This window comes from Dipodomys merriami, unplaced genomic scaffold (genome assembly GCF_024711535.1).
Source record: "Dipodomys merriami isolate MVZ:Mamm:240054 unplaced genomic scaffold, mDipMer1.0.p SCAF_2, whole genome shotgun sequence".
NCBI classification, from domain to species: domain Eukaryota; kingdom Metazoa; phylum Chordata; class Mammalia; order Rodentia; family Heteromyidae; genus Dipodomys; species Dipodomys merriami.
The window spans coordinates 80,121,643-80,187,100 of record NW_027203381.1 but is presented as its reverse complement, the minus strand read 5'-3'; the positions used below and the strand labels follow the sequence as shown (position 1 = coordinate 80,187,100).

The 65,458-nt window shown below is 40.3% G+C and overlaps 2 protein-coding genes across 8 annotated transcripts; one reads left to right on the top strand and one right to left on the bottom strand.

Annotated features, from left to right (window-relative positions):
- Window positions 1-4,798: 4,798 nt before the first annotated feature.
- Gtpbp8 (GTP binding protein 8) lies at window positions 4,799-14,129 on the top strand. Of its 2 annotated transcripts, XM_070030244.1 has the most exons (6): window positions 4,801-5,186; window positions 6,962-7,060; window positions 8,469-8,599; window positions 9,985-10,084; window positions 11,946-12,064; window positions 13,038-14,129. In XM_070030244.1, the coding sequence occupies exons 1-6, from the start codon at window positions 4,851-4,853 to the stop codon at window positions 13,099-13,101; spliced, it is 849 nt and encodes a 282-aa protein (XP_069886345.1). In that variant the 5' UTR covers window positions 4,801-4,850; the 3' UTR covers window positions 13,102-14,129. The 2 variants fall into 2 exon arrangements, with proteins under 2 accessions (XP_069886346.1, XP_069886345.1); XM_070030245.1 differs by lacking the exon at window positions 6,962-7,060 and having other exon boundaries at window positions 4,799-5,186.
- A 47-nt stretch (window positions 14,130-14,176) lies between these two features.
- Nepro (nucleolus and neural progenitor protein) lies at window positions 14,177-37,385 on the bottom strand. 6 transcript variants are annotated; one of them, XM_070030237.1, is made up of 9 exons: window positions 37,211-37,385; window positions 35,454-35,608; window positions 23,653-23,732; window positions 22,959-23,087; window positions 21,993-22,070; window positions 20,149-20,513; window positions 19,766-19,827; window positions 17,691-17,950; window positions 14,177-16,046 (listed from the first exon to the last, which is right to left on the bottom strand). In XM_070030237.1, the coding sequence occupies exons 1-9, from the start codon at window positions 37,314-37,316 to the stop codon at window positions 15,581-15,583; spliced, it is 1,701 nt and encodes a 566-aa protein (XP_069886338.1). In that variant the 5' UTR covers window positions 37,317-37,385; the 3' UTR covers window positions 14,177-15,580. The 6 variants fall into 6 exon arrangements, with proteins under 6 accessions (XP_069886338.1, XP_069886340.1, XP_069886339.1 ...); XM_070030239.1 differs by having other exon boundaries at window positions 35,454-35,561; window positions 37,211-37,294; XM_070030238.1 differs by lacking the exon at window positions 37,211-37,385 and adding an exon at window positions 36,837-36,939.
- Between the last annotated feature and the right edge of the window lie 28,073 nt (window positions 37,386-65,458).

Here is a 65,458-nt window from a genome sequence, read left to right as displayed (position 1 = left end):
GCTAACTATAATTTTTAGTGGTATTCCTAAGTTCCTTATATTCTAGATATTAATTTTCTCACTGTCTGCTGGCTTTGGCCCACCTTGTCAGACTGCTTCCAATAAATATTTTGAAAAAGTTAAAACACTATTTTTATTTTGAACTTTGTCTAATAAAGCATACAGAATTGATATACTTAACTCTTGCAATTCTATAGTATTATTTGTTGTAATTATTTTTATCAGGGAGAGAATGATTGTTTTGTTGGTTGGTTTAAAAACTATTGACATATATTGCTGCTATGGTTTTGTTTCAGTCATTCTTATTCCTATTGATCATACTTTCTTTTTTTCCTTTATCCTTTTTTACTACTCAAATGAACTCAATTTTTTATTCTCTTTTGTAAGGCCAACACATTATTTTATCCTTTTACTATATAGCACAACTTAAAACATTCATCCTATACTTATTTTTTCCTATCAAGTTTTATAGTGATCAATATCTAATCTTCTCTCCATTACAAAGGAACACATCCTTAGTACCCTTGCACATTTCCTGTGGTCTTGAACTCCCACACCCACACCCATCCCACAGTGCTATCATTCACACCAGTATCTCTCAAATGTGCTGCCAGATCTGGCGCTAGTCCACAAACTTCTTGAAATCAATTTGTGACTTAAATAAAGGATCTCGGAGCCAGAGTGTAACCAACTGTATCAGTAACACAGGTGTGGACATTCCAGCCCTTGATAAGAAGTTAAGCTCCAAGGAGCTTTCCTGTTGAATGCAGCTTAAGTGCTTATTCCCTATGCCTATTTTACTTTGTACCTTTTCTACTGTGATAAATTGCAGACATATACAGAACCATATGAAGAAGCTAGTAAACCATACTAATGTATCAATGAATTTAGGAGCCAGACTTGTACATACCTGAAACTACCCATGAATTTGATAAATGAAATATATATGCCATATCTTCCTGTAGAATATTGCCTGACTTTCTCAGAGAATCAGAGTATATAATTTTCATCCAATAAGAAAATAAGATGCAAATGAAAGGCATACCAAAAAATATTGTCCATCAAAACAATCTTGGCTAATAAGTAATAAAAATTTAAATGATTATGGTTAGTCAGAGCAACATAATCCATCTTTTAATTAAAAAAATAAAAAACAAAAATAAATCAGCTGCTAATTGCTCACATCTATACTCTTAGATATATACTCAGGAGACTGAGATATAAAGACTGAGGTTCAAAGCCAGTCCAGGCAGGGCAGTATGTAAAATTCTTATCTCCAATGAACCACTCAGAAAAAGGTAGAAGTGGCATTGTGGCTCACGTGGTAGAGTGCTAGCCTTGAGCAAAAGTAGAGGACCCTGAGTTCAAGCCCTAGGACTTAAAAAAATTAAATTAAAAATTAATTTTTTTGTAAAGTTAAAAGCTTATTTTCAATATGAAAGCTCAAACTGAATTTTACAAAATTATGAAAAATATTTTAATAGCAATAGTATGACAGTCAGATGTCAATGAGAAAGCTAAAGATTACCTAAAGCAACTGGTTTTCTCGCTCTACTGATAAAAACAACCTTGAGGGAAGTGAACCTTTATTCTTCTTCCTGAACCAGAATCATTTTAAGAACTCACCTCCTACACATGTATCTGATATTTAATCTCCAGATCTCTGTAGAGAAATCTGTCTGTACAGCATAGACAACCTTAAAGCAAAGTTTATAAGGCTTTTTCTGAAGGAAAAATTAGAGATCTTTTCTAAAGGTACATTAATGAGATAGCAATGAAACTCAATGACCTGATGAACTTCCAAAAATGATCACTAGAGATAGGTCTCTGCTGATTTTTGAATAACGGTAAAACAGTAAATCTGAAGTATAATAATATATACATTAATAAATAAGATGAAAAAGTCATGTATCATATTGCATATGTGTGCCACAAATTTGTGTTTGTGTGAATGCTATATCCAATTTTAATGAAATATTATGCAGAAAATTTCAGAAAAGTGTAATTAAGCTAAGTCCTCCAAATTCTAGTTTTCCTCTCCTCTCACTATTAATTCTGACTACTATGTATGTTTAATCTTTGACCTGCCTGCACTGAAAATTCAGGAAGAGTTCCATTGTGTATTTCTGAGGAAATCATAGCATGCTGACGCTAAACTAGGTTACTGAAGCTTTATGTGCCTAGTTTATTTTGGGGTGGGGGGGGTGTCCGGTTGTGGGGCCTGAACTCTGGGCCTGGGCGCTGTCCCTCAGCCCTTCAGCTCAAGGCTAGTGCTCTACCACTTGAGCCACAGCGCCACTTCCGGCTTTTTTCTTTTTGCTTATGTGGTGCTGAGGAATTGAACCCAGGGCCTCAGGCATGCAAGGCAAGCACTCTACCACTGAGCCACCTTCCCAGCCTGTGCCTAGTTTATACAGATGTCTCTTACAGATGGAATAACATAGGAAAGAACCATTAATAGTCAAGTAGCTTTTCCTAGTCATATTTATTTCCAGTGGATTATGTGCTTGACTTCCCAACCTTTGCATGACAAGACAATTTAGGTGGTAAAGACTGCCCTGTCAAGGGGGCGGGGAGCCTCATTGAGATACAGTTATATGTGTATGGAAATATCACAATTGTCCAGAAACCTCTTCTTGTACTATTAATATATGCTAATAAAAATAAATTTTAAAAGATTGTCCTATCAAATGAGTTCAAAATGATTTGTCCTGTCAAATGAAATCTAAAATGATTTAGTGCTGTCTCATAAAAGATTACAAAATGAATAGCCTGATGCCCATAATGGCTTCAAAAACCCCTTTAAGAATTGCCAAAAGCCGTTTGTTTTCCAGTTTGTTTCCAAACCTGCAACTCCCATGTTTGGAAATAAAATGATGTATATGAAAGCATTCTCTAAAGATATAAGATACACAGTAACATTTTTGCTTGGGTTTTCAAGATGTATTCAATATTGTGTCGTGTTACGGGGCCACAAAACTCAAAGCCTAATGGAAAGTCCAGTCAAGAACCAGCCAGCTAGTAGTACATTTTGCTGCTGGATTGTCTGCAAAAGTCACTGGCTTTGCTAATAATTGAATAGTGTTTATGCCCTGCTTAATTACTGACAATCTGGAAAACATGAGTTACAGTGTTAACTCTGATGTTATTTTACTCAATGTTTGGATTTTTCACAAGCCTATCTTTCAGTTATTTCATCAAAGGAGATCTGTCATTCTACAACTGATCAGTTTGAACTGATTTGAGAATAAATATTTGAAATGGGTGCAACTTCCATGAAACAATTCTGTAATATCTGTGCCAAATTATTTGGTTGCTTTTATTTAATTGCTTTTAATCTCAAAAGTTTAATGACACTTCCTGTAGTTATTATATCCCAGATCCAAAAGGGACTCCAAGACACCCAGTTAAAGGAGCTAGGAACTTTATTACCACTGCACAGGGGCCACTTCCTACCACTGCGAAAGTAGGAGACTGGTCTTGAACTCGGAGCAGGATGGGTTTTTACAGGGGTAGGTTACATAGAGTTACATAGACAAGCCATGCAAAGCAGGTTTGGCACGTTTTCATTGGTTACAGTTTTATGTCCTTTACATTTGTTTGTTCTTTATGGTAAATACCATACGTAATAATTTGCAATAGGCTGTCCATAGTGGGACCATTTGGTGGTGGTCTTCAATTGGTGGGCTTAAGGCCCTGTTAATGAGGCAAACAAGCAAGGTTACAGAAGCAAAACATAGCAAAAACATAGCCTTGAGTCACAGGAGCATAGGCAAAACATAATCTTGCCTTGGTCAGCATGACCACTACTATCAATGCTATTGACACTTACAGAAAATATTTTTTATTATAAGCTCCTGACTAATACAGCAACTCAGTGCAGCTGGTGATGACCCTCAAGGTCGTCAGTAGCCTTCTGCAAAGCTGTCAGCTTGGTAAACTTGAGTGGGGGAGAGATGTTCTTTTGCTTTTTAGCAAGACTGTAGAAGGGACAAAGGCTACTGGTAGTCAACCTTTGACTGGGTTTTTCTTTACCAAGAGGTTTTGCCCTTTATCAATAATTTTGTTCTGTTTTCTGATTTCACATTTTTGTTCTCATGGATATCCTCCCCTCTCCCACCCCAAGGGTAAGGGGGTTCATGGGAGAGAGTCCCACAGCAGGGGGGACTCAGGCCAGACAATAGGAGGAACTTGCTGCCAGTGAATGGCAACTCAGATATTACAGTTACAGATGGCTGAACAGATCCCCCCCACTCCGAAACACACACACACACACACACCAAGGTGCTTTTCCAACCACATTTCTCACCAGCTCTTCCTTTTTTTTACCCCCACAAATGCTTTTCTTAGTGAGGCAAATTTACCACATCAGGCAACCAGACACTGTGAAATTAAAACATTTTACATCCTGAACTTCACACCACCTTCCACAGTCACGTAGCTCTTTCACCCCTGGCGGGGAAAATCAACAGTAAAGTACAGGTCCAAAGGGCTGAATCAACAGTAAAGTACAGATCCAAAGGGCTGTGGTGAAGGCCAAAATGTTAAAAGAAGCTACTGGGCTTATCCTGCTGGTTCCAGAAGGGGAGGGGTTGGGGGGAGCGCACACACACACACACACACACACATACACACACACACACACACACACACACACACACAACACTACGCACAGACTACAACACACATAGAGACTACAATTCCCAGCAGGCACGGCGGCCGCGGAGTTGGGGGGGCGAAGAGGAGAGACACACACACTAAGAGACTACAATTCCCAGCAGGCACGGCAGCCGCGGAGTTCACGCAGGCGCAATTCCCAACCTAGGGCGGCATGATTTCTAGGAGACACGATGGCGGCTCTTGGTCTGCGGCGCGGAATGCAAAAGCTCTTAGATGTGTCACCGACTGTGGCACGTCTGAGCCTACGGGGCAGCACGGGCCCGACCGTGGCCGAGGTGCTCCAGATGCCGAAGAAGCAAATGACGAAACTACTGTACCCGCTGCAGGAGCTCGAGCAGCTCCTGGTTCCGGACTCGAGGCTCGACCTCCACCTCAAGCTCTTCGACCCCAGCCCGGAGGACATGGAAAGCGCCGAGGGCGTCTTCGCCGCCACCGCCCGGAACCGCATCGAGTACCTCAGCTCCGCGGTCCGTCTCGACCACGCCCCGACCCTCGCCCGGCCGGAGGTGAGGCCTGCTAGCAGGGAGGCGGGAAAGTTTGCAGAGGGGTGGGGGTCGGGGTGGGGGCTGCACTTCCTGTCAGCCTGGGAAAGGTGGGCGAGGGAGGGCTGTCACTTCCTGTCACTCTGGGAAAGGGGGAGGAACTGTCATTGGTCACTCTGGGAAAGGGGGAGGAGCTGTTATTGGTCACTCTGGGAAAGGGGGAGGAGCTGTTATTGGTCACTCTGGGAAAGGGGGAGGAGCTGTCATTGGTCACTCTGGGAAAGGGGGAGGAGCTGTCATTGGTCACTCTGGGAAAGGTGGGGGAGCTGTCATTGGTCACTGGGAAAGGGGGAGCTGTCACTTCTGTTCATCCTGGGAAAGGGGGGCGGGATGCTGTCACTTCTTGTCACTCTGGGAAAGATGGGACAGTGCTGTCACTGTCACCCTTTTCCAAGTTTGTGTGGACGTACATATTGTGTATATGTATGTATATATAACATGTATGATATATTAACTATTCCGTATAAACAAACTACTATAGTTTACATTATTATGATGATGAATATGGAAGAATACAATGCCCTTTTTCTTTTTCCTATTCAGTCGAAATAGGGGAAAAATGCTGAAGAATCGGGAATGTTTTATAAAGGAGATGATCCTTACCAACGTGTAATTTTCATTCAATCTAACTTTCTTATCAAGTGCAGAAATAAAAATTAACTATGGGGGCAATAATCTGGAAAACTTTTACAACTACTTTTACAAGTGAAATCCCATGAGTGTGCACCTTTTTTATGCTCTACAACTCCATAATACAATTAAGTCTGTTGAAAGATGGCTCAGCTCTCTCTCTACCTGTGTTCTTCAACTGGACCATTTCCCCACATTTTTTTCTTACAAGTTATATTCAACTCCTATAATTAATGGACTCTTTGTATACTATAAAGCATGTTCTAAACTTCTGTTTTCTGGCCAGAGCGTTTGAAATGTATGCAGTTCTCTTTGAAGGACTGACCTGAGTTTCACAGAATCACTGGTCCTACACACCCTCAGAATGCTCCCCCAATTGTATTGATAACCAAAAAATGCACGTACAGTTCTATAATGGCCCCAGAGGGGTGCTTTTAACCTCATTTTCAACTGGTTGGAGTTGTCTCTATAAAAAGTAGAGCCACATGTAAGAATGGGATTATCCAGTGTTTTGCTTTCGATACTACAGAGAAAAGCATGACTAAAACAGGAGAGATCAAGGGAAAAAATAAACAAGAAAATCTTAAATTGCAACAATGTAATACTGTACTATAAAGTTCTTGGGGAAAATGTCGATTTTTCTCAAGTTGTACTTTTCAGCTGTTTTTTTTTTAAATATGCTATTGTCTACTTCAGAAAGTTTTGTAATGTGTAATGCTTTATAGAGCTTGCATATATTCTTGAGTGGCATTGTGTAATGAAAGGCACAGTGTTCTAGATATGTGTTCTGAGTTCAAATCCCAATTCCTTCAATCTGTCTATATAATTTGGGGCCACTGTGTGTTCTTAAGTGTAAGATAGAAAAGTATTACACATCTCATAGAGGTTTTGTGAAAGAAAATAAATAGTAGTAAGTGCTTAGGCAGTACTTGGCACTTTAAGCTCACTAAATAAATATTAGCTGTTAATTAGAATTTGATTTTTGACTAGCATAAGCCATCTTTACATGGCTTCACAAGACTGACTAGTAGACAGTTTTGTGGAAATAACAGCATTCAGTGAGTAAACATAAACTAATCCTCTGTTCTCTTTTTTTTTTCTTGTGTAAGGTATGTTTTATAGGCAGAAGCAATGTTGGAAAATCCTCCCTAATTAAGGCTTTATTTTCACTGGCCCCTGATGTTGAAGTCAGAGTCTCAAAAAAACCAGTAGGTAAAAATGTTTAACTATGTCTGGACTGTCTCTTAAATTGACTAAGACAAATAATAAATATCAGAAAGTACAAGAAAGTTCCTAAAGATTTCTTTCAAAGAAGTAATAAATGATTAAATAATAATAAGTAATAAAGATATTTCATTATTGCCTGTGCATTTCTCTGAAAAAAGTATAGCTTGATGTATTTTAATAGTCTTGCCAGTGAGGAATGCTTTTTTTCCATGCAGTTGGCAGTAAAGTATTTTATTGTTTGATATTTCCTTCTATAAGAGAGATCAAGTTTACATTGATTTTTAGAGTGAACAGCTTTAAATTTCACTTTTTCCTTTTATACCTTTCCAGTGCACAAGCTTTCCCTCTATACTCTCCCCTATATACAACACAAAACTCTCCCTCCCTCCCCCCCTTACATATACTATCAGACATATTATTTTACTAAGGGCCAAGTAATGTGCTTACATTTCCACTTATTCTGCCTTAGTAGCCTTCTGTCATTTTCCAGTTCATTCTACTTGCCTCTCAATGATGCTGACTCTACCAGTATCTAAGATAACCTTTCTTCAAAACTCACCTCCACTTTCCCTCCTATGTATGGCAAACCTTTCCACCAGCTGTAATGCTCACTGCCTCTCGTGTTGGATTTCTCCACTTCTTGTTTGTTGTTTGCTCTCTATTGCTTATATAGTAGACATCTTTTACTTCCTTAGCCCTTCCATCTTCACTGCTGCTCTGTTTCACCAAATAAACCAGCTAAAATATCACTTCTAGGTAGACTGAATTCCCTTCCTGTCCCATGGATACAAAAGCAGGAATAAACTACATTTTATCAACTTTCCATTAGTTTTAGTTGCACAGATAATCTAGAATTACACTGTTGCAAGTACCTAAAAAAAATCTTTAATGGAAGTAGAGCGCTGGAAACCACATAATAAAACATGCAAAATGTCTTGATTTTAAGGAAGCAGTAGTCTAGGTATGCAAAACTGTGAGGCCTTGGGTGTAGGTGTTAGGAAAACCAGTATGCCTGACATGCCTGACAGGCAATACATTAGTCATCAGAGAATACCTACTAATATTACAGTGTAGAGCAGGGTGACTTTTTCATGAAGAGTGAAACGGGTAAAACACCAGAATACTTTGCCTACTTACTTCTAATATGAACGTTAAAGTTCTTAGGTAATACAGATTCTGTTTGATGATAAATGAATTGGAAAGAATTAGCATGATCTAAGATTCTCTCTAGGCACTTCCCCTTTTATCTGTTTTTCTGTCATCAGACTAATTAGGATAATGTACTTAGGCTTTAACAAGTATTTTGTTAATTGAATAGAAAACATTTCAAGTGATGAAACATACAGGGCTAATTTTAAGTCAGCTTTTATTTTTCATTTACTTTATCAGGGGCACACAAAGAAAATGAATTTTTTCAAAGTTGGAAAATACTTTACTTTGGTGGACATGCCAGGTTATGGCTATAGAGCACCTGAAGACTTTGTTGACATGGTAGAAACCTATCTAAAAGAACGAAGGAAGTAAGGAAAACTTTTCTTACAATAGTTACGTATTTTATCCCTTAGCACATTTTCATCAAGAGCATTCTCTACATGAAGAACACTTCAGTTTTACCAGGTCTATTTAATTTTCATAGTATTCTACAATATGTAGGACTAAGGTATTTACTGCTTGTTTGGTTTCTGCTTGTAGGTTAATATCAAATGTTTTTCTAAATTAAAGCTGTAAAAAGTATTCAGTAGAGTGAGTTCATTATTATTATTATTTTTTTTTGTCCGTTATGGGGCTTGAACTCTGGGCCTGCTCAAGGCGAGTCCTCTACCACTTGAGCCACAGCACCACTTCCAGTTTTCTGGTAATTTATTGGAGATAAGAGTTTCGCAGCTTTTCCTGCCCGGGCTGGCTTTGAACTACAATCCTCAGATCTCAGCTTCCTGAGTAGCTAGGATTACAGGTGTGAACCACCGGCACCTGGCTCATTAATTTTTTTTTTAAAACGAACTGTTAGCTGGCAGATTTTGAAATAAAAATTACTGGTTAATGTGATATTTATCAGATTTAAATAAACCAGTAAATTCTGTTCACATTTAAAATTCTTCAGCCATCACATCCTCTGAAAATGTTATCTTTTTTTCCTCCATATGTAGTTAATAGTTCTGTGCTTAATTATACAACATAGAAAAATGTTAAACTTTTACAGTATCAAATAGTGTTTATGGCTGAGGAAGTAGTTCATGGTAGAAGCTCTGTCTTCAGTCCTCAGTACTACCAAAAAAAAAAACAAAACCTTATTTAGCATTTTAAGTATTTTGCTTTTATTTATTTTTTTGCCAATCCTGGAGCTTGAACTCAGCTTCTTATGCTCAAGGCTAGCACTCTACCACTTGAGCCACAAAGCCACTTCTGGCTTTTTCTTTGTATATAGTACTGAGGAATTGAACCCAGGGCTTCCTGCATGCACTCTACTACTAAGCCACATTCCCAGCCCATATTGGATTTTTTTTTTTGTATTTTGCTTTTATAAAAAACAAAAATGAAATATTTAAGAAAATGCAGTACTTTTTTCTGTTAGCCTTAAACTGATATTTCAAAAATTAGATGCTTCTATAATTAACTTACAGAAAGTTGGATTTGTATATCTTTTCCCACTAGAGCTTAAGGTCTTAGAAAAAGGAGTCACTCATCTTTGTACCATACTTCGGGCAACTTATGTTCAATACGTTTACTGAAATAAATATTTAGGAAATGTACTGATAGTAAACTACATTGATGCCTATTGGACTATAGGATGAACCTTCTGGTGAACTGAGAATTATTCAAAGAAAAAGAAAAATGTCTTGGGTAGATAGGAGACATATGAATGAGTATATCTTATTTGCCACTTATCTTTCCTGCATTCTTACAGCTTGAAAAGAACATTTTTACTAGTGGATAGTGTTGTCGGAATCACAAAAACAGATCATATTGCCATAGAAATGTGTGAGGAATTTGCATTACCTTATGTGGTAAGTGTTCCTTCTGACTCATGATTACAGTTACAGATATCAGTTCTGTGTGTGTGTGTGTGTGAGAGAGAGAGAGAGAGAGAGAGAGAGAGAGAGAAAGAGAGAATGTGTGCCACCCACTTGGTAATGAATGAGGTATTGCTTCCTCAAAAGGAAAACAAAAGTGCTTTTAAGCTTGTGACACACTTTTTCTTCTCTCAGCTTTCAAGTTTTTTTTGTTTTGGTTTGTTTTTTTTGTTGGTGTGGGGCTTGAACTCTGGGCCTAGGCACTGTCCCTCAGCTCTCCAACTCAAGGCAAGCGCTCTACCACTTGAGCCACAGCGCCACTTCCGGTTTTCTGATGGTTAATTGGAGATAAGAGTCTCACGGACTTTTTCTGCCCGGAGCTGGCTTTGAACTGCCATCCTCATATCTCAGCTTCCTAAGTAGCCAAGATTATAGGCGTGAGCCACTGGTGCCCAGCTAAATATTTAAATTATGGTCAAAGTTTCCAAAGCTTTAAACATGTTAATAGCTTGACATGGCAGCTTGGCAGATGGCACTTATCAAAATGTAAATAAACTGCAGCTGGAACATTAACCCAATTTGGAAGTTAAAACTGATTCAAGAACATAGCAGGCTCTAGCACATACAAATAAGACTTTTCTATTCCTAACAAAAGTGTACAGAATTCTTCTGGAAATACTTTGCTAGAGTTTTTCCTAGAATAAAATACAAATTTACCTAGAATAAAATACAAATTAGTAGGTTTGTCCACACTAATTTTGCTTAGTAATAACTTCTAGATAAAATAGCATCCTTAAAGTTGCGTCCTACAGAGGATAGATGACCTCAGTGACTTTAATTTAGTTTCCATAGACTCAGAACATCACTAAATTATAACAATGGGGATTAACATAAGCCAAACCATGTTACTAGCCAGCCACTTTTAGTATGAGTTACAAATTTTGGGAGGGTTGCAAAAGGCCTGTGTAACATGAGGAATAACAATTGCAAGAAATTAAGGGACTGGTAATAAATGCCTAAATACTGTCAAACTGGTTTTGTTAAGTAATAGTATCCATGATTTCCTATCATAGGTACCAGTTCATGAAATCAAACTTTCTCAGTTTTAAATGAAGGGAAAAACTAAAAGGATTTTGTTTTTGGAAAGGAATTGAGGTATCATAAATAATCAATACACACTAGGTTCAATCTCGAGTTCTTCAAATTAAAAAAGGGGAAAAAAAAACCTTAAAAAAAACAATCAAACATTTGTCTAAATTTGGGACTAAAAGTGTAGCTTAATTGTAGAGTACTTGCCTAGCATATCTGAGACTCCAACCTGAGTTCCAATTTCTACACCACAAATGTATGTGTGTGTGTCTCTGTGTGTGTGCATACATGTAAATTTACAAGCACTCCCAGTTGAGGTAATTCATAGGTTAATATTTTTCAGTTTGTTATTCCTGCTGTTAGCTTTTTGTTCAAGCACCAGGACTGGCAAAAAAAATAAGTTACATTTAGCCAGGCAACAGTCGCTCACACCTATAACTAGCTACTCAGGAGGCTGAGATCTGAGGATCGTGGGTTCAAAGCCAGCCTGGGCAGGAAAGTCTGTGAGACCCTTGTCTCTAATAAACCACCAGAAAGCTGGAACTGGTGTTGTGGCTTAAGTGGCAAAGCGGTAGCCTTGAGCTGAAGAGCTCAGGAAAAGCACCTAGGATCAGAGTTCAAGCCCCATGAAGCCAAAAAAAAAGTCTTTATACATTACACACATTAGCTCATTCTTCAAGCAGATTCTTCATGGTTTTTTGTAATTTTCATAATTTTGTAATTTATTTTATAATTGCTAACAGTTAAAATTTTTGTTTTCTTATAGATGGTATTAACAAAAATTGACAAATCTTCCAAGGGACATCTTTTAAAACAAGTACTTGAGATCCAGAAATTTGTTAATACACAAACACAAGGATGTTTTCCTCAATTGTTTCCTGTAAGGTAAGAATTGTAACTTTTTATTTTTTTTCTGCCAGTCTTGGGCCTGAACTCAGGGCCTGGGCACTGTCCCTGGCTTCTTTTGCTCAAGGCTAGCACTCTACCACTTGAGCCACAGCGCCACTTCTGGCCTTTTCTGTTTATTTGGTACTGAGGAATGGAACCCAGGGCTTCATGCATGCTAGGCAAACATTGTACCACTAAGCCACATTCCCAGCCATTGTACATATCTTCATGTACTGGAAACCTTTAATATTAAATCAGTGTTTAAGTTGAGACGTCACTTAGCTATGATTTGCTGGTAGAATCCGTTAGCACTTCTATTCTTCCTCCATTTTCTTATTTCTTTCTAGATCTTATACCCTGTAAGTTTCTGCTTTCTAGTTTAACCCTAGACCACCACAGAAATTGTTTCTTTTTTGCTGGTCCTAGGGCTATAACTGTACACCTGGGTGCTATCCTTAAGCTTCTTTTGCTCAAAGCTAGTGCTCTACCACTTGAGCCACAGCTCTACTTCTGGCTTTTTCTGTGACTAATTGGAGATAAGAGGGTTGGGAATGTTTTAGTGGTATCCTAAATATGGTGACTCATAACTAACTACATCTTTTTGAACTCAAGTCTAACGTTTTTTCAACTCTTGAAATTCTCTGCCTTCACATTCAATTCTCATCTACTTGGAATTTTATTAGATACTACAGAAGCAATTATACCATGTCTATTCATATATTCTGTACTATTTATTAAACAGACTGATCTAACATTAGTATTTAGGGGCCTTTTACCATGTATACATGGTTCAAAAAGATATTGTTAGTTATGAGTCATCATATTTGGATACCACAAGAAATTGGGAGAAAGTAGGACAGATGAAAAGTTCTACCTAACATGAAATCAGCATTTGTAAATAACTAAAAGTTAGATGAATTGAAATGTTACTACCTGACATTAGAAAATTATTTTTGCTTTCTCTTTTCAGTGTTGTGACTTATTCCGGAATCCATCTGTTGAAATGCTTTATAGCAAATATAACAAAAAAATAACAACTAGTTTAGATAAAGTTTCAAAATTCCTTGTCTCAACTGGAGCTAAACACCTAGAATAATTTCAGTATTGTTTTAAATGTTGTATACTTGTAACTAGAGAAGAATTACTTCAGCTTTAAAACCTGTTATCTTCCCAAAAGAATGAATTTGTGCCCATGGAAAAAAGTTTATAGATATATGCTGTTCATTAGGACAGATACTAGCTGGTTTTTTTACTTTAATAAATAAGAACTTATAGAAATCTGTTATATGAAACCTGTAACTACTATGTAGAGAAGGGTTGGTCATGTTGAGTTTTTAACATTTCCAAGAAAATGTCATCATGTATATGCTATTTTGTTAAGTCTAAAATGGACTAAGGCATTGATGTTAAAGGGTAAAAGCTCAGATATAAGCCTATAATCTTTTCTTGAGTCCTTATTTATTTGAATATTAAAAAGACTTATTCTTGTCAGACCATATTCCAAAGACCAGCCATTTTAGGCTGAATCTTCAAGTGAACACAAGACTGAGAATGAGAAACACAGAATTCAAGTTCTAGTTTTAGTGTCAGTTATCAATTGGTCATTGCACAATGCATTTATTTCTCTTAAACTCTTCTAACGGTAACCACACCAACTTATTAAGATTAAAGTGGCATAAAGTAAGATGTTATCTCAGGACAGCTGCACATTTGCAAGCCCAAACTAACAATAAGGCAAAATTCAAAGATGTTTACCACAGAAAACATCCTGTCATGGAGGAAGTAGCATTTTTTAAACTCACAATTCAGAATGCAGAAGCAGAAGACTGGACCTTAAATCTCCTAACTCCCAGGGACTTTTTGCTTTCTTACTTTGTCCTCCACACCACAAGTCAGGATGGAAAGTTTTCAAGAGATCATCTGAAGGAGTGGGTGACTGAATTGACAACTCAGGAAACAAAGCAGTCCCTCTATATGACAAAGCTATACATACCAGTTGTCTCCTACTGGTTCACCTTCAGTTCCCAGTATAAATGCATTGAACATAAAGCTACTTAAAAGTTGGTGGCTGTTTGTAGGCTTGTCACAAATAAAATTGTCAATGGCAAGTTGTGTTTATAAAGAAAAAAATGTTTATTTGAGCTTGTAGTCCATAGGCATTGCATGGCAAGAAACAGAATGCTACTATGTTATCACTGACCATGATTTAAGGCACAAAAATACCTACTGCCACTTGAAAACCATAGGGAAAGTGACTAGAGATTGAGGGCTCTGCATTACAACAGGCTTCAGAAAGCAGGGCACACATATAATCCCAGAATTTGGGAGGCTGAGGCAAGACACTTGAGTTCAAGGCCAGATGGGGTAGAAAGTGAAAAATGTCCTTAAAAACAAGGCGTCAGGGGACAAGCTAACAAAGGAAAACCAGCATTTATATATTAACTCTGGATTTTAGTCTACCCGCATCAAAATCACCTGGATTCCTTGTTAAATATGCATGAAAACTTCTGGCCCCATTCCCTGATCCATGGTTATTGACCTTTGCAAAAGGCTAGGAATCTGCCAGCCCACTAAGAGACTCAAAGTCTCCTATGAGAAAATGCAGAACACAGAAGAGCAAAGCAGAATAACAAATGGGGGAAAATATAGAGAAAATCACAAAGTAGCCTTTGAAAAAGATACTGCATCTACCAGAGTACCTTTTCTTTTACAATGTCTATTACGTGACAATATACAACTTAAGGCTATCATAGAAGCTTATGATCTTAATTCCAGTGGTTTGAAGATTTGAAAGGTACCTCTCACATTATTATTTAGAAATACATTAAGATCCTGTCATGACAATTGTACAAGCATCAACCTTTAGCACCAAATTTAAATATATGATTATTAGTCTTCTATCCCTGGGTACATTTTGTCACCTCTTATTATTTCAATTTGTTGCCTATTTAAGTTATCCTGTTGTATTTCACATTATCATAAAATTAAAAAAAACTCTTTTGGAAAACCCTAAAAACATCTTTATATACCATATGAAGTAAGTAAGGTGAAGAAATGAAGAGAAATAATGGTTGTGATCTGTTTCCTTTTGGTGGTCCATTCCAACACATAAAGACAGCAGAAGTGACATTGGCAGACCAATCTACAGTGGAGCAAATGAGACCAAAATCATAGTTTAGGGTGCTTCCTTGCCACTCCACCTTGGTCCCTTAAAACATGGAGGATTTTGCAAACTTAAGTCTTATTCTCTAGGAAATCAAAAACAATTCAAGTTTTCAAGGACCTATCAGCCTCAATCAAGAAATTCATGTTTCTCACAGGTAAGGCTTTGATGGACTTTTCATCGTTTAACACCTGGCACTCATAGTTTATTAAGTGGCACAAAGCTACTGCAAATGTTTATTGAGCTGAAGTGCCCTCCTATTTGATGCGCACAGACCTCAGTAGATCCTATTAAAACAGCAGAACACTGAATGAACCTGCCCACTAATTCTTAGTGTTCCATATGAACATTTAAACTCCCATTAAAGCAAAAATGTCATCAATGTCATCTGTTTCTTCAACAGTTCCTGACATACTGTGTTGGCTTATTTGAGTGTTTGTCCATGAATCAGTTTTGTTTTTGTTGTTTCCCATGAGATTTCTATGAACCTGTTTCTCCTTAGTCTGCATGATGGGATCTGGAAATCTGCTACTCAAGAGCTGCTTACTGCTGGAACAGAGATCAGTTCTCTGAACTGCAAGGTGTGAGCATCTCCACTTAGCATTGCTGTCCTTAGCAGTCTGTGGAGTCCCTTGAGAAAACTGCTCAATTTCCTTTAATAGAGTTGGCTGCAACTTTCTCTGTGGTTTCCTTTGTCTCCGTGAACATTTAGTCTGTGATCTTCTTTGTCTAAGATGCTTTGAAATGTTGACACCTGAGCCATGAAGAAGGCAGTTGCAGATGGATGTTTTTATGCACTCCAGTTTTTTTGGCAAACTAAAAGACAGAACAAATATCTGAGTTCATTATGATGAAAACGGGAAGAAGGAAAAAAAAAAAAGCACCTTCTCAAGCATGGTTAATGTGTGTGCCTTCTACCAACTTCCAACACAGAAAAGTACATAATTTATTTACAGGTCCTTTGTCTATACAATCAGAATCAACAAAATCAGAATCATGTAAAAAAAGTTTCAACCCAAATTTGTGTTTTCAGACTTCCCTCTGGTTTAGACTGCAGGCAAATGTGTCTCCATTTTTCCCTCAAAGGAGAGTAACTTCTCTACTGACCTACCCTTTGGTAGCTGACTGGTGAGGCAACTCTAGACTTTAGTATTTTGTAACACCTACAATGTGTCACAGTGTAACACAAATGGCAATGGAGAAAGCACAAATGAAAAGCTTTGCAGTGTATAATAATTCAGGTCTGGTAAGCAGCTTCATGATGTGGCAGGAAATGAACAAGAGAAAGTTATAAAAATGAAGAGGAGAGAGTTATAAAAGAATGAAAAGATGGCTTCTGGCTCAGATGAACTGATAGCCTTGAGCTACCAAAGTAGGATACATACTAAGTCATCTTCAGGCCTACAAAGTTCTGACCATTCTAGGTGTGTTGTACTTATCATACATTCATCACTATGATGGTCAAACTACCCACCCTACCTTCCTCCCTTCTAACTTAAAATAAAAAATTTAAAGAAGTTCATTATACTGAAATAATTACATGTTTCATTAAATGTCAAGTACTATACCTGACAGTATAAGCACACTAAATATAAACATTCAAAAAAATATAATAGTGCAAGAGCAAAACAGGCTAACAGGAGCACTGTATTTTGGGAGGTACAAACAAATGGCTAACTAGTAAACATGAGTTTATTATCCTTCTCAACTTTTAATCATTATCATCTCTGCCTCATCTACTCTGACTTCAAAGCCAATCTTGAACAGAATGCTTCTCTCCAGTGGCCCCAAGCACTTAGGAGATAATGTCCTCCATGGCTCTTGGAGAATATTTTTTGAAGGACACATGGACACAAACAGACTGTCTCTGTGAAGAGGAAAAGGATCGTTACACCATCTGTGTCTGGAATTGTCCTTGGCATCTGTTCCTTTTTTGTTAACAGTACTACCTACAACACCGAACACTTAGTTCTAAGTGTAAGACTCACAGGAGAAGAAGTAAATATGTGAGTGTAGCTCCTGTAAGACCTCAAACTTGACCCTGGTCCCAAGAGCCTAGGATGGGCCTTGCAGGCCACAGGCAGTAATGCCTGCTCTGCTCTCACACCCTCACCAGTTGCACGACACTGTCTATAGAAAAGCTGAACCTCCCTCTAGAGTGGGAGCCCTGAGGACTGCCTGTTCCTCACTTGTTCCCTGTGTTTTGTATACCACACATTCTCAGTGCTCTCTGCATAAATGAATAGGAAGAAGAAAAGAATAAATGAGTGAGGCCAATTAGCTGTTTACTTTTTCCTCCCAATGATATAGCTTTGACCACATAACAAAAGAAACAAGTGAAATTATAGTCTAAGTAAATCTCACCTGACGACTTAACATCTGGAGGATTGCCAGACATCACATTATAAGGAAACAAATCTATACTTTGTGCTAACCATGGAATTTTTGTAAAGTACTTACCTACAACCTTGAGCTTCCACATGTTTCAGCCGGTTACTTTTAAGAAGTTTGTTACCCAAATACATAGCCTGAACTTTCTGTTTTTTGCTTCGGCACCATGCAATTGCCATTTGGATTTCTTTAGAAAGTTGGGTGAAAGTTCTGGCCTCCCGAAACCTTTGCACAAAACGTCTGACTTGAGGAGTTGCTGTCACCTTCGGAGAAGGATGTTTGGTTGTCTTCAATTGGGATTGAGAATATTTAAACTCAGAGCTAGCCTCCTGAAAACGTAAGGAAAACATACAGCTTATGTACGTTACTGACTGGCAAGCACAGGACAAGACAGAAAGCTGACTCAAATCAAAATTTTAAGTCTTTTAAAAAGAAGGGAACTTTTTTGCTCATTCAGGTTTCCTTTTGTCTTAAAAAACAGTGTTTTATACATTGCTCGTAACATCCCTCTCCCTCTCCCCCTCCTACCCCTCACCTGTCCTAAGACAGGCTCCATCTGTCTTTTAACTAAATGTACACAGAAAATATAAATAGATATTCTAACACACATATTGAACATGTACATGAGAATGAAACTCCACAATTAAAAACTGATCAGAGCCTAATGGCAGAATAAATAAATCATTGATGGACACTTTAGCTCTTTATTACTGGATTATCACATTTGTTTTTTTACCTGTTTCTATCCCTCAGAAAACTCCCTTGGACCATGTTACTGCAAACATTTGAAGCCAGGGTGCCCCACATGGTAACCAGTAGAGCAGTTTTTAATGAACACAGGGTTAACATGTTAAAAATTCTGATTTATCTTAGCAAAATTTCCAATTCCACTTGAACTGCTCACTTTCTAACAAAGTATCTCTTTTTTTCTCTTCAATCCCTTCTTTTGTATTTTACTTTTATTAGTTCTCTATGAAAATGCACTACCTATCAAGTTCACTTCTATCCTCCATTCAAGGGTTACCTTCTTTTCAAATTCTCACACCAACAAGAACTTTAAGAAGTTGAAAATGTAAAAGTACAAGCCTATTAATATTTTGTTTGGTGATCACTAAAAGAAGTCTATGCTAAAAGGAAACTGAATACATTAGTGCCAACTGAAAATATAGCAGTGTTTACTCTTGATAAGAAGCTGACAGACCAGTATCAGGACTGGCTTGCTAACCAGCAAGTCGACAGGCTGTAGAAGTTTCAAGGACTACAGAGCATCACAGTTTTCCTTGGAGCACAGAATCATAAAAAGCTATATCCTTGAGACTGGTGTGATGGGATATAATCCCAGCTCGGCCACTTATTAGGTCCTAGACAAGTTTGGCCCACCTATGTATGCTTCAGTTTCTACAAGGAAATGTGAAGAGTAACACAAACATCTACTTCATAGAGAGCTTTTCTGTGGATTAATGACATAATACACATAAAGCTTTAGACTAATTCCAAGCTCAGAAAATGTCACTCCTCTCTTGGAACTTTTGAGTTATTAGAAAGAATCAAGAATTCTTAAGAAAAATGAAAAAAAAAATAACCCACAAAAGACAAAGCATGATAAAAGTAGTTACTGAGTGAAAACAGTTGGCACTGCATGCTTACCTTTAAGTCCAGAACAAACTGAATTTACAAGTACTAATTATTAATAAGAGGAATAGAAGCCCCATGTCAAATAAGGAGGATTACAAAAATGATGACAGCTACTAGTAACATTTAACACTAGTTAAATGCTTAAAATACTCTAGACTGCTGAATATTCTATATGCATTAAGATTTGCTTACAGGCCACACCTAGTACAAACTAAAGCCAGACAAGGTTTAAGCCATTTGTCTGACTACAAAGTCTATCTGTATTTTTAAAATGCAGAACAACCATCCTTACACTTGGTCTTATGGTCATTTTGAAATTCTATACAAACCCCTACAAAAACACTTAATTAGCTAGATAACATTAACAGAACCCCTGCTCTATTCAAAAGCACACAGAAATAAGAAGGTACCAGGCTTAGAGAAGTAAGATTCAATCCTTGTCCTTGGTAAGTAGCATCCTCTATAAATTAACAGGATTCAAAAACTGTATCAAATCCAGCCAGACAAACCTGAATAGCTTTGTTTCTTAGTTGTTTGCAGAAAGCCCTCACATCAAATCCTGATGAATTTTCTGGGGAGATGGAAAACAAAAATCACAAATACGAAACTTACACAAGCTATTTTCAAATCAACAAATTCTTAAGTTCATGACATTCATGCCAACTACTAAAAGAAATAAGGAGAATAAAATGAGCAAATAACTATAAAGGAACGATAGAAATCAGTAATTTTTTAAGTGCTCAAGCTTAAAAACAGATGTAATCACACCTCTCTAAAGATAACCAAAGTGGATTGACATTAAGATACTAGATTGCTTCCTGTTCCAAACATGATTATATCGTGCTTACAAAATTTTTAATTACAATATGTGCTATACATCAAAGCAAATTACCTTTAATAACTTTCTTACTCTTCTTTACTGGCTGTCCAAGGTCCACATTATCCTGAATATTAGCTTTCATTTGTTTAGATGTTTTGCAAATTTTAAGTGAAGTGTCTTCACCAGACTTTGGTAATTTTTCTTTTGTTAAAAATAGTTTATCTAGCAACTTATTTACTCCTTTACTCAAAAAAGCTTTAGGCATTTTTTTCTTAAAGATTTCAAGATAGGGCTGTCCTAGAAATTCAGCAATATTAGAAGGAAAAATGAAATTTTTGAAGTAAGGCATGGGTTGAATCTTAGAGATCTCCTGAAGCAATCCAAATAATGGCTCATATAAAGACATCAATCTTCTTAAAACAGCTTTGTACAGAACCCTACAAAGAAACAGAAGCTTATGAATTAGCTGGTAATTACAATTTGATTACATAATACACTATAAAATTCAAAACTTAAAATGGTTATCAAAGCTTTGCCAAGGCTGGACCCCCAAAAAACCCAAAATACAAAAAAACAAAAAGTCCTTGCAAACAGCCATTTCAGCCTAAGTATAAAATGTTACTCAAAAAAAAACTAACTCTGTGGGAGATGTATCAAAGAATACACATAAAAAAATTGTATGAGTGATTATCTAGAATTTTGGGGCACATTTCAATTTCTACACATTTTTCTGGTTTTGGACTTTTTAACATTTATTATTTTTGTAATAAATAAAAAACCTTTCATTATAGAAGAACAATGGCTTAATATTTTAAAATAATATGATGAGTAAGCCAGTATGATGGTACAAGTCTACAATGCTAACACTGAGGAAACTGAGGCAGAAGGATCATAAATTAAAGACCATCCTGGGCTACCAAGCAAGTCTATGTCTCAATTTTTTTTTTAATGTCATTAGATAGTATCATTTTATTAACTGTCAATGTCGGTTCAAATGTTACTACCTCTTATTCAGAGTAAAATAGCCAAGTGCCAGTGAGTGGCTCATACCTTTAATCCTAGCTACTCAGGAGGCTAAGACAAGAATTGAGGTTTAGAGCCAGTCCAAGCAGACAAACAGTAAAAAGCTGGAAGTGGAAGCATGGCTCAAGTGATAAAGCACTAGTTGTAAGCAAAGAAGCAAAGTGAGTATATGAGGCCCTGAATTCAAGCCCCAGAACCAGCATAAAAAGTAAACAACAACCAAAAAAAAGAATAATCACAACAAAAATAAGATTAGAAACATTTTCCAGCTATTCAGGTTAACACATTAAAGCACAGTTTTCAATCTCTGAAGGCAGAAATTTTCAGGTTTTTTACATCCAAATTTAAGAAAATAATCTAATTCCAAGTGGAATTATCTATCAATTATTACTACACATACACACACAAAATGATGTTTCTTTAGTTTACTAGTTTTATTACTGGTCTTTACATTGACTATGCCTCAAAACCCACCAGTTGTTTCTGGTGGACGAAAAGTCGACAGCACAGAAAAAGATCAAATTGTATTTATGATTTTCCATTACAAAGTAGATAGCAATCCAGGAAATCACCATTTTCAACACCTGCTACAATATAATTACTGTCAATTCTTTATCATTCCAGTTCCTAGATGCTAGAATGCATTTGCTAGGTTATTCAGTTTTCAGGCAATGGCTTCTGATGAGACGCCTACTTCTCTCACATTACCATCAGCACGTAGGCTCCTAACCTACCACTAGAAAACACGTCAAATGAAGAAAGGGAACCCCCCGCCCCCACCACACCATCAGTCTGTGGGGAAATATTAAATGAAACTATATGGAAATAAAGAAGAAAACCAGCTTGAAGTAGAGACAAAAAAGAAATGATTGATGTCTAAAATATGTACATACCATAATCTGCTTACCAGCCCAACCATCACAAGGTTTAAAATAATGAATTCTTCCAATCCTAGGTGTTTCACTGTCAAGCTGAAGAACCAATTTAAGGTGGGAAAACAAAACTACAGAGATCTAAGGTTTATAAGTTACAATTATGAAAGATATACACTGGAGTAAAAAGATTCCTCTTGAAAAATTCTTAAAACATGCTCCACTCGAATCATATAAAACTTAAAAAGAGCTGGGAGCCGGTGGCTCATGCTGTAATCCTAGCTACTCAGGAGGCTGGGATCTGAGGATCATGGTTCAAGCCAGCTGGCAGGATACTCTGCGAAACTCTTATCTCCAATAAACCATCAGAAAACCAGAAGTGGCGCTGTAGCTCAAGTGGTAGAGTGCTAGCCTTGAGCTAAAGAGCTGAGGGACAGCGCTCCAGCCAAGAGTTCAAACCCCACGACTGACCAAAAAAAAAAAAACTTAAAAAGTAACACACACTCTGCTAAAACTTCTGTTGTTAAATTTAACTTTTTAAGATTCAGAATTTCTAGCTGTCAAAGATCTTAGGATAGATAACAGAGGCTAGGTTAGTGACAAAGCCTCTGGCAATGTCTATATCCAACAATTATTGAGACAAGGAGGGCTAGAAGCAAGTTTTAAGAATCCTCACATGTGGGGCTGGGAAGGTGGCTCAGTGGTAGAGCGCTTGCCTTGCAAGCCTGAGGCCCTCAGTTCGATTCCTCAGCACCACGTAAGCAAAATGAAAAAAGCCAGAAGTGGCGCTGTGGCTCAAGTGGCTCTAGCCTTGAGCTGAAGAGCTGAGGGACAGCGCCCAGGCCCAGAGTTCAGGCCCCACAACTGGACCCAAAAAAGAATCCTCACATGTAATATCTGTAAGACCCCCCAGCTTTCAAAAAAATTCTGTTAGATATCCAAATAATTCCCACTCCCAAGAAGGAACTTCAGTAAACTGGAGGATACAGAAATGCCTTACAGCAGCAATCCAACAAGCGGAGTAACAACTTGCAGGCGCCCAAGACCTTCATCAACACCAACTCCACCACTGGTTGGCTGGGAATGGCACATGCTGTGGTAGTTACAGGCTTTTCTCTTAACAAAAATAGGAAAATACATTACTTTCATTTTTAAAAAAAGCATTTTGATAGATAGCAGTCAAATGAAAACCTGCTTTAAGCACAATATGAGGTAGTTATGCCAGTAACAACCCACCAGTTTTAATATAATCCACTGTGACCCAGATTTCAGTGATATATCAGTCTTTCTCACATACTTCTAGAGGTACCAAAACAGATACCCCTTATTAAAACAGAATTAACTGTTTGGCACTGGCACGCCTGTAATCCTAGCTACTCAGGACTGAGATCCGATGACTGCAGTTCAAAGCTAGCTGTAGCAGAAAGTCCTTGAGACTCTCACCTCCAATTAACCAGCAAAAACCTACAAATACAGCTGTGGCTCAAGTGGTAGAGCACAGGCCTTAAGTGAAAAGCTAGGGGATAGCAACGAGTTCAAGCCCCAGTACTGGCACAAAAAAAGTATATAAATAATACAAAATCTGTTCAATCCAAACACCAAAAAGAGAAAAACAAAAGGTAGGAAGAACACTACAGGATATCAGGTTCTTTGCCCTTATCAAAAGCAAAAGAATACCTACTTGGAAGAACACAACCCATACAGGTCTTCAATTGAGTCCACCAAATTCATGTTTTTCAAACGTTTTAAACATTGTTCAACCTAAAGAAAGAAGATCAGCTCAAATTAGTATATGGGTATTGTAGAGAGGGTCAGTGATATAATCAGGAAAGCAAAGGAACCAAACTTTCAAACTATGGAAACATGCAAAATACCAGAGATTACTCTTTTCATTTTAAGGATAAAGGAACCAATCAAAGAACAAGAAACAACAGACTTCTCAAATCAGGAAATGATTATGAAATTTAACTAGGCACAGTGGCTCATATCCCAGCTACTCAGGAGGCTGAGACCGGGAGGATCTCAGTTCAAAACCAGTCCTGGGAAAGTCTGTGAGATCCTTTTCTTAATCAATAGTTGGATGTAATGGTGTACAATTGTCATCTCAGGCTGGCAAGGACACAGAGTTGGAAGGGTTGCAGATCCAGGCCAACCTAGGCAAAAAAAGTTTCCAACAGTCTATCTCAATGGAAGAAGCAGGACATTGTGGTACAAAATAAGGGGTTCATGCCCAGACACAGGCTCAGGCAAAAAGTAAGATCCTATCTCAAAACAGCCAATGCAAAATGGGGCTGGAGTATGGCTGGCTTGCAGTAACATACCTGCCTAGGCACGTGGCCCTGAGTTCAAACCCCATTACCACAAAAAAGGGGGAAGGAAAAAAAGGAAATTACTATGTGCCAAAAAATTGTGTTTAATGGTAATAAAGGGAACCAAACAACTATAAAATATTGTAATCTCACTGAAGCCAAAAGTAATTTTTGTGTGTGTACCCGTCCTGGGGCTTCAACTCAGGGCCTGGACACGGCCCCTGAGCTTTTGTGCTCAAGGCTAGCAAACTACCACTTGAGCCACAGCTCCAGTTCTGGCTCGATGAGAAGCTCACAGACTTTTCTGCCAGGCTAGCTTAGAACAGTGATCCTGGGATCTCAGCCTATGACTAGCTAGGATTATAGGTGAGAGTCACCACCTCCTGGCTCCAACCATAATTTAAATAGTTAATCTGTTAATACAAAACAGTAAACTATTAACTAATAAATTTCAAGTCTATAAATATCACAGAGTAGAGGAAAATGACTTACTCTCTGGACATATATATACTGAACTCCTACTATATGCAAGGAAGGCTAGCATATGAGTGGCATATGAGTCAATTTCTAGTAATAAAACTAAGGCAATATACTAATTACCTAAACACTAAAACATTTTATTCAAAATTGCAACCTCTCCTATTTTTCTCCTTTATTACAGCCTGACACAAGATTGACCGATTTCCTTTCTCTCCAAAATATATTGGAAGCTCCTCATGAACGATATATTTTTTTTTTGGTTTGGGTTTTTTTTAACTGTATTTTTTTTGTCTTTTTTTTTTTTGGTACTGGGGATCAAACCCAGGACGTTGCACTTGCTAGGCAAGCGCTTTGCCACTGAGCTACATCCCAGCCCATGAACGATATATTTTATCCATAGTCTTCACAATTCTTTCACACTATACAAAACGCTGCACCTGTCAGAACTCACACACAATGACAGGCATGGGGTAGCACCCACATTTAAAAGGAAATAAAGATCTTAAAAGGGAACCAATTCTGGCAACTATAGCACCTTGCAAGAGTTCCCTATAGGCTACTAAAAATAAGATCTAAGCTATGGATTCTACAATTCTACCTTAACAACAGTTTTTAGAATAATTGATACAATAAATTTTAAATTCTCTGCAGCCAGTTCCTATCTTTTTCAATTTTTAAGTCTAGACACCATCCCTTAAGAGGTAAAGCACTTAGATATACAGTAAGTAAACTATGGTTCCCTTATGGTGCATGGTTCAAAAGAAGGAGGAAAAGAAAACCTGTCTTTAGCAAGGACAAGAGGAGACATGTAAGATTGCAAAGAAATCATTATACAGAACTGTCACATGAAAGAGAGAGAACTCAAGAATGTTTTTTGTATTCCAGTTAGGGCTTAAAGAGGACTTAACGCTAGTGGCCAACTTTTGAAAACACACACACACACACACACACACACACACACACACACACACACACACACACACACACACATACACACACACACCTCTTTTACAGCTCACACACCTCTTTTACAGCTCACACACCTCTTTTACAGCTCAGTTTAAGCAAGTTCTCTATAAACTGAAATGTTCAGCAGATAGACGGTGGCAGCAACTGCCGTAGCAGAACTCACATGACTCGTTCCCTACAGAGGATTTATAGGGAACACAAATATATAAACATACACAAAGACATAATGAGAGCACAATAGACTGTGTTAAATGCTGTGAGAAGTACAACGAGGAGGCCAGAAAGCAAAGTATCAAAGATGAGAAATCTGAATTCACTAATAATCAGAAAAATGAGACTGCCATAACATACATTCATGTTATATCTTGGAGAGGTCATCACTATCAGAAAGGTTGAAAATGAGATTTGGAAGATGTGAAGGCCTTTCACAGACAGATACCATAGAGGCCAGGCTGCTTAAAAATCCAGGACCAAATGAGCAAGAAACATACAGTTCAGCTTGGCTGGAATACATAATACCTGAAGATGCGAGAAGCTAAGATGAGATGAGCTAAGGAAGGCTAAAGAAGAGGTCACATCATAGTGGGTATTATAAGCCAAACTAAAAAGTTTAATCTTTATTTAAGACACCAATGGAGAAATCAAAGTTGTGCCAGAAGTCGTGGCTTAAGCTCATAATCCCAGCTACCTGGGAGGCAGAGATGGGGAGATCCAAGTTCAAAGATGATCCAGGCAAAAACTTACCCAGGAAAAAGAAGTTCATGAGACTCTATTTCACTCAATGGCTAGGTGCAATGGTGCATATCTGTCATCTCAGTCATGGGGGAAACAAAATGATTGGGCATGGTGCTGTATACCTGTCATCTTCCTCAACATAGGTAAGTAGAAGGATCAAAGCCCAGTTTGAGGAACAAAGAGACACCCTACCTTGAAAATAACAGAAAAAGGGCTGGATGCATGACTCAAGTGGTAGAGAACCTGCCTCACAAGCTCAAAGCTTGAGGTTCAATTCTCATACTGCTCAAAAAAAAAAAAGTTTCGGTCACCCCTGGACCAAGATGGCGACGGGGCAGTAGGGAAACGCCACAGCTCTCTCCAACCAAAAAGAGAGTTCGAGTTCCAACGCTTAATCTCCCCAAGAGACCGACAACAACAAAAAGACGAACACTCAGAGAAAAACCAGAGGCGGAGAATAACAAAAAAAGAAAGAGAGGAAAAGAAGAATTTCAAAACAGAGAAAAGCGAAGACCCCTCCCCCAACCTTTACTGGCCGCGCGGCAGTGCGCCAAGCCGCCGGCCAGCCGGCCCGGCGGGGGCTGTGGGAGCCCCAAGAGACACAGCAGAGACACAGGGGGCCGCTTTCAGAACATCAGGTACTGGTTTGCAGAACAGCAGATCGCCAGGAACAGAGAAACCTACCAGCCAGGAGTCTCCACGAGGATCCCACCCCCACCCCTCACTCTCCACCCGAGCAGAGAGGCTCCATCCCGCCAAAGCCGCTCGGCATCAGCAGAGTGACAAAAGGACCTGTCGGCAGACCACCCGGCCCGCCTGATCGCGATCACAACGATCCAGCACTCTCCACCTGAGCAGAGAGGTTCCATCCCGCCAAAGCCGCTCGGCGCGAGCAGCGCTGGCAAAGGGTCCTGTCTGCAGACCACCCGCCCGCCCGATCATGATCGCAACGACCCGGCGGGGTCACTCGGGCCCCAGAGGTACCGAGAAGAAGCTGCCTGAGCGTGGACACTCTTGACCCAACAGCTTCGACAGAGGCAGAGACAGAAAAGAATCACACAGAGCCACCACCGCCCAACCCAGCCCGGATTGCAACAACAACTGACGACCTACACCACACAGAAACAACCAGCTCCAGGGTGAGTACCCCACAGGGGAAGTTTATCCCTCAAGGGAGACCAGAGCTGGAGGGAATCCCCAGACCCTGACCTAGACTCCCTACCCCAGCACCCGGACCACAGGACCCACTAAAACTGGGAACTGTTTGAGAGCTCCACCAGCCCGTGGAGCACACTCAGCTGGCCAGGCTAGAGCAAGAGCACCCCTGGAAGGGAGCTTAAATGCCCAAGCCAGGAACAGCGCCCCTGGGTCAAGACTATCAACAGTAGAAGAAATTTGAACTGTGTCCCCCAGGCTGTATAACCTAGGTGGTATACACATCAGCACAGGCCTAACGAGTGCGCTCCAGGCTGCATAACCTAGGTGGTATACACATCAGCACAGGCCTAACAAGCGCGCTCCAGGCTGGGACCGGAACCAGGCCCGGGGATCCGGCGCCTGAACAACACAACCAACTCCTCCCAATTGAAGTAAAAAGCTGAGCATACGCCTCAACAGAGGGGAGAAAACCAGGAAACAACACTCCCCCGGGAAGCACGCCTGTGACAACAAAAGACCTGGAGGCCCAGGACAAGAGAAGCCCAAACCCCACCAAAACTCCACCCATATACCCTAGACTGGGAATTGGGCAACACAGGCTGCCAGCACCTGATAGTAAGCAGGAGCTCAGACTGTTAAGGCGGCTCAGCAATAGAGTGATAGTCTTGGATGTATGAGGCCCTGGATCTGATTCCTCAGCATCACAAAAGCAAAAAGGGTCAGAAGTGGTGCTGTGGCTCAAACAGTAGGGTGCCAGCCTTGAGCTGAAAAGCTGAGGGACAGCACCCAAACCTAGAGTTCAAGCCCACAACCAGCCCAAAACAAATAAACAAAAACACATCAGGAGCCCATAGCAGACTCCAGCATTTGGGAGAGTGCATCCAGAGCATCTGTTCTTCACAAGAGCACCCGTAGGAGCAAACACAAGCAGTCTAGGCTGCTCAACCCTTCCAAAGGCGGGAACTGCCAGCAATCTACAGCAGAGAGCTGAGAATCCTAAGTAAGTCAGAATAGCAGCTGGAAATAGGCTCCCAACAGAACCCAGATCAGGCACAGACTCTCTCCACCAATACAGAATCAGCAACCAAGCAAAGACAGACACACCAAAACAAAATTGAAGAGCAGTCTCCTGAACCTCCATGCGAAAATCACAGAGAAAAATCACAAGGTTTACTACCACCCAGGACAGCAAGCTCACCTCAAAAGCCAGCAGCCACACAGGGGAGAGCCCCAGTGGGAGCAAAGCAGGAATGGAAGACAAAGGCTACTTCCAAGGGTTGCTGGAGGCAATGACTCAAGAAATAAAGCGAGAAATTGATCAGAAATTGAAAGAGCACAAGGATGAACTATCCAAAGAGATACAGGGTATCAAACAAGAGATGCATGCAAAAATAGAAGCTGCACAAACCTCAGTAAGAAGTGAGATAAACGCCAAATTAGAGGTAATGCATACCTCATTGAGAGGTGAGATCAGTACTCTGAGAACCAACATTGAATCCATAAAGGGATCCATTTCCTCCATGCAAACCACAATAGAAGCCACTGTCAACAGAGTGAATGAAATGGAAGGTAGAGTGTCAGATACAGAAGACAGAATACACCAACTGGACCAAAAAGTGACAGATATGGAAAAATCACTCAAATTAAACCAAAGGGATATTCAAGAGCAAGCAGATAATGCTAAAAAATTTAACCTTCGCATAATTGGAGTGGACGAAGGTGAGGAATTCCAGAGCAAGGGAATGCAACACCTATTTAACAATATAATCAATGAAAATTTTCCCCACCTCAAAAATGACCATCTTAACTACATCACAAAAGCTTATCGAACACCCAACAAGCAAGACCCCAGGAGAAACACTTCTAGACACATTATAGTAAAAATGATAGATCTGAATAATAAGGAAACAATCCTGCATGCAGCAAAAATGAAGAAGGAGCTATACTACAATGGGAAAAAAATAAGAATTACTGCAGATCTCTCCACACAAACAATGAATGCAAGAAAAGCCTGGGAAAGCACCATACAAGCCCTGAGAGCCAATAACTGCCAACCCAGACTGATCTACCCGGCAAAGCTAGCATTCACATTTGATGGAGAACTGAAAACTTTTAATAGCAAAGAAAAACTAAATGAATACATAAACATTAAGCCAGCATTACAAAGAATTCTAAGAGGGGGGACACAACCTGAAGAAAGCAGCCAGGAACTGGGGCCTACCCCAAACAGGCATTACTCAAAGTCTAACTGAGCAAGCACAAGAGGAAAGGAAAAAAGAAAAACTTAGGAAAACGGAATGGCAGGGACAACAAGGCATCTCTCTATACTTTCTCTTAATATAAATGGGCTGAATTCGCCAATTAAAAGAAAACGAACTGAGGACTGGATAAGAAAACAAGACTCATCCATCTGTTGCCTTCAGGAGACCCACCTCTCAGCCAAACATACAAACAAACTCAGAGTGAAGGGGTGGAAAAGGATCTACCAATCAAACGCCCCCAGTAAGAAAGCAGGTGTAGCTATCCTGATATCTGACAAAATAAACTTTTCATTAAAATCAGTACAGAAAGACAAGGACGGACACTACATATTAATAAAGGGAACAATCCAAGAGGAGGATATAACCATCATCAACTTATATGCCCCAAATATTGGTGCACCCAGATATGTCAAACAAATGCTCTCAAACTTACAGAATAAAATAGATCCCAATATGATAATACTAGGAGACTTTAACACACCACTCTCACCAAAGGACAGGTCTACCAACCAGAGGATTGGCAAAGAAGCTACCGAATTAAGAGAGGCCATACTTCAAGCGGAATTAACTGACATCTACCGAGTATTTCACCCTAAAACAACACAGTACACATTCTTCTCAGCAGCTCACGGAACTTTCTCCAAAATAGACCATATCATAGTTCATGCAAGGAACTTAAGCAAATACAAAGGGATCGACATAATCCCCTGTATCCTATCTGACCACAGTGGAATCAAGCTAGCTCTCAATAACAAAGCATACCGCAGAAATTTATCCAATACATGGAAATTGAACAGCACACTCCTTAACAATGCCTGGATAACAGAAGAGATCAGAGAAGAAATAAAGCATTTCCTACAACTCAATGAGAATGAAAACACCTCACAAAGAAACTTGTGGGACACAGCAAAAGCAGTCCTGAGGGGCAAATTTATTGCCCTCAGTGCCCACATCAAGAGAATGGAGACAGACCAAGTAAATAATCTCATGTTGCAATTAAAACAGCTAGAAAAACAGGAAAAAATGGGACCTAAAGCTACTAGAAGAAGCCAGATAACCAAATTAAAAGCAGAGATTAACCAATTAGAAAATCAGAAAACCATAACCAAAATAAACCAAACAAAAAGCTGGTTCTTTGAAAAAATAAACAAAATTGATGGCCCACTGGCTAGATTAATTAAAAAAAGAAGAGAGGAAACCCATATTAATAGGATTAGGGATGCCACGGGAAACATCACAACACGTACCCAAGATATCCAAACAATTCTAACAGACTACTTTCAAAAGCTATACTCTCTAAAGGAAGAAAATCGGGCAGAAATGGATGCATTTTTAGAGAAATACAAGTTGCCCAAACTGAGCAAAGAAGAAGTTAACCAATTAAATAAGCCAATATCCTATAATGAGATACAGGAAGCTATCAAAAGTCTTCCAACAAAAAAAAGCCCAGGACCAGATGGATTCACAGCAGAATTCTATAAGACCTTTAAACAAGAACTAATACCCATACTCCTCAAGCTCTTCAGAGAAACAGAGAAGGAAGGAGCTATCCCAAACTCATTCTACGAAGCCAATATCACACTCATCCCCAAACCAGGCAAAGACCAACCAAAAAGGAGAATTACAGGCCAATCTCCTTGATGAACACAGATGCAAAGATCCTTAACAAGATTCTAGCTAACAGAATCCAGAAACACATAAAAAAAATAATTCACTATGACCAAGTAGGCTTCATCCCAGAGACACAGGGATGGTTTAACATACGTAAGTCAATAAATGTAATCCAACATCTCAACAGAGCCAAGGTCAAGAATCACATGATTATCGCTACAGATGCAGAAAAGGCCTTTGACAAAATTCAACATTCATTCATGCTAAAAGCTCTGGAGAAAATAGGAATAGAAGGAACATTTCTAAAAACAATAAAAGCCATTTATGACAGACCAATAGCCAATATTATACTTAATGGGGAAAAGCTACAACCAATTCTCCTAAAATCAGGAACTAGGCAAGGATGCCCACTGTCTCCACTCCTCTTCAATATAGTCCTAGAACCCTTAGCCAGGGCAATAAGGCAAGAAAAAGACATTAAAGGGATCCGCATAGGGAAAGAAGAAGTTAAACTATCCCTTTTTGCAGACGACATGATACTATACCTCCACGATCCCAAAAACTCCATCCCCAAACTCTTAGAAATCATAAATCACTTCGGCAAAATAGCAGGATACAAAATAAACCCACAAAAATCAGTTGCCTTCCTATACACTGATAATGTACAGGAAGAGAGGGAAATAAAGGGAGCAACCCCATTCACAATAACCTCCCGAAAAATAAAATATTTAGGAATTAACCTAACCAAAGATGTAAAAGAACTATTTAATGAGAACTATAAAAAGTTAAAGAAAGAAATTGCAGAAGACACTAGGAAATGGAAAGACCTGCCATGCTCCTGGATAGGCCGACTTAATATAGTAAAGATGGTAATACTTCCAAAACTAATATACAAATTCCACGCAATTCCTATTAAAATCCCAATGACGAACATCTCTGAAATACAGAAAACAGTCCAAAAATTCATATGGAACAACAAAAGACCTAGAATAGCCAAAACAATTCTAGGGGATAAAGACAATATGGGAGGGCTATCCATGCCGAACTTCAAACTCTACTACAGAGCTATAATAACAAAGACAGCATGGTACTGGCACAAAAACAGACCCGAAGACCAATGGAACAGAATAGAAGATCCAGAAATAAATCCACAGGCCTACAGCCAGCTGATATTCGACAAAGGAGCCAAAGACATACAATGGAAGAAACACAGCCTCTTCAACCGCTGGTGCTGGGAAAACTGGGCAGCCACATGCAGAAAACTAAAAGTGGACCCCAGCCTATCACCATGCACCAACATCAACTCAAAATGGATTAAAGACCTTAACATTAAACCTGAATCTCTGAAACTACTGCAGGACAGAGTAGGAGAGACACTTTAACTAATAGGCACAGGAAGGAACTTCCTGAACAGAGTCCCAGGGTCACAACAAATTGGAGAGAGACTCGACAACTACCTTAAAATAAAAAGCTTCTGCACAGATAAAGCTATCGCAACCAAGCTAGAAAGACAACCAACTAATTGGGAAAAAATATTTACCAGCAATATATCAGACAAGGGGTTAACATCCTGTATATACAGGGAACTCAAGAAACTAATCCCTCCCAAACCCAACAAACCAATTACTAAATGGGCAAGGGAACTAAAGAGGGACTTCCCAAATGAAGAAATAAAAATGGCAAAGAAACACATGAGGAAATGTTCATCATCCCTGGTGGTGAAGGAAATGCAAATAAAGACAACCCTGAGATACCACCTTACCCCAGTCAGAATGTCCCACATCCACAAATCAGCCAACGACAAATGCTGGAGGGGATGTGGAGAACGAGGAACGCTATTACACTGCTGGTGGGAATGTACACTCATACAACCACTTTGGAAAGCAGTCTGGAGGGTCCTTAGAAAGCTAAAGATTGACCTCCCTTACGACCCAGTCATACCACTTCTAGGCATCTACCCTGAACAACAGGAACCAATATACAAGGACACGTGCACCTCCATGTTTATTGCAGCACTGTTCGCAATAGCTAGGATATGGAAACAACCTAGATGCCCCACCACAGATGAATGGATCCAAAAATTGTGGTATCTATACACAATGGAATACTATGCAGCCATTAGAAATGACAAAATAATGGCATTTGCAGGGAAATGGATGGAGCTAGAAGGAATCATGTTGAGCGAGGTAAGCCAAGAACGAAGAGACAAACAGTACATGGTCTCCCTGATAAGTGGATGATGAATCCAAAATGTTAGGTGATATGACAAAACTAACAGGACTTAAGAAACAAAGAACTCCCACTCATCTGGTTGAACCACTACTAAATATCCCCATGCTGCTGATCACATATATGGTATATAACATATGAGCACCGTTATATATTACAGACTGTGATAGACAATTTGCTCCAGGAAAGTTAGAATGAACTTGTGACTTTAAATGAGCATCATTATTCCACAATACTGTGAATTTCCGGAAATTAAGTAATCACTTAATCACAATCAAAAAAAAAAAAAAAAAAGAACCTTGGGGAAGGGAGGGAGGGAGGGGATGGTAGGGGGAAAACAATGGAGGGGGTAACAATGTTCAAGAGGAAGTGGAAGTGTACTCATTGCCTCACTCATGTAACTGTAACCCTCTGTATAGTATCTTTACAATAAAAAAAATTAAAAAAAAAAAAAAGTTTCAGGATGGTGAACCAGGTTTTGGTGTATATATAATATGCCAGATTGTAAGAAAGACTACAGGACTATCAGGATAATAAGTTACTACGGGTTGGTAAAATTTAAACCATGAAAATGGCAGCCAGAAAGGCTGAGTGTATGACAACTGAACATAAAATAGCTCTGTATTTGGCAACTTGGTATTACATTAGAAGACGCAAGTAAAAGCTAACCTACAGAAGAAAATGTAAGAGAAGACCATGTTCCCAGATCTTTTTTTGATGGAGAAATCTTCATCTTTATTATATAAGTAATGAGAGTGAAACACTAACCAGAAAGCTTAAGTCTGTAGGTTACAGACAATACTGTCTTTTCACTCTTGTATACCTGCATCAAGCACAAAGCCTGGCCCAAAGTTTGTAAAAACAAACCTTGCACAGTGGCTGTCACATAATGGATAGTAAACTGGACTTCCATAAAAGAAGAATTAGAGAATTTATAAAGTGATTGATGAACAAGCACATAAGAAATTCAGCATGAGAAACTCTGCTATGATATAGTCCCTAAATTAGGGCTCAATTTTGCTTTAGGCTCCAAAAATTACATGAAACTACTTACTATGAAATAACTTAATATATGACCACTTAACATACTATTGTATAAAGCCCACTTTGTTCTTTTTAAAGTATGCATAAAAATTGTTTCTTGGGGCTAGGAAGGTGGCTCAGTGGTAGAGCGCTTGCCTTGCATGCCTGAGGCCCTGGGTTCGATTCCTCAGAAGTGCGGCTATGGCTCAAGTGGTAGAGCACTACCCTTGAGCTGAAGAGCTGAGGGACAGCGCCCAGGCCCACAATTCAGGCCCCACGACCAGACCCCCCCCCCAAAAAAAATGTTTCTTAATGGCACTTTGTCTTGATCAAATCAGTTCATCTTTGAACTTAGCAAAGGTGCTGATATTTATGTGTGTATATATAAAGGAGGGAGAGAGGGGGAAGGGGGAAAGAGGGAGGGGGGGAGAGATGGAGAGAGAGAGAGATTGATTACACATAATGAAACTTTTTAATTCCCCACAAGAAATGACTGGGAAGGGATCTAAACATACTTCCACTTGAACAAAATGAACAAAAATTGTTTTCTGAACTGGCTGAGAGTCCTCATGTAACCACAAACATAAATCACAAGTACTTTACTAAAATCTCCATAAATAACAAATAATAAATGTGTGTGATCTACATGTTCATCAGGTAACAAAGTATGGATGTGGATTACATGGTCCTCAGGGCTTCCTCCTCACCTGTTTGAGGGCAAGATGGGGCTTGTGATGGCCCATTCGGTTGTGATTGCTGTAAAGGACTGCGCATAACACATCTTCTTCTTGTTGTAAGGTTTGGCTCCTCAGTGACTGTGTGATGAGATGGCATTCTTTAATCACAGCTGCAATGCAAATGTCTAAAGCAAAGACATTTAATAAGACTTGGTATATATTTCTACATTCAGTACACTACATGAAGCATCTGTCCTTACTGACCTTAAAGGAATCACACAACAAATTAATGTAACAAGCCTCAAGTGTTCAAACATAATGAAGGTTTCTAAGTCTGAAGGACATTTGAAAATGATGACAAATGATCCTAACTTTGGGAAATCGTTGAGACTATCTGATAAACAGGAATATATCATTCACCTCACATTTTACCATGACTTAAGTAATCTTTCATATGAATACTTTTCAATCATTTGGAGCACCTCAATGTTGAGCACAAGCTACAAACCACTACATACATCTCTGATTCCTTCATTTTGTTCTTCATAAAAGAGAGATAGAATGGATAAATTCACAACTTTCAAAGTCAAAGGACCTGTGTGTTTATCCCTTTGTATCCCTGGATTTCACATCTATTAATTCAACCAACCTCAGATGAAAAATATCTTTAAACCAAACAGCATAATAACTATTATGGCACTTACAGGTGCCATAAGCAACCTGGGATGATTTAATATACAAAGGATGTGTGTAGGTTATATGCAAAAGCCATACCTAGTTATATAAGGGACTTGAGCAACAGCAGATTTTTGATATCCAAGGGGTTCCACATGCGGGGACAAGGGTTTTCAGAAAAGAAAAAAACCCCATGGCCCCTAGAAATTACATTCTTTGTTGAACAGCTGACTGAAGGCTGGTGACCAATGTTTCCTAATCTGAAAAGATGCTTAATATAGAATACAGCTATTGTACTGTGTATGGCTACAAGAGAGGCACCTAGACTATGGGTGGAAGAATTTCCTATCCCTTCTATTTTTCAGCTACACTGAGGAATGAGGAGTGAGCTGATGAATTTTCCATAATAGGAATACTGTTTAAAAAATTTTTTTTGAATGGCAAAACACAGTGTAACATAGATCCTTGCTAATTAAGTTGACAGTAAATTTTTAGTATTTAAATGTGATCATCAAATTTGCTTTAAGTACTTAATACTAACAACTGCTGTCATTTGAGCATTTTTCCTACCAAATAGTGTTCCAAACGCTTTACTTATGATACCAGCTCTTTCATTCCCCAACAGCCCTAAGAGATGGTCATCTTTATTCCCATGTGGAAGTGACCTGAAGTTACACCCCCCCCACACACACACACACAAGCTTCCCAAGGCAGTCCCCAAACAGCAACACCATCTACCTCAGTTCACAGATCTATCATTCCAGTGGAGGGTAAGGGAGGCCAATTCCATTTTACAATACGGAACCCAAGTTCCGGACGCCTGCGGTTTACGTCCGGAACGCTGGAGCAGAACTCCCAGGTCCCGGGGACAAACTCCCGCACTACACGTCCGGCAGACGCGGGCTGCATCCGGGTCCTCCGTCGCTCCTGCCAGGCCCCACGGCAGCTACGTGTACTCCCTGGGAACCAGGACCCTCAGCCCCCACCGGCGCCCCGCCGCCCGGCCCTTCCCAGCTGCCCCCAGATTCCGGAAGTCCCGCCCCGCTCCCACGTGCGCCGGCCCGAAGGCTCCTCGGGAAAAGTCGACCATTTGCGTCAAGCCTGTCACTCACTCAGGGCAGCTCCGGGGTCCCGTACTATCACTGTGCTGCGACACCCCGCCCTAGGGATCCTCACGCGGTTCCAAGGCTCCAGACCCGGCAGCAGCGCAGCAAACATCTTGCGAGGCGGGGAGGGAGAATGGGATGGGCGGAGCGGGGCTCCACTAGGCCTAGCGGCCTGGCGCGGGGAGGGAGGAAAGAAGGATGAGGAAGGGGCGGAGCTGGGCGAGACCAAGTGGAGCTCGAGAGGGGAGATGAGGGATAAGGGGCGGGGCTGGGCGAGACCAAGTGGAGCTCGAGAGGGGAGATGAGGGATAAGGGGCGGGGCTGGGCGAGACCAAGTGGCGCTCCAGAGGGGAGATGCGGGATAAGGGGCGGGGCTGGGCGAGACCAAGTGGAGCTCCAGAGGGGAGATGCGGGATAAGGGGCGGGGCGAGACCAAGTGGAGCTCCAGAGGGGAGATGAGGGATAAGGGGCGGGGCTGGGCGAGACCAAGTGGAGCTCCAGAGGGGAGATGAGGGATAAGGGGCGGGGCGAGACCAAGTGGAGCTCCAGAGGGGAGATGAGGGATAAGGGGCGGGGCTGGGCGAGACCAAGTGGCGCTCCAGAGGGGAGATGAGGGATAAGGGGCGGGGCGGGGCGAGACCAAGTGGCGCTCCAGAGGGGAGATGAGGGATAAGGGGCGGGGCTGGGCGAGACCAAGTGGCGCTCCAGAGGGGAGATGCGGGATAAGGGGCGGGGCGGGGCGTGACGAGACCAAGTGGAGTTCGAGAGGGGAGATGAGGGATAAGGGGCGGGGTGAGACCAATTGAAGGCGGGGAGACTGCCTGGAGTGGGCGGGGCGAGGCTGAGGCTGCGGGCGGGAGGCGGCCTTGGGGGGGGGGGGGCTGCACCCAATGTGGGATGTGGAGCCATCACCTACTGCAGTGACCTGGAAAGGCCTGTATGGTGATTCAGCCCCTCTTCCCTCCCCCCTTACCAGACTCTGACGGCCTGTTTAGATCCCTAGGTTTTCTTGAGGGTGTGGTGGGAGAGCTTAGAATCACTAAGGGTGGGGTGAAGAACTATTTTGTTTAAAATTCTCCCCCTGGCATTCTGAGGCACAACCCGATTTGAAACTACTCCAAGGCATTTTACAGATAAACGCAGGCCCAACCTGAGTCTCATGACCTTTCCTGCCATCTGGTTTCGAACCAGATCCTCAGATCTCGGCCTCCTGAGTAGCTAGGATTATAGATGTGGGCCACTAGTACCTAGCCCAGATGGGATTTTGGCATCTGATCTTTTCCGAGAGATCTGCTCTTGAGCAAACATTCATAGATGGCCTACAGTGACTCCATAATAGCGAAGCTATTCCTCCCAAAGAGCCGCACATAAAAGAAGAGCAAAGTATCTTGGTTGGATGAGAACACACATCCATTTAAAGGAGATTTCTGTGGCTGCATCCCTCGGATATGAGGAGGAATGAAAAAAAATACGATTAAAAAGGATTACACAAGGCATGGAGCTTGTAAGGAACATGGAAGATTTACTTTGAGTAATCAAAGAAGGCTCCTTCATACTTTGGTTATAGCAAAACCAAGACCTGTCAAAGAAAGCTGACCCTCACCACCACCAACCATTAGAATCCTAGGTAAAATGATATTGCAAAAAGCTTTCCTTCTGATAGTTCATTTATCCTCAGCCACACTGATCAGCTCCCTGTCCTGCCACAATATGGAGAGGGACAGTTAGTGGGTTTTAAAGACTACCATTGAATCGTTTTCCTAGGAAGTTGACTTAACTGACCCATATTCCTATGGGTAAAATGAAGATGATTATTAACTGCCATCTAGGTTATAGAGTGCCCAGCTTACTAACAAATATTTACTCTTAGTAGAAGTGAATTCTACTTTGAGCAAGTAGTCTGCTTATTCGTTCAGTATACCTTTTCAGATACTACTTCTTCCATCTGGACCCTATCTCTGAAGCAGTCACCCTTCCTCAGCTCCTGGGCTATCATCTTTGGTAATTCTTCACAAACATCTTAGCCTCATGCCAAAACTGTAGAGACCATTTTCATCATAACTTTATAGAGAGAACCCATTAATGAATTACTATTCATTAGTGTTTGTCTGTGTATTAATGAATCAACTTTCTGACTTGAAACAGCATAGTTACATGGTTGGGGGTGGAAGTTCAAAATCAGTCCTTTTTAAATAAAATTGGCAGGGCTGGCTCACTTAAGCTCTAGGGTAAAACTTATTTCCTTGCCTTGCTGGCTTTGCCACTGTAAGCATTATACCCACCTTTGGTCCTCAGCTCCACCCAGACTGAGCTCCTCCCAGCCCTGGAGTTCCCGCCATACAGCTGGCCCTTCCCTTTCTCCGCCTAGACCCATCTGAGCTCCCACCTACCTCACTACCCCAGACCCTCCTGCTACCTAGATAGTGGAGGATGCCATACGCCCCCTCTCTGGGGGAAATATGGCTCCTCTAATAAACCTAGTAATAATCTTGCTCTTATTCCTGCCTGCCTCTGCGTGGTCCCCTGGGATGGATGTGAAGGATCCTTTCAGCCACTGCGTTCATTCGGTGGCTCACTTCCTCATTCTCCATGTGGGAAGTCAGTCGATCACATAGAATCTTCGAATCCCCTCCCCTTTCTCACTTCCTACAGGAGATTTGTGGAGATAGAATCAAGTTCTTAGCAAAGAGATAGACTTGAAGGTCCACCTCCCATGGCTCATGATTTCAAAGGTTTCAGTGATGATTCAAAGGGTCCAACTGTGGCTACTTGTTTTGATCACTGTGTGCCTATGGTGAGGTAGAGTATCAGAGCAGAGGGGGTGAAGGGGAGCATATCACTGACCTCATGGTGGCTTGGAAGCAGAGACAGACACAATATGCTCTCCAGTGACCCACTTTTTCTAATTAAGCCCCACCTCCATAATTTTCCATCATTTCCAAATAATGCCATCAAATTATGAACCAATCAAGGGGTTGGTCAGGTTGATTAGATCAAGCCCTAATGCTACCATCAATGATTGGATCCACCTGGTGGATGGACACCTAGGCTTCAACACATGAGCCTTTGGATAGAGTGGGGGGAAAGGAAGAAAGGGGCGTGTTAATATTTGGTGTTCAAATCGTAACAGTGTGTTTAGGGCTGGGAAAGTGGTGCAGTAGTAGAGTGCTTGCATTGCATGCATGAGGCTCTGGGTTTGATTCCTCAGCACCACATAAACAGAAAAAGCTGGAAGTGGCGCTGTGGCTCAAGTGGTAGAGCGCTAGCCTTGAGCTGAAGAGCTGAGGGACAGTGGCCGGGCCTGGAGTTCAGGCCCCACGACCAACAACAGCAACATAACAGTGTGTTTGCCTGTATGTGTGTATAAGCATGTGTGCATGCATGAAGGATTCAGACACACAGACTTTTTTATTCTATGACCTGGTAAACTCAAGCTTCTAACTTTGTTCAGAGATGCTAGGACCTGGACTATGTTAAACACTTTCCTCAGTGGCTGTCATACCAATATGTACCACTAGAGGGCCCACTTATTCCTCCAATGTTGCCTAGCAACTGTTCAGCCCATGTCTTACAGCAGTTAGTTCAGGTTCCTGCTTTTAAACATTCCCAAAGCAACCCTAAGAAGTTCTAGAAGCACCCTGATGGTATTCTCAGAGATCTGTGCCCCCAATTCTGCATATTTCTTCCTCTAGAAGTCTAAATTCTCTAAACTCCTGAACTAACTTCTGTATTTCTCTAGCTCCAAGCTCTGGAACTGCTCTCACTTATCTCTGTGCTACCTCAGTGTTGTAGTTTTACATTTCAGCTCTTAAATATCTGTCATCTTAAAATTATCTATAGTGAAATGCTTAGTATTTATTCTGTTTTACTAAATAAAGGGTTTTTACTCAGATTTAGAGCCAGAAGTGGACCCAGGAAAATAACTCCTCAGTATGAGATTCTGTAGGTGGTTTTGCCACATCCTTAGTTTAGTCCCAGAAATGATCTTTTTCACTCAAGGGGCAATGGATTATGACAAGCCTATGGCATGTTGTGTCATCCTACTTAGCCACTGAGGTTGATCTTCAGAAGGCCAGGGGAAACCAGGTGATCTTCACAGTAGCAATGATGTTTCTTTTCTTTTTATTGTCTTGTTTTGGCCTGAACTCTGGGCCTGGGCACTGTCCTTCACCTTTTCAGCTCAAGGCCAGTGCTCTACCACTCGAGCCATAGCGCCACATCTGGCTTTTTTTGCTTATGTGGTTCTGAGGAATCGAACCCAGGGCCTCATGCATGCAAGGCAAGCACTCTACCACTGAGCCACCTTCCCAGCAATGATGTTTCTGAGTGTCCTGAGAGCCTAAGAAAATGGCACTCAACTCAAATCATAGAGAATCATATGTCTAAGACGGCCCTGGGTCAAAACTCAAATTTATGAACTACAAAATTAAAATTCAATTATACTGAGTTATAGAATCATGATTCTCATAATGACAGAACATTTGGTTGGTAATAAGAATTCTCTGAGCTTTTTAGTAGAGACCCTCTAGTTAGACTCAGGAGAGGATCGGAATCTTGCCAATGCCTAATCTCCTGTGCCTTGGACTTGTGTCAGAACCCTATTTTATAACCTCAAAATCTATGCCAGCTACTTTTCACTACCTCCAGCACATTGCCAAGAGTGAGATCTTAGTTTGATCCAGGGAGCAAGCACAAAGTTTGGCATGGAAGGATTATAGTTCATACTCCAGAATAATTGTAAAATGCTGTTCATTTTTGGTAACAGAATTGAGCTTATTAGACCACAAAGGATGGGATATAAATACTAAACTAAACCAAATACAGGGAAATGGATATCATACCAATTACTAGAGAATATTGAAGCTAGAAGCATGTCTAACATTTTCTTTACCCGTTGAATTTCCTTAACTTCCCCAGTATAGTGTAGAAGGAGGAGTATAGTGTAGAAAGGCTTAGAGAATTGCAGTGTTGGAGTGGGTATGTCATCTCCGGAGTGGACTTGCTCACTCACCCCTAGCTATGCCCTTTGAGAAGTCTCAGAAGTCATTCCCTCCATTGAACCATTGATAAAGACACTAATGAGTAGCTCCAGTGTTTCACAGCAGCTTGTGATGTCCGCCATAGTAAAGATACTCATAGTAATGGACTCCCCGATTACAGAGAGAAGATGGGATCCCACAATGATGGAGGCTGATAAGCAGTGGTTGACTATAAGAAACAAGAATGGCATGTTTACCAATAGGCAACACGAACACAATGGTGAGTAGATTATTTAACTATCTCGGATCTTTAGTGGTGGCTAATTGTTAGAGGTATTTGTAGAAACTATATTACAACCTACTAAACTATTACTTTGTCTGTACCACAGGGGCCAGGAAACTGATTTAAGCCTCAAAATGAAGGCATAGGACTTTTTATTCAATTTTGGGACTTTCACATGTTCAGTAAACATAAACTCCTTAATGGAGAGGGAATCCAGGACAAGAAGCCCATCATTGTCATTTACAGTAACAAAAATTCAAAAATATAAATACTGTTGACATCCAGCACATGCTGCTCCCAAATATGACATGCTAGAGATTAAGAAACATCAGTCTCTCTAAAACTTATCTCTCCACCTGTCCACCAGAATAACTTAGATTCCTTGTACAGTAGCTGGGATCCACCCAAATGAAAGCAGATGCTACAAGACCTCCTACAATATAGGCTCAGAAGCTTTCCTGCTCAAGTCCTCTAAAATCAGGACCAACTCAGGTCTCTTTATAAATCTGGTCCATGTTCTTATTCCTAAGTACCCACCTGAGCAGTTGTCCCCAACCTGTCTTGGATTAGATGCCAAAATCCCTGCATTCCAGGAATGGATGCCATTTCCAGACTTACATGGTGTTTTTTGTTTGTTGGTTGTAGGGCTTGACCTCAGGCAGAGTAGAGTCCAGATATGAATCCAGACAGTCTTACCCCAAGCCTGGTTACTGATGTTTGTGATGTACTGCTTTCCTTATTCTTATGATACAAGATTGTATCTTTTTTGTTGTTGTTGGTCATGGGGCTTGAACTCTCGGTTTGGGCACTGTCCCTGTGTTCTTCAGCTCAAGGCCAGTGCTCTACCGCTTGAGCAACAGCACCACTTCCGGTTTTGTAGTGGTTTATTGGAGGTAAGAGTCTCACGGACTTTCCTGCCTGGGCTGGCGTTGAACCATGATCCTCAGATATCAGTCTCCCAAGTAGCTAGCATGCGTGAGCCACCAGCCTACAAGATTGTATCTTTTTTTTTTTTAATTGTAAAGATACTATACAGAGGGTTACAGTTACATGAGTGAGGTAATGAGTACACTTCCTCTTGAATATTGTTACCCCCTCCATTGTTTTCCCCCTACCATCCCCTCCCTCCCTCCCTTCCCCAAGGTTCTTTTTTTTTTATTGTGATTAAGTGATTACATAATTTCCAGAAATTCACAGTATTGTGGAATAATGATGCTCATTTAAAGTCACAAGTTCATTCTAACTTTCCTGGAGCAAATTGTCTATCACAGTCTGTAATATATAACGGTGCTCACATGTTATATACCATATATGTGGTCAGCAGCATGGGGATATTTGGTAGTGGTTCAACCAGATGAGTGGGAGTTCTTTGTTTCTTAAGTCCTGTTAGTTTTGTCATATCACCTAACATTTTGGATTTAGCATCCACTTATCAGGGAGACCATGTACTGTTTGTCTCTTCGTTCTTGGCTTACCTCGCTCAACATGATTCCTTCTAGCTCCATCCATTTCCCTGCAAATGCCATTATTTTGTCATTTCTAATGGCTGCATAATATTCCATTGTGTATAGATACCACAATTTTTGGATCCATTCATCTATGGTGGGGCATCTAGGTTGTTTCCATATCCTAGCTATTGCGAACAGTGCTGCAATAAACATGGAGGTGCACGTGTCCTTGTATATTGGTTCCTGTTGTTCAGGGTAGATGCCTAGAAGTGGTATGACTGGGTCGTAAGGGAGGTCAATCTTTAGCTTTCTAAGGACCCTCCAGACTGCTTTCCAAAGTGGTTGTATAAGTGTACATTCCCACCAGCAGTGTAATAGGGTTCCTCGTTCTCCACATCCCCTCCAGCATTTGTCGTTGGCTGATTTGTGGATGTGGGACATTCTGACTGGGGTAAGGTGGTATCTCAGGGTTGTCTTTATTTGCATTTCCTTCACCACCAGGGATGATGAACATTTTCTCATGTGTTTCTTTGCCATTTTTATTTCTTCATTTGAGAAGTCCCTCTTTAGTTCCCTTGCCCATTTAGTAATTGGTTTGTTAGGTTTGGGAGGGATTAGTTTCTTGAGTTCCCTGTATATACAGGATGTTAACCCCTTGTCTGATATATTGCTGGTAAATATTTTTTCCCAATTAGTTGGTTGTCTTTCTAGCTTGGTTGCGATAGCTTTATCTGTGCAGAAGCTTTTTATTTTAAGGTAGTCCCATTTGTCGAGTCTCTCTCCAATTTGTTGTGACCCTGGGACTCTGTTCAGGAAGTTCCTTCCTGTGCCTATTAGTTCAAGTGTCTCTCCTACTCTGTCCTGCAGTAGTTTCAGAGATTCAGGTTTAATGTTAAGGTCTTTAATCCATTTTGAGTTGATGTTGGTGCATGGTGATAGGCTGGGGTCCACTTTTAGTTTCTGCATGTGGCTGCCCAGTTTTCCCAGCACCAGCGGTTGAAGAGGCTGTGTTTCTTCCATTGTATGTCTTTGGCTCCTTTGTCGAATATCAGCTGGCTGTAGGCCTGTGGATTTATTTCTGGATCTTCTATTCTGTTCCATTCGTCTTCGGGTCTGTTTTTGTGCCAGTACCATGCTGTCTTTGTTATTATAGCTCTGTAGTAGAGTTTGAAGTTCGGCATGGATAGCCCTCCCATATTGTCTTTATCCCCTAGAATTGTTTTGACTATTCTAAGTCTTTTGTTGTTCCATATGAATTTTTGGACTGTTTTCTGTATTTCAGTGATGTACATCATTGGGATTTTAATAGGAATTGCGTTGAATTTGTATATTAGTTTTGGAAGTATTACCATCTTTACTATATTAAGTCGGCCTATCCAGGAGCATGGGAGGTCTTTCCATTTCCTAGTGTCTTCTGCAATTTCTTTCTTTAACTTTTTATAGTTCTCATTAAATAGTTCTTTTATATCTTTGGTTAGGTTAATTCCTAAATATTTTATTTTTCAGGAGGTTATTGTGAATGGGGTTGCTCCCTTTATTTCCCTCTCTTCCTGTACATTATCAGTGTATAGGAAGGCAACTGATTTTTGTGGGTTTATTTTGTATCCTGCTATTTTGCCGAAGTGATTTATGATTTCTAAGAGTTTGGGGATGGAGTTTTTGGGATCGTGGAGGTATAGTATCATGTCGTCTGCAAAAAGGGATAGTTTAACTTCTTCTTTCCCTATGCGGATCCCTTTAATGGCTTTTTCTTGCCTTATTGCCCTGGCTAAGGGTTCTAGGACTATATTGAAGAGGAGTGGAGACAGTGGGCATCCTTGCCTTGTTCCTGATTTTAGGAGAATTGGTTGTAGCTTTTCCCCATTAAGCATAATATTGGCTATTGGTCTGTCATAAATGGCTTTTATTGTTTTTAGAAATGTTCCTTCTATTCCTATTTTCTCCAGAGCTTTTAGCATGAATGAATGTTGAATTTTGTCAAAGGCCTTTTCTGCATCTGTGGCGATAATCATGTGATTCTTGACCTTGGCTCTGTTGAGATGTTGGATTACATTTATTGACTTACGTATGTTAAATCATCCCTGTGTCTCTGGGATGAAGCCTACCTGGTCATAGTGAATTATTTTTTTTATGTGTTTCTGGATTCTGTTAGCTAGAATCTTGTTAAGGATCTTTGCATCTGTGTTCATCAAGGAGATTGGCCTGTAATTCTCCTTTTTGGTTGGTCTTTGCCTGGTTTGGGGATGAGTGTGATATTGGCTTCGTAGAATGAGTTTGGGATAGCTCCCTCCTTCTCTGTTTCTCTGAAGAGCTTGAGGAGTATGGGTATTAGTTCTTGTTTAAAGGTCTTATAGAATTCTGCTGTGAATCCATCCGGTCCTGGGCTTTTTTTTGTTGGAAGACTTTTGATAGCTTCCTGTATCTCATTATAGGATATTGGCTTATTTAATTGGTTAACTTCTTCTTTGCTCAGTTTGGGCAACTTGTATTTCTCTAAAAATGCATCCATTTCTGCCCGATTTTCTTCCTTTAGAGAGTATAGCTTTTGAAAGTAGTCTGTTAGAATTGTTTGGATATCTTGGGTACGTGTTGTGATGTTTCCCGTGGCATCCCTAATCCTATTAATATGGGTTTCCTCTCTTCTTTTTTTAATTAAAGATTGTATCTTTTTAAGGAAAACATTATGTATGCTTATTAATTTCCTTCCCATACCTAGTGAAGTATCTGTCATATGACTGATGAGTATTAAATTTTACCATAGATACAACCTGAATGTGTCCACTAAAATTCATGTTAAAATTCTAACCCCCAAAGTCATTTTAGAAAGTGTGGCCTTTTAGGATTTATGAGGTATTAGGTGAAAAGATAGGAGCCCTAATGAGTAGGAATCACATCTTTACAAAATAGGGTTGAGGTAGGTCATTTGCCCCTTCCACCATGTAAGGCCATGGTAAAAAAAAGCACCCATGATGAACCAGGACATGAGACACCCTCTCACAGCTTACATTGCTAGTGTCCTCATCTCAGACTTCCTAGCCTCCAGATCTCTGAGAAGTAAATAGGGTTTATGCAGAGCCATCCAGTTTGATGTTTTCATGATAGCAGCCTCAGTGGAGTATAACATTAATGAATAGCACTGGATTTAAGGAAAGGTCTTCCCTTATTTTATTGTTTTCAGGTGAGATAGAGTGTTTTGAAGAAGAGAGCGGACATCTTTTTTTGTATAAGTAGAGGTTGAACTGATCTTTTAAGTCCTAATTCAGATAACTCTTTTTTTTTTTTGGGTCCAGTCGTGGGGCCTGAACTCTGGGCCTGGGCACTGTCCCTCAGCTCTTCAGCTCAAGGCTAGTGCTCTACCACTTGAGCCACAGCGCCACTTCCGGCTTTTTTCTTTTTGCTTATGTGGTGCTGAGGAATCGAACCCAGGGCCTTGAGCATGCAAGGCAAGCGCTCTACCACTGAGCCACCTTCCCAGCCCCATAATTCAGATAACTCTTATTTCACCACTTCAAAAGCTAGTACTAGAATCATACTCTGCCTCTACCTGGCTCATGGGACTACCTCATTGGCCTTTATGCTCAGTTCTAAGCACATTTTCACAAGTATAAGAAATAGCTCTTAGTGCTCAGTAAATACTTGTGGAATCAATACAAAATGAATTGATTACCTCGTGAGAAGAAAAAAAAAAAATAAAAACCTTCCAGGGCTGGGAAGGTGGCTCAGTGCTTGCCTTGCATGCATGAGGCCCTGGATTCAATTCCTCAGCACCACATAACAGAAAAGGCTGGAAGTGGTGCTATGGCTCAAGTGGTAGAGCACTAGCCTTGAGGTGAAGAGCTGAGGGACAGCACCCAGGCCCAGAGTTCAGGCCCCATGACCGACATAAATAAATAAATAACCAAATAAAATAAATCCCTTCCAATATGAACCAAGTACTAGCTGGGCATTACAATTTCATAGTCACAGACCACAGTAGATAACTGGAGCACATTTGAGGGTACACTGATGCATATTGTGTTGGTATCCCATCCCTGTCTTCCATTTTTTCCTTTATTTTAGAAAGTATCTTTCCTGCAGATTTTAGCCTAAAATGCTTCTTTCCACTTGGATGTACTTTTTAAGAATTTTGTCATTTTCAAAATATGTTAAATAATATTCTCTTTTACAACATAATTTAAGTGCAGCTATCTTAAGGGGAGATCCTCTTATTTTCATGGAAGGACTCAATGAAGGTATTAGTTTAACATGTCTCATTTAAATTCCTGAATTTGATCTGAATGGATCAGTATAAATTCTAGTTTACAAAGTCTGGCTTGTTTAAGAATACACCCATTTTCTGGGTCAAATGCTAATTTCCACTTTTCAGGAATGTTAAAAGCCTTAAAAGAATCTTACCGTTATCCTAAGATACATGAAATGTAGTTGAAGAAAATAAAGGGTTTAGAGAAATGAGAAGTGAGTTCATCCACAATGTTGAGAAATTAGACTCATAGCAAAACCATTCAAATGCCATTCATTTTGTGTATCCTTCTTTTGTAACACTGGAATTCACACTTCAGTGAAACTGGATAGCCTTCAGGGTAATTATTCTTTTCTTTGCCTGACACCTTCAAGTGGACTTAAGAAATCAATCATGCATGTTCAATACCTGTTTGTTCCTCCAGAGGGCAGCAAGAAACTATGCCCAGATTACCCTCTAAATTGGTCACTGGTTACAGTTACAAGCCACCAAGAGTAATTTCATAATTCCAGCTCCACAACCTCAGACAGAATGGAGACAAATCGATTTACCCTTGGCAGAGAAGATACAGTTAATCAAAGAAATGTCTCCTAAGAAAAGTAGAAGCACATAGTTTCAAGGTTTGGTTCCTGAAGAGAAAGAAGGTCATGTGATTTGAAAGCCTAATTGTAAATGTGAGTGGCCTAACCTAAATTTATTCTTAAGGAGCAGAATCACCTGACCCTGAACATTGCTAGACTTTAAAAACAACAAAGTGGTGGTGGGGGTAAACAAAGGAAGCTGAGTGCACACCTATAATCCTGGCACTTAAGGGGCTGTGCAGGAGGATGGCAAGTTCAAAGCTAGTCTGGAACCTGGGCAGTGAGTGTAATGAGTCCCAGCAGCAGACCACATAGTAAAACCCTATCTAGCAAAAAGAAGAAGAACAAAACGGTTCACAATCAGATCATTGCACATGTTTTGCCTACAGTAAACACTAAATGCCCAAGATTTGGACTTGAAGAAAATGAAATCATTATTCCTATTTGTTTCACAGTCAACTTTTATAAGGTGCATAGGGATTCAGTTTTGCTTGTTTTGCTTTCTTCTCTCTTGCCAGTTACCTCCTGAGAGCTGGGCGCAGATTAGTAAGACTCCCTCCACTGCAGCTGCCAGCAAGTCTGTGCCTGATTTGGCGAGTTTCTGAAAAGGTACCAGAACTGCCTCCCACCAGGGCTTCTAATGGAACATAACACCCTAGAACCATGCCAAAAGACAGAGCCAAGCCACGTTTCAGTGTCTGTTGCTGAACCATAGGGACATCTTTCCCTGAGAAGTTGTGGCTGAAATCATTAAAGTTTTGGCTTGGGGTAACTAAAATGGTCAAGAAAAAAAAATTCTCTATATGTCCAATATGTTCAAGAGAATCATTATCTGTACATTCAGAAACACTAAATGCACAAGTACACAGGAAACAAAGTTCTCAGTCTGGCAAGCCATGTTCTTAAAATCTTTCTCTCTTACACCAAGATTTAGTGCTGTTTATTCTCATAAATCTGTTTCTACAAATCCTGGCACAGCAAGACTTTTGCTTCAGGGAGTATATGGTCCAGACAGTAGGAAGATACATTCAAATAACAAGGTACGACTGTCTGACAAATGCATGGAATCACATCTAACTTGAGTTAACTTTGGGATTAAAAAAATGAAGGCTATTAAAACCAGCATGGAAAAAAATCTCTACCTGTCAGAATACAAGCACCATAAAAATATGAATATTTTATTGATTGCTTTATCTCAAATACCTAGAACCTTTCAGATGCTCAGTGAATTGTCAAATTAAGAAAATAGTTAAATGTACCACATCAGAGACCACCAGGTTCTTAATATATTTTGTGTCAAGGATATTTTCTTCCTTTCAGTATTAAAGCAGATGGCTGATCCTTCAGCTCAAAGCTAGCTGAACTTGAGAGCCTGGATTTAGGGCCCATTTAGCATTTAGCAGTCATAACAAGAGAGCCCTAAAGAAGCCAGTGGGTACAGGTTGACTGACGGGGTGGAAAATTTTCCATCTCATATTCTTTCTGGAATAGGGTTGCTAGAATCAGCAAACAGAAATACAGTGTTCCAGTTAAATTTGAATTTCAGATAAATGAATTTAGCATGGGACAAACTGATACTACAAAAAATGGTGTATCTAAAATTTAAAACTAACCGAGCATCTTGTGTTTTAACTGGCAACCCTACTCTGGGTGAAGACTGAGAGAGAATCGTCCAACTTTTAAAATGGTGATCCGTCTTTCTCTCTGGCCACAGAGATTCTATCCTTTCAACTTCAGTGTCTGAATGCTATTGTAAGACGATACCAGCAAATTCCACTGAATCCCTCCAAATTGAGCCATCAAACACTTTAGTATTGGAAAAGGTTCCTTGGATATTTTTCGTTCTGTATTGTTTTTGTTTGTTGTTCTCAGGAGTGTGAATTGTAAACAACTGCTGTGTTTGTTTTGAAAACTGAAGTCGATGCTTTGCAAGGACCTGCTCTTCAGCCCCTGTGGACCAGGCTGGCCCCAGGCTCCTGGGTAAGGAGGAAGCCTCTGCGTAGAATGTCCTGCTTCTTGTCATCTGAGATGTCAGGCACATTGGTGATGCTCTTTTTCTACTTGTAGAGAGACTCCCATAGCCAGATTTGATTGGGAAACTCCAAAGTGGAATGACTACTCAGGGGCACTGGGTGGGAGACAAGTTTTTAGTGTGGGATGCAGTTGGAATTTTCAAATCCTGTGGGTTGGGAAGTCCACCTGGATTATTATCTTTCTGCTTGGGACTAGCCATCAGTAAGAATTTCCCAGTTCCATGAGCTTGCCTTCCCAGGGACTAGCAAGTGCTGTGTGCTGAACGGCTGGAAGGAAGTGCTGTCCAGTGCCTGAGTAAAGAGGTGCTCGACCTTCTGGTACGCGTCTAGAGGACAAGATCCTTGGGTCTAGACTATCTATGCTGAGGCGCTACAGAAGGAGCTGGTAGTCTCCTCAAAGCCCAAGTGATGAACTTAGAAGACATATCTGGGAGACCCAGACATTCTTCTTGATGGCTCTAGTATTGTATCTGTTATTAGAGCTGATGCCACTGGCTCAGGTTCCTTGTTCCCTGGGCAAGAAGGTACTATTCATCCACCTGCTCTTGTTGCTCTGTAGACAGAATCTGGCTTGAACTCACAATTTTGAGACCATTTATGCTAGACTTGATTCATTCATCCTTCTTTGACCTGAACAATGGCAGTGCCAGGAACCTTCTTTTTTCCCCTATAGGTTTAGGAAAGTGTTTCTGGATAGATCTCCAGAAGATGGAAGCATAAGGTTTAGAAGGCCTTGTATTTCCTAAGTAACTTGTGAATTATCAACTCCTTCATCATAAAATATCACTAACACCAATGCTGAGCAGTGCTTCCTAATGGATGTACAAGGAAGAGAACTCCATTAAACAATGATATGGACTCAGCTTTTTCCAACATCATTATATGGTTTAGAAAATATCATCTCCACACTTCTGCTCATGAATACGCAGAGTGGGCCCACCTGCTGTGACTTGGGAAGATCAGCAACTAGTTAGAGTCTCAAAGGAACTGGTCCACCTTGTCCTGAGTTCAGCTGTATTCTTCCTACAAGCCTCTATGGGTAGATGACCTGGTATCTGAGAGGAGGAAGTGGATGACTGCATGGGACAGAGGAATCTAGCTCATAACCAAAGATACAGATAGATGCCTTTCTATAAGAAAATCTCTATTCAAATGACATCAATACTTAAGTTGCAAGAATCTTGGTGGTGGTTTTGTTTTCTGTGTGTGTGTGTGTGTGTGTGTGTGTGTGTGTGTGTGTGTGTGTGTGTGTGTGTGAGTCTTGAGGCTTGAACTCAGAACCTAGGCACTATTCCTTGGCTTCTTTTGCTCAAGATAGTGCTCTAACGCTTGAACCACAGTTCCACTTCCAGCTTTTTGATGATAATTAGAGATACAAGTCACACAATCTTTCCTACCTGGGCTAGCTTTGAACCTTGATCCTCAGATCTTAGCATCCTAAGTAGGCAGGATTATAGGTATGAGCCACCAGCAAGAATCTTGTAGAGAAAATATTCTTTTGTTTCTTGTACATTTTATCACTTTATTAAATTATGACATAAATTAACATCTGAATCAAAAGAGAACTTTAAATAAAATATATTTTTTAGAAACCTCCGTTGTACCATATGACTTTTTAAACTGCTGATAGATTAACACTAGTCTTTCCAAACTCAAATGCTGCTTCTTTCTTGCTAGAACTGTCATTCTGTTCCCTAGGCCTTCTGAATCTTGGCACTATTGACATCTTAAATGGAATAGTTACTTCTTTGTTCTCAGGGGCATCCTCTACATTGGAGGAAATTTAGCATCATCAGTTTCAAATGCCAAATGATTCCTGAGGAGCAAAATTACCTCCCATAAAGAGTCAAAAGAAGAGTCAAAGCAGACACTCTGAAAACATTACAGGATGGAATAGGGGAAACCCTAGGTCTCCTTGGCTCAGGCCAAAATTTTTTAAATAGAGACCCGGAAACACAACAAATCAAAGAAAGGTTGGACAAATGGGATTGCATAAAGTTGCAGAGCTTTTGCAGGGCAAATGACATAGCTAGCAAGATCAATAGAAAGCCCACGGATTGGGAGAAGATCTTTACTAGCCATACAACGGACAAGGGTCCCATATCTAAAATATACTTGGAACTCAAAAAATTAAACCCCCCAACAACAAATCCTCAAAGAAACAACTGCCCAATAAATAAGTGGGCGAAAGACTTAAAGAGAAACTTCTCTGAAGAAGAAAGAAGGATGGCCAATAGACACATGAAGAAATGTTCAACATCCCTAGCCATAAAAGAAATGCAAATCAAAACAACATTGAGATTTCACCTCACCCCAGTTAGAACGGCAAAAATCAAGAACTCTAACAACAACAGATGCTGGAGGGGATGTGGACAGAAAGAAACCTTACTTCATTGTTGGTGGGAATGTAAACTTGTTCAACCACTTTGGAAAGCAGTATGGAGGTTCCTCAAAAAACTTCACATAGATCTCCCCTATGACCCAGCAATCCCACTTTTGGGCATTTACCCAAATGTTTACAAACAAGACCACACTAAAGCTACCAGCACAACTATGTTTATTGCAGCATTATTTACCATAGCTAAGATATGGAACCAACCCAGATGTCCCTCAGCAGATGAATGGATCAAGAAAATGTGGAATTCTATGCCTCCATCAGAAAGAATGACATTGCCCCATTTGTTAGGAAATGGAAAAACTTGGAAAAAATTATATTAAGTGAAGTAAGCCAGGCCCAAAGAAACATAGGTCCCATGGTTTCCCTTATTTGCAATATCTAGTATATGTATGAGTCAAGTGGAAAAGGTCAGATAACGTAAGGTCAGGAAAATGAACCCTTAGATATGTATTTTAATGTTTTTTTCTTTCATGCATGTGTTTCTAACGCATTTATAAGATTATCTCTTTGTTGCTTTGTATGTCCCTCCTCCACAGTATAACCCCTGCTTTCACTATATTTGATGTCAGTATAACGTGTGGAGGAGATGGGGAAAAACCAGTTGTTTAAGGATACAGGTGGACCTGTTGCAACAATGAGAAGTACAAGTTGTCATGTCCAAAACGAGCTTTACAATGTCGGTGTGGGGGGGGGAGGAGAGGGGGCAAGGAGAAGGATTGGGATTGGGGGGGAAGGGGGAGGCTGGGAAGGGATGTGAAGGGTAAACAAAGGAGGAGGGTGCAATGCTTGGTAAGAAATGTACGCATTATCCTGCCCATGTAATTGTAACTCCTCTGTACAGTATGTTCACAAAAAAAAAAAAAATTAAATTAAAAAAAAAAAAGAGTCAACAGAAGGCAAAATTACCCTCATTGAGAACACTGCCCTGCCTGAGCAGGCAACTTTCCCTTCTATGAACATACTTTACTGTCTTTCAGCCCAAAACACACACACACACACACACACACACACACACACACACACACACACACACACACACACACACACACACACAGAGTGATCTTTTTCCTTCTAAAAGCATTGATTTCTAGTTCTTTTCTTGCTCTACTCATGTTCTGTTTATGCCAATGCTCTTCTCTTAATGTTGTATTCTACCCTTTGAGGCAAGGAGTAGAATCATTTTACTTCTACAAACTACTCATAGAGAAACTCACACAATCTAGGTGCTAAGTAAGAAGGCTGAATAGAAAAATTGGAGACTGCCTTTGAAACATTCAGTATCTAGAGGCAAATGTAAATACAAGAAGGTGAGAAGTTGTAATAATCAGAATGAAGCTTTAGGAAGCTTTGTGACTTTGTATGGGAAGAAAAGATGCTCTATCAGGTATCCTTGGTAGTCTACAAGGAAGTAAAACTACTGCTTGTTATAACCAACAGTCATTGGGAAACACTCAGTGTCACATGTTATAGGATATGGTGACCAAATCAGCAATGAGGAGAGAGAGAAAGGAGTAAGTACTATCAGATCCTGAGACTGAGTACTGAGTCCAGCATTGGAGATACCCATTAACAACCTTGGTGAAATCACAGAAATGGTTGGAAATATGAATGAATACAGGGCTCAGAGAGACTGAGGAGTATAGAACCAGGGTTTAAGAATCCATAGCTGATGGCAAGGAATAGCAATACAGAATAATGGAGGGGTAATATCTGCCATAAAATAAGAGGAGGGAGGCTGGGAAGGAAGATGGAAGCTGGAGGCACAGTGCTATGGAAACCACAACAGAAAAAGTTCAAAGACTTTAACATAGGCTAGAGTCATGGTTCAAGTGGTACACTTGGCTGCATAGCAAAAACAAGGTCCAGTGTCCAAATCCCAGTACCACCAAAAAGAAAAAGAAGGAGGGAAAAAAACAGAAAAGGAAGGGAAATGTAACATTTCAACATTTTGAATGATGCCAAAGTTGGTGTGAACAAGGTCTGGGGAAGGACTGTGGATTTGTTGTCCTGGAGATCTGTTGACTTTGGCAGATGAGACTCAAGCAGAGGAGTGGCTGGAACCAAACAATTATAGAAGTGAGGAGTGAAGGAACAGGAGATTGTGAAAGCTGAGGTAGAAGAAACTCAAGTACATGCATGACAGAAAGGCAGTCCCAGGGCCTGGGGAGCTCGAGGGGAGAGCAGGACTCAAAAAGTTCTGTTCGTTTTGAGTTTGTGCAAGATTGCAACTTTTTTGTTGACAGAAGGAAAGGAGCCGGAAAGCAGGAGGCAGTGAAGCTCTGACAGAGAAAATTTCCTAAGTAAAACTTGCAAGAAAGAGGGAATGATTTGGCTCTATGAGAAATGAGTAAGGGCATCTTCTTGGGGAGAGGGGAAGAAAGGCAATGATTAAGAGAGATGCATAATCTAAGCAAAAGTAAGTGGAGAATGGAGGGACTTGGTCTCTGCATAGTCTCATCTTGCTTCACCAAGAGGATGGATTGTTTGCCGAGGCCCTCAGAGTGTCTGAAACTGGAGTTCGGCAGATGATCCTGGATCAAATATCCCAAGAAATTGGCCAGGGACAACTTAAACGATTCTAAAGCAGCAATGAGAATGCAGGATTCCTTTCAGTTGGATGGTCTTCTTTCTTGAAAAAACTTGTAATGACTCTTCAACACCCAACTCAGATGTTCCATTCTCTGATTTCTCCATGTGGAAACTAAAGTGTGAGGGTTGTACTTTCCTCTCCACCTCCATGTTCTTCCTAGAGAGCTTCTTCTAAATTCCATTTGCAGTTCTCAGTTAACTCTTTTCTTTTGATCACAATTGCTCTTGAGCCTCCCAGAGGTTGTAACTCATCTCTGAGTGCCCCATATCTGCAGAGCTCCATGGCAAGCACACCTTAGTTGTTCAAGTAGCTACAAGTGAGCAAGTTAATGACATAATGAACACATGAATGGATGTTATTTCCCCTCTGGTGGGAACTGACCTCTGCTCATGATGCCTTTGACTAGAGCAAAATCCAAGGATTGGCAAGGCTTAATTTCTAACCACACAAGACCTGAGAAAAAACTTACCAATGGACACACGTGGAGTAAAAGCAAATGAGAATGATCATCGTTGTGAAATGAATGTGATATGCACTCTTCTAAATGTTTTTTTTTTCCAACATCCACATGTAATCCTGATTAGTAGCAGAAAGAGTGGGAGGATTCAGCTTAGTAAAAAGAGTAATGGGCCCAGGAGATAATATTTAGCTGGGACTGGACAGGTCCTAAATAGTAGTGTGTGGTCCAGAAAGCAAAGCCCAGCAGATATGTATATGGTGGAAAACAACCCCTGTGACTTATTGTTAGAGAAAAGAAAGACTGTGTTGAAATTAACCGTTTCTCTAGCATAGCCTCACCTTAAAAAGCTACTGTTCCACTGTTTCAGACGGACTTCAGAGAATTGAAGGTGAACCTCTGGTACCCAGAAATAAGGGGGTTGTTTCTTACTGAGCCCTTAACTCTGTGCCTTATGTGGCTGTCTTCACTTACCACCTTTCTGTTAGGTGTATGTGATTATCTGTTTTACACAGGAGGAAACTGAAGCAAGGAACAGTGAGATGAATAACCTAGGATTGTTGCTCCCAATGCACATGATCAAGATGAAAGGTGAAGGCTTTCTAGCTCAAAGCCCACTTTCTTCCAAGTCTGTCATGAAGGTGCTCCATAGAGTACTATCAGAAAACAATAGTAGGGACACAAAGGATGAAGGCTAGCTTCGTGGGCATGCCACAGATTAAGGCAAATGAGACCCCACATTGACAAGGGCCCAGTGCTTGGTTTAAAGTTTTCCTGTTGCTGTGTTAGAATTCTTTCTTTCTTTTTAAAACAATGGGTCCCACAATTTATTTCACATTCTTCATGAGATCCTGGCATGTTTGGAGTTGGAAGAGCTATAAGAGGCCATCCTTTTCTCATTCATCTTAGAAATAAGGAAACTGAGGCACAAGAAGACCTGGCCAGCTTTAGTCACATAGCACATTAGTAGCAGAGCAGCAGTAGAACCCCGAATGTCAGAGTTCATATTCCCTCTCGCCCTGCCTTCTCTTAAGAGCCTCTTTATCGCAGGAGCTTATCTCTATCCACCATCATTTGTAAATGACCCAGATTAACTTGTTTCACTCCTGGGAAAATGGCTCTGGATTTTTTCATAAAACCAAATGCACATCAACCGAATATAATTTTGGAAAACCACAATGTATATTCTGTGGTGAAAGAAAACGTTCAGACCCATTGTAACAACGAGATGTACAAGACACTATGTTGAAAATGAACTTTGCAACTTTGTGGGGGAAGGGAGGAGTTGGGGAGATGAGGAGGAAAGAGATGGTCGGGGAAAACAAAGGAGGGAGTAATGTACTCATTACCTTGCTCATGTAACTGCAACCCCTCTGTACAGTATTTTTACTATATATATATATATATATATATATATATATATATATATATATATATATATACACACACACACATAAATATATTAAAAAAGAAAAATTTAGCTAAGTGTCTTAGCAAACACCTCCCTCCCCCAACCTCAATTCCAGTGTGCATTATGTTTTATGTTGGCCAGGCTGGCTCAACCAGGGTTAGCTGGGGATCATTGCCATGGCAGCCATTAGGAGGTCAGACAAAAGGCCAGGGCTGGGTTTCTATCAAATCTCACCCAGATGGTAGGAAATTTGGGCCCTACACATAGATATCTCACACCTACTCAACTGATAATCTAGTCAGTCACTCAGAGACATATCAGGTCATGAAGAAGTATAACTAAGCATTTGTAAGAGTTTGTGCCCTTTTGTCCAGGCCCATGTATTTAGAGGGGGCTACCATGAAAAAGTAGAATAAAAATTTCATCACTGTTGGGAACAGAAATTAGGGATGAGGATGGACAAGTTCCAGTCACTATCATTATCATAAAACTACATGTATCTATTTCAGGGTTAAATGAACTTAAGTAGGGTTATCCCTTTCACTAGTAAATGTTTGTTTTTAATTAAAATTTAAAACAGGTTTCAGTAGAGTTGTACAATACTTAACGACAGGGATGTAGTCTAAGAAATGCATGCATCCTTAGGCAATTTTATCATTGTACAAACACCACAGATGTCACCAGGCCACAGGAACTTTTTAGTCCCTACATAATCAATGGAACTGCCATCATACATGCAGCTGGCAGTTGGCTGAACCATGGTTGTGTGTAGATACTCCCTTGAAACAAGAACAAACACTCTTCTGTGGTACTGTCATGCAGCTTCCAATCTGAAATATACTTTCAACACAACACCTACCTACCATCATCCTAATCCAATCCACCTACCACCACCACCACCACCACCACCACCACCACCACCACCACCACCACCACCACCACCCTAAGCAAGTTTCTCCAACAGTCCCACATCAACTCCTTTCCTTTGTTCCTTTCTACAAGCACACATTGTCTCACGGATCTCCTGCAGTCCAGAACAGTTCCTTTTCTAAATTCTCAGACTGTGGTTCTATGACTTGACAACCTTAAAGAGCGTAGACTTTTCATTTATGGCAAGGAGCCTATTGGTCTCTGGACTTTTGGTAGAAAAACTAGGAAGTCCAGCTTTTGGTAGAAAATCTAGGAAGTGCAGCTGTCTCCTTCTCAGCCCATCATTTCAGGCTGCCCTGAATGCCTGCCCCATGTTCACCCAGACAGATCTGTCTGCCACATTCTCCCATGTGAAGTCATCATTTGTACTTTGTATTTGAATACCATTGTGTGAGGAGGTTTGCTGACATCACACATGTGAGCTATTCCTCATTAAATCTCCACCCACTGCTTGGAGTCCATTGAAGATTCCTGATTTTATTGATCACCGCTGTTTTGACTGCCAAGTGGAGACTTGTCTATTGCTATCACTGAACAATTAGTATTCTACTAGAAGAAGGGACATTTCTTCCCTTTCATTTATCTACACATTCACTGATTTGTGTCAGTGTGGCTTCATAGGTTCTTGTTTTATTCCCTGAAGATCAATCCAGTATTTGCATTCTTTACCCTGATTGTCTAGTTTGAAATTTGGCCAGTGACAGCACATTCAAACGATCTCTTTTTGGCATGACTCATAATTTCTGAGCTCTTCTTTACTTTCTGCCACAAATGATCAAGCTCGGCTTGTTATTTCCTTGCCCTCACCCTACAATCAGCCAAGGACCCATGGCTCTTTTCATGGAGGAGATATTTAAAAGCCAAGATTGAAAGACTGGATGTGGTTGTTGCTATATGTATCTATGATAACAATTCTGTATCTCTATGTCTGTCCTAAAATTCTTAAGTGCAAATCAGTACTACTCATTTTAATCCAACACATGAGCATCTTTCTCGCTTTTCCTATTTTCATTTTTGTGAATCTTATTTCAGATGGTGAGAAATAGAGATCTGCCTGCCTTCCATCTATCTACTATTTGCTCAATTGACTAACTCCCTTGTTGAATATAGCTAATCACCAACCTTATAGCTATCTCTGCCCCCACCCCCATATCTTCCTCATTTTCTTCCTCAGCCATTAGGCTATCTCTCATACCTCCCATCACAGAACTCTCCCATCCTTCACACTACTACTTCCTTGGATAAAGATGAGAAGGGATTCTAAACATGGAGACATCATTGGCGTAGAGGAACACAAGAAGATCATATTTGCATCGATACCTGAGGTCCCAGCCACCAAACTCACCTGTGATCTTCTCTTGGCATCTGTTTCTTTCTTCTAACTTTTTGTAAATATTTAATGCTGTGCTGGCTCAGAGTTAGGGTCCCTGGTAGAGTTGGGATGCTCTTGGAAATGGTAAGGAGTTCAGAAAAAAAGAAAGCTCAAGAAAGAAGATAAAATGGCATCTAAATCTGTTCAGATTGCTGTAACAAATTATTATAAAAATAGGAGCCTTAAAGAACACACACACACACACACACACACACACACACACACACACACACACACACACACACACACACACACACACACACACACTTCTCACAGTTGTGAAAAATGGAAAGCCTAAAGTCAAGGTGGGAGAAGATCGCATGTCTAGTAAAAACTAGTTTACTCATTTGTAACTGGTCATCTTGTTTCCTCACATGATGGAAATATGTGAGAGGGAGGAACAGAGAGAGAGAGAGAGAGAGAGAGAGAGAGAGAGAGAGAGAGAGAGAGAGAGAGAGAGAGAGAGAGAGAGAGAGAGAGAGAGAGAGATTTCATAGTCTAAAGTATATGAAGAATGTTTTTACTTTACTATTTTATTAAAGGTTCCCTCAATTTCTCAAGGTCTTATTGGGCTTTTTTACTCTGAATAAAGTGTTGCACTCCAGGGAATGAGTCTAGCCAATGGATGCAGTTTCGTCTTGAGCTCATCCTTCCAGTGCCTTAGCCTTAAGGTCTGCTCTGGGCTGTTCTAACCTTGTACCTCTACTCAACAACTTCATTGCCATCTTTTCTTAGTCTTTACCATATGACCTAATAGGAATCATAAAACCCAACATTAAACTCTACAAACCAGAAGAGCCAAGGTAGAGAATTATTCATCCACCTGAGCCAAAGTTATTGAATTTCCTCCAGCTCCACACAAATGAAAAAATTTGTCAAATATTTATTCTGGAAAAGAAATTAAAATCAAGTTAATAGGAAAGGAGAGTGAATGATTGAATTTTGTTATTGCCTTCCCTGGCTCCCTAAGTTTCTGGAGAAAGTCATAAAACCTTATTTGTGCTATTCATTTTCATATTTTCATGCTTATATTAGAGCTGAAAGAAAAGTCAAGGCTGGCTCCAGATGAAACATCTTTGCCTGGAAAAGGAACGCTTTGTCACAGGGCCACCACTGGCACAGCCCCCAGAGCAAACACACACAATAAAGTTAGAGAGAAAGTTAAACAAGAGGAGAACTGAGAGGAGAAAAACCCTGCAGATGTAGGTCCTTCCAGTCATTGAAGCTTTGAGAAATATCCACTGAAGATACAGGGAGGATATAGCTGTTTGCCAGTAATAGCAGGTTGATTTCTGAGATCTTTCCCACACCTGATGGTTAGTTTCCAGAGCTTACCATGCACAGAATTTTATAAAGGAACCATATAGTAGATATCGCACTGATTACCATAGGTCAGCATGCTTAGAATTTAGAGTTAGAAGCACCTTTTCTAAGACAGAAGTAGAAAATATGAATGTTATTTTGTTTTTAGTGGTATATGTGCATTTAAAAAAACCAAAGCATAAGCCTGGCATTTGGTGGCTTCACACATATAATCCTGGCTACTCAATAGTCTGAGATCTGGAAACTCATAGTTTGAAGCAAGGCTGAGAAGAAAAAGTCCATGAGCATCAGTCTCTAAAAGAATACACAAAAAGCGAGGCTGGAGGCATGGCTCAAGTATAGAGCACTCCAGCCAGACAAGCAAGCCAAGCCCCTTACTTCAAACCCCAGTACCAAAAACCAAAAAAAAAAAAAAAAAGTTTTTTTTTTAAAGTAGTAGAAAAAAGGAACGGAAACAAAACAAAACAGACTAATTGAGGACCTAAAAGGAATACCACAATATAGAGAATAATTTTGAGTCTGGAGCAATGACTGAGCCGTAAAAGCATTTCAGTTGCTTTCATAAGAAAAATTATGAGCTTAGTATGCTGGGACACACCTGCAATCCCAGCTGCTTAGGAAGTGTAGACAGGAAATTATGAGTTCAAGGCCAACCTGAGCAAAGTTAATGAGATCCTGTCTTAAAAACAAAATACAAACCAAGGGTGTGACTCAAGTGACAGAGCACTTGCCTAACAAGTGTAAGACTCTGGGTTCAATCCCTAGGATAAGAAGAAAGAGGGGAAGGAAGAAAAGAGGGAAACAGAGAGGAAAAAAGGAAAGAGGGAGGAAAGGGGGGAGGGAGGAAGGGAGGAAAGCAAGAACGGAGGGAAGGAAGGAGAGAAATGAAGGCAAGAAATTGTAATAATAAAGACATGAAGCTTAATCACAGGCTTCACTTCTCTCCACACTATGTTACATTGGCCTTGGCCTGTGAAAAAGGAAGAAGGTCTGATTTTACAAGCAATCTTTGCCATACCAGTGGTATGCTGGTATTGGTTGAGATTGGCTCATGGGCCTAGATAGCTAAATATTCAAAGAATTCTGGAGTAGGTTGTTAAACTATTATTAAGTTGCAACTGGGCACAAAATGAATATTTAAACCATGAAAACAGATAAATGCTACAAACCAGGCCTTTGCAGAGAGTCTGTTTGACCACACCCCACCACCAGTAAACATACACACTCTCCCAGGATGGAGATGATGTACTTAGAATTAGAAGCAGCATAAGAAACCAGAGAAAAAGACAATGGGATCACTGGAGCCAGTCTCTAGAAGTATGCAAAGCCATTTGGTCTCATAGAGCAGCAGCTCTTGTGAGGGAAGAAAACACCTGAGCTTTATCCGAGCTATCCCACTGCTCCCCAGCCAGACAATCCCATCAACTTGCTTACTTTCTAGCGAGAGGCAGAAAGAATACCAAGAAAAGAAGGGAAGGGGTTGAGAATGTGGCTTATAGGTAGAGTGCTTGCCTAGCAGGCCCTGAGTTCAATTCCTTGGTGCTAGATAAACAGAAAACAAAAATAAAATTGGGGAAAAAAGGGGGAAAGTAAAAAAGCTACTGATATATTGAGTTTCTTAGCCCTTAAGGATGGAGAGGCCTTAAAAGTTATTCAAAACAACCTTATATTTCCACAGAGGCAAAATGACACCACAGTCATATGGCTTCTTAGTGACTCAGTCATGCCATAACCTGTTCTCAACCATGTCCCTGCCGTCTTGCAGATGCTTCATTGGTTTCTAACATTGACCCTTCTCCTACTGCCTCCAGCATGTCTTACCCAGAAAATATTATTCCTCCGTCCCAGCCAGCACATTGAATATGTATTGTTTCCGAGAGAATTAAATTGATTAATTTGCACGATGAAGTACCTGCCAACTCCGAAAGGGGATGTGTGGTTGAAGAGCTGATCATGAAAATGCTGTGTATGTAGCAGCTGGGATAATAGGAAAAAATGTGCTATTTATTCTTAATGGAGTTTCAAGTTGTAATTTTAAATCGTAACCTTTGCTCCCTAAGAGACTACCAAAAAAAATAATAACCTGGTGATTTCAATTCCTTCCAGATGGAAAAATGTTGATGTCATTCTGAGCCTTGATACTGTGAGAATCAGTTTTATAATGGAGCAACTAAGGTGGAGGTGACAGAGTTGGAATGGGTCCCTGAGACCAAACAGATCCCTCTAGAGCAATTTTCCTACCTGTCAGGGTTGTACCTCTCACACTGAGGAAAGAAATTGGTGCTGTGGATGCACCAGCTGTGCCTTCTCGGGGAATAGAAGACTCAATTCTGTCCCTGCCATCCAACCTTGCATCAGCATTAAACTCACACTATATATTACGAAGTGAGATTCTTATTAAGCTGGGATAAATAATACCTTGATAAGAGGACAATTGTATACTGGTACCTAGAGGGATGAGTGGAATAAAAGGCTTAGTGAGCCTGTTGAGTCTTTGATTATAGCAAATATTCTGACAGAAAGCACAAGGGAGAATCAGGCCTACCTTAGGCAAAGAACTTTCTTTGATAAGTAGGTAGTTTCTTTTTTCTTTTTGGTTGGTCGTGGGGCTTGAACTCTGGGCTTGGGCGCTGTCCCTCAGCTCTTCAGCTCAAAGCTAGCGCTCTATTGCTTGAGCCACACCACCACTTCTGGTTTTCTAGTGGTTTATTGGAGAGAAGAGTCTCATGGAATTTCCTGCCTGGGCTGGCTCTGAACCGCGATCCTCAGATCTCAGCCTCCTGAGTAGTTAGGATGACAAGCGTGAGCCACCAGTGCCCGGCTTAGGTAGTTTCTTTAAAGGAATGTTTTGGAGAACTACTATGTGGAAAAGAAGGCATATTTTGTGCCAATTTTTAGACTTTTACTTTGTGCCTAATACGTGTTAGCACTGAAATAACTTAATGGGCTCAATCACCATTTATAGACATGTCCACCAAACAGATGGCTGACATCTCATAGCTGGAAATAAGGCTTAAAACCAAGCAAAACTGAAAACATTTGCTACACAATTGTCCTCTGAGTGCTCACTCTATCCCAAAGACAGCAGCTCCAGAAAGAGATGGATGCTTATGTCATAGGCAAGCTTTTGATAACTCTGTTGGGTTGGACAGTAGCCAACTGTTCCAGACCTGGAATGGAGAGGGTTTCTGGGATGTAAATGTTTTAATTTTAAAGGCAAAATCATTTGTGTAGAGTTACTAAAGCCATTATACCTAAGTTCCCCTGTCTCTCAACTCCCAGAATAGGAAACTGAAACTCCAAAAAAACCTAAAAACCTTATTCATGATCGCATACTATTTGATGATAGAACCTGAATTTGTGCCACATCCCATAGTAATATATATATATATAGTAATATATATAGTAATATATATAGTAATATATATAGTAATATATATAGTAATTATATAGTAATATATATAGTAATATATATACTATATATATATATATAGTGTACTGGGTTGGGGAATTGTGAAAATAGACAACAAAATCAGAAGGAAATAATGGTAGATAAAAGAAGGACCCCAGGCAGTGAAATAGTGGAGTTAGCTTATACTGCTTAGCAAAGACCCTGTCATATATTCTGTAATTTTCTGGACAGTGCTTGGAAGACAACCATAGTAGAATATTTACACCACAAAAAAGGAAAACACTATACATCAGGGCCTTCTGGTTTGCAGAGCTAGGTATGCTGCTGGTGTAGAGCATTCAATTCCTCATTTTCCCCTCTCTCTCCCTTCTTCCCTCCCTCCCTCCCCCCCCCCACACACACACATCATGAGCTATAAGGCAGGAGTGCTATAGATAACCTAATTAAGTCAAGTAAATTCCTAGAAGAGATCTTTATTCTGGCTTCTCAGTTGGAGTTCTAGAAGGTACTATCTCTTAGGCATCAGTGTAGGGTGTGTTACTTTAATACAAACCAACCGGAACAGCACAAGTAAGCAGAGAATTTACGTCATATAAATTTAGCTTTTGTAAGCCACTCTGTTTTCCATGACATGCAGAGTTCCAACACTCTGATACCACAAAAAAAGCGTTTTAAAATGTTATTTTCCATTTCCACTATGTTGATGGGTCCACTGATGGTGTGAAAGTAATGATGGCCAATACTGCAAGTGCATTAATCAGGAATCAAGGCAGTATCACAAAATTGGACATTATCAC

Bases quoted from the DNA above. Each gene is read 5' to 3' on its own strand.
- Gtpbp8 (XM_070030244.1), top strand. From the start codon at position 4,851: ATGGCGGCTCTTGGTCTGCGGCGCGGAATGCAAAAGCTCTTAGATGTG. The intron at 8,600-9,984 runs GTAAGGAAAACT...GCATTCTTACAG, and splicing joins TATCTAAAAGAACGAAGGAA to CTTGAAAAGAACATTTTTAC. The intron at 10,085-11,945 runs GTAAGTGTTCCT...GTTTTCTTATAG, and splicing joins AATTTGCATTACCTTATGTG to ATGGTATTAACAAAAATTGA.
- Nepro (XM_070030237.1), bottom strand. From the start codon at position 37,316: ATGTTTGCTGCGCTGCTGCCGGGTCTGGAGCCTTGGAACCGCGTGAGG. The intron at 23,733-35,453 runs GTGAGGAGGAAG...TTCTTTCTTTAG, and splicing joins CCCATCTTGCCCTCAAACAG to GTTGAACAATGTTTAAAACG. The intron at 22,071-22,958 runs GTATCCTCCAGT...TTGGTTCTTCAG, and splicing joins TGCTGCTGTAAGGCATTTCT to CTTGACAGTGAAACACCTAG.